Here is a 72089-nt window from a genome sequence, read left to right as displayed (position 1 = left end):
TAAATTCAATGGTGATTGTGGATTGCAAAATTATTGTCGTAAATCTCATATGGTTGTTTACTTACAACAAGGAAATGTTTGGATATAGATTTAGTTGTAACGGGTTGACTCGTTATTTTACTAACATGAGAATTTCAATTGATTCATTATTATTATCTTGAGCCAGCTACATTTATAGCTGAAAAGATCATTTGGCAGCAAGACGCGAAATTGAATTGGGTAAAAACATAAACTGGAGTGTTTCATCTTCATTCTCTTAGCCAACTCTTTCAATTTGATATTTTAATTGGAAATTTCTAAGTGTTTATTTGCTTTCAACTTGAAATTCTGAAATTACATTTTCACACATTTGCATAGAAATAATGCTGCCAGTGACTGGAGACTTTTATGGCTGAGTAATGCATAGACATGGACATTTCAACTACTGATTTTCCGCTTGCTATGAGAAGTGTCACTTAAAGGTTGACTTGCAACAAAATTCACATTACAGTTATTTGGTATCAAAAGATTCCCTATGTCTTACTCTGTCTGTACTCTTTCTGTACTCTGTAATGCTGTCATTTTGAGCACTGATAACTCAAAACCCATTGTAAAAATTCGTTTAATTTTTTAACCTTAGCTCGAAGGAGTGCATATCATCTTCTGATAAACATGACGAGCCTTTTGATCACTTGTGATGGTCGAAAAACGTCGCAGAAATTGTTCGCGCGGCTGTTTGGCAGGAAGTATGGGTCACATGATCAGATAACGACTAGATTATGAGGCTAAGCCGAAACAAAACTGTAACGTAGCGAGCATTTATATTTGGAAAGAGCTCTTCGGTGAAGCCTGAAGTGTTTGTTATAAACTAGTGCTACGAGAAGTTTTATATTGATCCTTTTATTGGTCTTTCAATTCACGTGAGAACATCACGTGGCAAAACAATAACCAAATGTAATGACTACGTCAGAGAACTAAACTGATTTCAATCTGCGACAGTTTCGTGATGGCGGCGATTAACTGTTCTTTTTTGAGCTTTTACGAGTTTGTAATCACATTTCGACATATTTTGCACCTACAACACAGCAGAGTAAAACATGGTGAGTCTTTTGATACCAAATAGTTGTAATGTGAATTTTGTGGCAAGTCAACCTTTAATCTATTTCTTAGCTAGTAGTACCTGACTGGAACTTATAAGTTCATCTATATCACAGCAGGTGCAGAGTTGAAAATAAGCAAAGTGCACCACATGCATACCAAGGTAGCTGCCCTGTACAATGTGTGTCCATTTCATTTTTTCCTATTTACAAGAAGTTGTCTTCTCATATTTCTGTTTAGACTCTGGACAGGCTTCAGCTACAGAACTGTGTGTGCCTCCGCTGCAAGGGACTTGAATATAGCGATACTTTGTTAGATACAAAGGTAAGGTGTTGAATATAATAATACTCTGTTGGATAGCGAGATAACGTGTGACCCATGCTATTGTACTTTCTGTCATGTGTATTGCATCTCGTTCGCTTCTCATCGCGTGTTAAACACCTTTGCTATTAGCATGCTCTATACATCTGTCTCTAGTAACGCTTCGCTCAGAGCTATACTAGATGAAGTCGAGCATCTGATTTGTAGGTCTCACCTCAAGAATATCGCAATATAATATCAAGTGTCAAGAAGCAAAGAAGTGTCATTCTGCATATAGTAGACATCACAGATTATGAGAATAGCACCATCACAGATCTTCTTGATCTGGTTGGTCCCTGGCATCCTGTCTATCTTATCGCTAACAAAATTGACCTTTTGCCTAAAGACCAGCCTGGCTATTTGCGACATATAAAAGAGCGCGTGTCTAGTTACGCAAACCAGGTAAACTCAGCATCTAGTGAACTCTGGCTTTATAGCTTTGGTTATGCTTGAAGGAACATCACACCACAGTGATATTGTAGTTTGTTAAGAGGCAGTTAAGTGGTGTAGGCATTGGTTTGCCTGACTCAGGCAAACCAATGCCTACACCACTTAACTGTTTGCCTGACTCAGGAACAACTGGTTGTGGTTCGATTCCTGCCAAAACCACCCACAGTGACAAAAGGGCATCCGCACCTAAATTACTCAATCTGCCAACTCGACAATGCAAATTAGCTTGCCAGGAAAACCCTGACTAGTGATCTGTTGCAAAGTGTCACACAGTGTAGTGTCATCATGCTGTCATTTAGATGACAAACGTGAAAAGTTTTTTTACTCTACTCCAGGCCAAACATGGACAATATTATCTCTCCTTGTTCACCTATTCTCCCAAATTTTATTTGTGATCCATTGTTATTTTTGCAATTTAATGATGATAATTAAAAGTTCTAAATTATCTCTTGGAGCATTAATGTTTCGGGTGGTACACCAATGTGGTTATTTAATATCGTGGGTATCTTTTCGTAGCTATTTTGACATGTATTTGCAAATGAGTTTATTTTTGTAGCAGTGTTATCATAAACTTCCTCTTGCCTGGCAGCATGCCAATGCAATAGAGACTTATTAGGTAGAGAGAAAGCCATTGAGAACTTTTGTTGCTCACATTTTTTGTTGTAGAACCGCAGAGCTATGTCTTCTTTTCATTCTCCGAATCTATTTGAATTCAATGTTTGTTGTCTCGAGAGATCTAAGGTTTTTCATATTCTCTCTATGTCTGCTATAAATAACCAGGGATGTATTGGTGTGCTTAGCAAAGCGATCTCTTCAGAGATGAACTCACACAATTGATGTGATGCAAATGAAAATAATATCAATATAAAGCTAAGACGTCAAGCATGAATTTGATATAATTTTGGCCTTTATGCACCTACTCAGCCCAGAGATATCATAGTTTAAATGAGATGCTTTTTTGGAATGTACAGATTCAAGCAAAAGTGCGATTATGGTTATTGCAGTTGCACTTCAGCAAAGAGACTGACAGAATAGAGAAGCGTAATGCTGCAACTTGAATGCCATAGCCAATATTAATAACAATAGAGACAGGCAGCCGTGCGACTTGTGATGTCATTTTAGCACGTATTTTCTTTCTGAGCATTTTAATCGTGATAGACTTTTGTCAATTTCGATCTGAAAATGTCCTGGCAGTCAGATTAGCTTAAACATGAAAAACCATCACAAATGATAAAATGAATAATAATAATAATAATTAATATTATTATTATTATTCTTATTATTAATAATAATAAGAAAAACCATTACAAATGATAAAAAAATTCCGGTACTTTTTGATGAAATCTTAAATTAATATTCAAGGATTGCGCTTGTCTGTACTGACATCTGTCTGTATGTCTGTCCGCTTGTCTGTACTGATGATATGGTGGGCTTGTAGTGCTATGGGAGCAATGTGAAGCATGTGGCCTTGATAAGTGCGCTCACCGGTTATGGAGTTGAACCTCTCATTACTACACTACTCACACACGCCTCAAAGTAGGTCGCTTGCATATTGATGCTGAACCTATTTGAAACCATGCTGAACCTACCGGGAAGAATGCTTAACCATTAGCAGACAATATGTTCTTGTAATGCTCATTTGCTGGTAGTCTTTGTTGGATGAATTTTCTTGCTGATTTACAATCATGTGCCTTTGACAGATATGTGAGTCACATTCACCTAGTAGGGACAACCAACTCTGGCAAGAGTACTCTTTTCAACACATTGCTTAAATCTGATCTTTGCAAGGCCACAGCTCGTGATAAAATTTCTCAAGCTACTACATCCTTATGGCCAGGTGAGTTGGTACACAGGCTAACCGATGAGTCTGAGAGGCAGGACTAACTGTTGAGTCTGATATACAGGACTAACTGATTAATCTGATATACAGGACTGACTGATTAGTCTGATATAAAGGACTGACTGATGAGTCTGGTATACAGTACTAACTGATGAGTCTGATATACAGGACTGACTGATGAGTCTGATATACAGGACTGACTGATGAGTCTGATATACAGGACTAACTGATGAGTCTGATATACAGGACTAACTGATGAGTCTGATATACAGGACTGACTGATGAGTCTGATATACAGGACTGACTGATGAGTCTGATATACAGGACTAACTGATGAGTCTGATATACAGGACTGACTGATGAGTCTGATATACAGGACTGACTGATGAGTCTGATATACAGGACTAACTGATGAGTCTGATATACAGGACTGACTGATGAGTCTGATATACAGGGCTAACTGATGAGTCTGATATACAAGACTAACTGATGAGTCTGATATACAGGACTGACTGATGAGTCTGATATACAGGACTAACTGATTAGTCTGATGTACAGGACTGACTGATGAGTCTGATATACAGGACTGGCTGATGAGTTTGATATACAGGACTAACTGATGAGTCTGATATACAGGACTGACTGATGAGTCTGATATACAGGACTAACTGATGAGTCTGATATACAGGACTGATTGATGAGTCTGATATACAGGACTGACTGATAAGTCTGATATACAGGACTGACTGACGAGTCTGATATACATGACTGACTGTTTAGTCTGATATACAAGACTGACTGATGAGTCTGATATACAGGACTAACTGATTAGTCTGATGTACAGGACTGACTGATGAGTCTGATATACAGGACTGACTGATGAGTCTGATATACAGGACTGACTAATGAGTCTGATATACATGACTGACTGTTTAGTCTGATATACAAGACTGACTGATGAGTCTGATATACAGGACTAACTGATTAGTCTGATGTACAGGACTGACTGATGAGTCTGATATACAGGACTGGCTGATGAGTCTGATATACAGGACTAACTGATGAGTCTGATATACAGGACTAACTGATGAGTCTGATATACAGGACTGGCTGATGAGTCTGATATACAGGACTAACTGATGAGTCTGATATACAGGACTGACTGATGAGTCTGATATACAGGACTGACTGATGAGTCTGATATACAGGACTAACTGATGAGTCTGATATACAGGACTGACTGATGAGTCTGATATACAGGACTGACTGATGAGTCTGATATACAGGGCTAACTGATGAGTCTGATATACAAGACTAACTGATGAGTCTGATATACAGGACTAACTGATGAGTCTGATATACAGGACTAACTGATGAGTCTGATATACAGGACTGACTGATGAGTCTGACATACAGGACTGACTGATAAGTTTGATATACAAGACTGACTGATGAGTCTGATATACAGGACTAACTGATTAGTCTGATGTACAGGACTGACTGATGAGTCTGATATACAGGACTGGCTGATGAGTTTGATATACAGGACTAACTGATGAGTCTGATATACAGGACTAACTGATGAGTCTGATATACAGGACTGACTGATGAGTCTGATATACAAGACTGACTGATGAGTCTGATATACAGGATTAACTGATGAGTCTGATATACAGGACTAACTGATGAGTCTGATATACAGGACTGACTGATGAGTCTGATATACAGGACTGACTGATGAGTCTGATATACAGGACTGACTGATGATTCTGATATACAGGACTAATTGATGAGTCTAATATACAGGACTAACTGATTAGTCTGATGTACAGGACTGACTGATGAGTCTGATATACAGGACTAACTGATGAGTCTGACATACAGGACTGACTGATAAGTTTGATATACAAGACTGACTGATGAGTCTGATATACAGGACTAACTGATTAGTCTGATGTACAGGACTGACTGATGAGTCTGATATACATGACTGACTGTTTATTCTGATATACAAGACTGACTGATGAGTCTGATATACAGGACTAACTGATTAGTCTGATGTACAGGACTGACTGATGAGTCTGATATACAGGACTGGCTGATGAGTTTGATATACAGGACTAACTGATGAGTCTGATATACAGGACTGACTGATGAGTCTGATATACAGGACTAACTGATGAGTCTGATATACAGGACTGATTGATGAGTCTGATATACAGGACTGACTGATAAGTCTGATATACAGGACTGACTGACGAGTCTGATATACAGGACTGCCTGATGAGTCTGGTATACAGGACTAACTGATTAGTCTGATGTACAGGACTGACTGATGAGTCTGATATACAGGACTGACTAATGAGTCTGATATACAGGACTGACTAATGAGTCTGATATACATGACTGACTGTTTAGTCTGATATACAAGACTGACTGATGAGTCTGATATACAGGACTAACTGATTAGTCTGATGTACAGGACTGACTGATGAGTCTGATATACAGGACTGGCTGATGAGTCTGATATACAGGACTAACTGATGAGTCTGATATACAGGACTAACTGATGAGTCTGATATACAGGACTGGCTGATGAGTCTGATATACAGGACTAACTGATGAGTCTGATATACAGGACTGACTGATGAGTCTGATATACAGGACTGACTGATGAGTCTGATATACAGGACTGACTGATGAGTCTGATATACAGGACTGACTGATGAGTCTGATATACAGGACTAACTGATTAGTCTGATGTACAGGACTGACTGATGAGTCTGATATACAGGACTAACTGATGAGTCTGACATGCAGGACTGACTGATAAGTTTGATATACAGGACTGACTGATGAGTCTGATATACAAGACTGACTGATGAGTCTGGTATACAAGACTGACTGATGAGTCTGATATACAGGACTGACTGATGAGTCTGATATACAGGACTGACTGATGAGTCTGATATACAGGACTGGCTGATGAGTCTGATATACAGGACTAACTGATGAGTCTGATATACAGGACTGACTGATGAGTCTGATATACAGGACTGACTGATGAGTCTGATATACAGGACTGACTGATGAGTCTGATATACAGGACTAACTGATTAGTCTGATGTACAGGACTGACTGATGAGTCTGATATACAGGACTAACTGATGAGTCTGACATGCAGGACTGACTGATAAGTTTGATATACAGGACTGACTGATGAGTCTGATATACAAGACTGACTGATGAGTCTGATATACAGGACTGACTGATGAGTCTGATATACAAGACTGACTGATGAGTCTGATATACAGGACTGACTGATGAGTCTGATATACAGGACTGACTGATGAGTCTGATATACAGGACTAACTGATGAGTCTGATATACAGGACTGGCTGATGAGTCTGATATACAGGACTAACTGATGAGTCTGATATACAGGACTGACTGATGAGTCTGATATACAGGACTGACTGATGAGTCTGATATACAGGACTGACCGATGAGTCTGATATACAGGACTAACTGATTAGTCTGATATATAGGACTGACTGATGAGTCTGATATACAGGACTGACTGATGAGTCTGATATACAGGACTGACTGATGAGTCTGATATACAGGACTGGCTGATGAGTCTGATATACAGGACTAACTGATGAGTCTGATATACAGGACTGACTGATGAGTCTGATATACAGGACTGACTGATGAGTCTGATATACAGGACTGACTGATGAGTCTGATATACAGGACTAACTGATTAGTCTGATGTACAGGACTGACTGATGAGTCTGATATACAGGACTAACTGATGAGTCTGACATGCAGGACTGACTGATAAGTTTGATATACAGGACTGACTGATGAGTCTGATATACAAGACTGACTGATGAGTCTGATATACAGGACTGACTGATGAGTCTGATATACAAGACTGACTGATGAGTCTGATATACAGGACTGACTGATGAGTCTGATATACAGGACTGACTGATGAGTCTGATATACAGGACTAACTGATGAGTCTGATATACAGGACTGGCTGATGAGTCTGATATACAGGACTAACTGATGAGTCTGATATACAGGACTGACTGATGAGTCTGATATACAGGACTGACTGATGAGTCTGATATACAGGACTGATTGATGAGTCTGATATACAGGACTGACTGATGAGTCTGATATACAGGACTGACTGATGAGTCTGATATACAGGACTGACTGATGAGTCTGATATACAGGACTGACTTATGAGTCTGATATACAGGATTGACTGATGAGTCTGATATACAGGACTGACTTATGAGTCTGATATACAGGATTGACTGATGAGTCTGATATACAGGACTAACTGTTTAGTCTAATATACAGGACTGACTGATGAGTCTGATATACAGGATTGACTGATGAGTCTGATATACAGGACTGACCGATGAGTCTGATATACAGGACTAACTGATTAGTCTGATGTACAGGACTGACTGATGAGTCTGATATACAGGACTGACTGATGAGTCTGATATACAAGACTGACTGATGAGTCTGATATACAGGACTGACCGATGAGTCTGATATACAGGACTAACTGATTAGTCTGATATATAGGACTGACTGATGAGTCTGATATACAGGACTAACTGGTGAGTCTGATATACAGGACTAACCTTCTTTCACTGTAGGCACAACACTGAACTTGCTTAAGTTTCCATTACAAAAGTTGTCAAAGCGATCGATGGCTCAAAGGTTTGAAAGGCTTTCACAAGCCGCACAGTTTCAGGCCTCCAACACCAAAGAGCGAAATATCATCAATGCCACTCCTAAAGGTTAGACTTTGGCATGCATGGTCTCGCATAGTTTAAACAATTTGGCTGGGCGCTACACAGGAACTCGCCAACATCATCTGATGTTGAGGGAGCAAGTCACCTCTTTAATACTTACTGGCTGCCCTTGTTGTGATCACAAGGGTAGCAAAGCTGAAATTATGCTGCTGTATTTTATAATGGCACATAAAGTTTCAAAACTGGTACTAGTAAAGAAAAAAGTGAGCAGTTTTAGTGTGCAGCAAAGAAACACCACTTACCGTATGTCCTCATGTATAAGCCTATCTCGCATATAAGTGGACCCTATCAAAACAGCCCTGAAATCAGGGAATTTATAAAAGTTTGCATTTAAGTCAACATTATAAATTGTAAAACGCCAAACGTACATATCAAATCAATAGTTCGCGGAAGTAGAGCGGCTTTTGTAGGTTTACTACAAAACATTTCTTATTGGTGAATAGTTGAATAATTAGCCTATCGTATCTCTGCTTAATAAGAAGGAAACAATCGTCTGTTTGCTTTGAGCCAATGAAAAACATGTTAGCACTCGTGCCGCCTTTAGTTTCGCTAGGGAAAAACACATTTTTGTAGCTTTTTCTTCTTCGCGATGATCAGACGCATTACAGCTACGCAGGCTTCGCAAACTGTAAATCAATGAATTTCTGACGTTTATCTCTTGGGCAATAGTAGTAGCAACAGTAAATAATTATTTTTAGAAGTAATAATGCTATAAGCTATAGTAATAATGGTAACTCGTCTGACTCGGAACACGCTTAACTTGTCCACCATGATACTATGAGAAGGACAAAAGTTTCCAAACTCATTCTGCATCACATTTGTGGCCATTCTATGGCATCAGATATTCATCAAATTTTATGCTAATTAGTTTGGTCAAATCTTATAACAACTTATGTACGCCAAAGTGAAGTATTTGCCTTTACCAAATATTTAATTGTTTCTTTAAAAAACTTTATTTTGTAGCGAAAGAGTGATAGTAGTAACCATTATTGTTATGGTTGTAGTTTGAAAGATGCAGTGTAAGACATTCATTTTCTCATATTGGTAGAGTCAGACATTTCTTTAGTAAAATCTTTTTAACTGTGTCAGCGATACTATTAATGCAATTGCAGGTGAAGCATGTAAAACGCAAGCGATCAAGTGTTTGACTGACCAACCACAGAATGTTGTTGCCGTCATGATGGACTATTACTAAACAAGAGCTGCTTCGCGTGGGTGTTCATGCTTTTACCGTGAGAGCAAAAGCTGGACATAATCAGGCTATGTGCACCGGTTTCGTTGCATTTAAAAAAATTTTTTAAATGTCTTCTTCGCATGCAGCTTTACATTAAGTGCAAGCCGTTGCTACTGTATAAAACAAACTGTAAGTAAAAGGCCACGAGCTGTGTGTTCAGTATGGTTCAAGTTCTAGTTGTTGATATTGAGTTAGCATATTGTCATTTCGTTCGCTTTCAATCGGAGTTACCCGTGTATTAGCCAGACCCCTTAATTTTGTAACTTTATTTTGCATTTTAGAATCGGCTGATATGTAGGATAAATGGTAGGCTGGAGTCTAGAGATTACCAAGCGCAAAATTTTCGCGCTTCTGTTGTCAAATCCAAATATCAACAAATATATCAAGCAGACAGTTCTTCAATATGCAATTTTACCTTCATGATCCTGAAGGCGCACAATATCAAAATGCGTGTATTTGTAATTTTCATCAGAGCAAGTGGAGGCAACTGCTGAACCTGTTGAGGAGTTTTCTGAAGAAGAGTTGAAGAGCATGGCTGATAAGTACAATCCTAAAGATATTGAGTCCAACTACAAGCTATCTACTATGTTTAACAGCATTTATGAACATAAATTTAAGGTAGACATCATCTGATTATAATTTGATTGATTCATTTGATTTATAGTCAATAATAATATCAGGCAATATCAGGCAGCTGGGTCATGCAGAAACATTTTTTATGCCCGATTTCTTATGGCGATTGGCTATTTTGTTTCTATCATAAAAATGCTTTTCACTGAAACTGGTTCATAGTTGATCTAAACTTTAATGATTATTACTTTCAATTTAAGTAGGCGGTGAAAGGACTTAAAAATCAATTGTCTCTGTATAACACTGCTTTAGTACTAGCATTAGCGTATTTATCCTGTAGACACCTCTTTCCTCTGTTGCAGAATGATCCTTCATTTGATTACGGGCAGTATGCCGATTCTAGATGGCTATACGACACTCCTGGCCTTGTCAACGATGAGCAGGTACTCTGTCATGTTTATAAAACAATTCCGCTGCAGTGCTTTAAGGTAAATGTTTTGTGTTTGTCAGTTTTTGATTGTTTAAGCATTTGATGCTTTTGTTTTAAAAAGCACTGTGTGTTCTTAGATAATCAATCACTTGAGCATGCCAGAGCTGAGGAGTCTGCTTATGAAAAGAATGTCTCTTCCCCGGTCATTCTGTCTTCGCAATGGAATGACCTTGTTTATCGGTGGCATCGGACGCATTGATATCATAGAGGTATCATATTAAAGAATTAAAATCACAAGGCCAAATGTTTTCATAGATGTATTCTTCATGCATTGAATTGTTTGTTTTCATAGTAGTTTCAGTCGGGCTTTCAATGTCTCTTTCATATAGACAAAATGTCTCATGGTTGTTTTGTGCACTTGAAGGCGAGTGGAGATTATGCAGTCATGCTGACTGTGATTGCTGCTGCTGGGCTGCCTGTTGTCGTTGTGGATACAGAAAATGCTGAAGAGTTCTATCAACAAGCTCTGCGAGCCAATGAACTAAAAGTAAGGTCATCATTTTGTTAGCATAGAATTGTCTTTCATAGTTGGATTTCTTGTCATTTGTGGACAGACAGCTCTCAACCTTTTGCTCTAAGAAAGAAGCTATGAGTTTCCCTCCTTCATGCTAACCAGAGGCTGGGGTTATTTGAGCTTTAGTACAGCAGCATTACAGTAATTTCTAAAAGAATGCTTGAGCTTTGCGAGCCAAACTGGTGCTGTTTGACCTGAGAGTTGTCTACTCTTGTCATGTCATATATCATCAGCTGTTCCTCCTTTTGTCCAGCTATGAGGATACTTTTCATGGTAATTTACAATGCTTATACAGCATAGACAGGCAGAACATATAGTTAAGCTTGGTCATCCTGCTACATGTATTTTCTTCCTGTTAGATTCCTAGCGCTGAAGCAAACATGGATCACTTTCCGAAGCTGAAAGGACATTTGATGAATGTTGACGGCTCAGGCTATAAGGAAAGTCTCTATGACATTCAGCTCTCATCACTGGGTAAGTTGAAAAGTTCTGGGCAGTTTTGTTGAGTTAATAATAGTCGTCTGCTCTTGTTGAAGTGGTTTGTATAACAAAGTTTGTAGACTATTTCTTTTGTCTGTTCAGCAAGCCATGCCCATAAATAAACATTTAATGATTAACTGGCAGCGTTTTGAAATTGCATCTATTTATACTAACATAATCATGCTATTTTATTTGTGAGCAACGATTTTGAGGTTTGAAGAACAAAAAGCTAGTTTTGGAGACAAATACACTCGCGGTACAAGCTTTAAGCTGTGACATACGGAGATCATATTTTTAACACAGCATAAATATATGATGTCTATGTCTACGATTAACCAGCGTGTGAATGCGCTGTGGACAAACTCACTTCTATTGACCACCATTCTAACACATTTATTTGTCCTATCTAGTCACTGTGCTACATGTTTTGGTTAACCAACTTGGCAGACAATTATAATACAAGGTTAAAGCATAATACATAAATTACATAAATTTTTATTGTTTATTTCAATACATCAGAGTCTTGGCTTTCGAATGAGCTATTGTTTGCCATGGTGAGACAGACATTGGTTGGTGTGTATAGGATTTCCCCAGAGCTCTACCGCGAAAAGGTTTACTGGCATAGTCTCAAAAATTGTGACGTCACAATTCTCATATTCGTTGTTGTGTGCTCTTATCGCTTATTTATCAACTACGAAAGTGACGATAATGACGCTAGTGGCAGGTGAAGGTAGGACAACTCCAGAGAACGAATGAAGATGACAAAGGAATCAGTGTCATTAGTTCTCCATGTACATATTATTTCTATGAGAAGTACCTCCGACTCCAAGAACCATACTATATTTTCCCGATGATATTATGCACTAGCTTTTTATTTTTAATGCGATGTTAATGGTGACGACTGAGACTAATTAATTTCAAGCATTGCGTGATCTCGCGAAAGTGCGATTGACATTTAGTCCTAGGGCCACGCAACCCAACCGCAGGTCATAATTTAATCAATGTGATTTCATTACCTTTATCAACGACAGTACATTTATTGAAGCATAATTAATTAACTCAGAACATGTGTTTGTATTGGTCGGGCGTTAGCACTGTCGGTCATTGTTGATTATCTAGAATCTTAGTTTATTATTAGCGCTCTTCGGGTTTAACAGCACCGAATGTCACAGAAAAATGCAGCCTCAATGGCAGCAAAAGGGATCGACGACCTAAGGCTAAATGAGAATTATGACTCCACATTTAGAGTACCTGAACCAAGTGTTTTTTTTGCAGGACATACTTTTGACACCCCGTTTTCATAGTTCTATTATTCTTTGTGTATTGAATATAGGCTCATTCGAAAGTCAAGACTCTGATGTATTGAAATATATAATAAAAAAATTATGTAATTTATGTGCTTTAAAGCAGATTCCTCAAATACGCTGCGTTTATATGTCCCATTAACTTTTGAGCGGTAGTTTTAGAATTATACCAATCATCTTGTGTGTACAGTTTGGGGAATGAACCAGCACGAAATTCTTCCTTCACACAAATAGGAAATATAAAACTTTGTCATTAAAAATGAGTTAGTTTTGGAAGTCGTAAAGTCATGAATGAGGATTTGGAACCGGCAATCTTTAGATAATCCAGTTCAAAAACTGAGTGGTTTTAATATAATTATATAGTATCACAGCTGTTTCCGGTCAATGTTTTGCAAAGATCACGAATATTTCTGTCATTGTTATGACTTGAAAGTTGAAACTGTTGATAAAACCTGGTATTTGGTCGAAATTACACAAAAATATCATTCAAACACAAATATGTAATCTTATCTGCTACTGGTAATGCAATAAAAATTTGCACTACCAGTTCCAGATAACCGGTTAATCTTCTAGTTAATCAGTTAGTCTTTAAGTTAGAACAACCAAATACAGTAAACGCTCTTATAACGTAAATTCTACATATCGTAAATAATTTATGTAAAGACTGCGTGGTGCGATGTAAATAATTTTACATAACGTAAATTGGTCAAGTCGGTACTAATTCTCATATTCAATTTGAATAACGAAAATCTCGTAGTTAGTCTTAAAAATATCCCTTTCTCACTTGCCGGACTTGGGCGAGAAAATGCCGTATAGGGCTATCTCTACCACATGTAGGGCTATCTCTACTACAAATAGGGCTATCTCTACCACATATAGGGCTATCTCTACCACATAAAAGGCTATCTCTACTACATATAGGGCTATCTCTACTACATATAGGGCTATCTCTACCACATATAGGACTATCTCTATCACATATAGGGCTATCTCTACCACATAAAAGGCTATCTCTACAACATATAGGGCTATCTCTACTACAAATAGGGCTATCTCTACCACATATAGGACTATCTCTACTACAAATAGGGCTATCTCTACCACATATAGGGCTATCTCTACCACATAAAAGGCTATCTCTACTACATATAGGGCTATCTCTACTACATATAGGGCTATCTCTACTACAAATAGGGCTATCTCTACCACATATAGGGCTATCTCTACTACAAATAGGGCTATCTCTACCACATATAGGGCTATCTCTACCACATAAAAGGCTATCTCTACTACATATAGGGCTATCTCCACTACATATAGGGCTATCTCTACCACATATAGGACTATCTCTACCACATAAAAGGCTATCTCTACCACATATAGGGCTATCTCTACCACATATAGGGCTATCTCTACCACATATAGGACTATCTCTACCACATATAGGACTATCTCTACTACATATAGGGCTATCTCTACCACATATAGGGCTATCTCTACCACATAAAAGGCTATCTCTACAACATATAGGGCTATCTCTACTACAAATAGGGCTATCTCTACCACATATAGGACTATCTCTACTACAAATAGGGCTATCTCTACCACATATAGGGCTATCTCTACCACATAAAAGGCTATCTCTACTACATATAGGGCTATCTCTACTACATATAGGGCTATCTCTACTACAAATAGGGCTATCTCTACCACATATAGGGCTATCTCTACTACAAATAGGGCTATCTCTACCACATATAGGGCTATCTCTACCACATAAAAGGCTATCTCTACTACATATAGGGCTATCTCCACTACATATAGGGCTATCTCTACCACATATAGGACTATCTCTACCACATAAAAGGCTATCTCTACCACATATAGGGCTATCTCTACTACATATAGGGCTATCTCTACCACATATAGGACTATCTCTACCACATATAGGACTATCTCTACTACATATAGGGCTATCTCTACCACATATAGGGCTATCTCTACTACATATAGGGCTATCTCTACTACATATAGGGCTATCTCTACTACATATAGGGCTATCTCTACTACATATAGGGCGATCTCTACCACATATAGGGCTATCTCTACCACATATAGGGCTATCTCTACCACATATAGGGCTATCTCTACCACATATAGGGCTATCTCTACCACATATAGGGCTATCTCTACCACATATAGGGCGATCTCTACCACATATAGGGCTATCTCTACCACATATAGGGCTATCTCTACCACATATAGGGCTATCTCTACCACATATAGGGCGATCTCTACTACATATAGGGCTATCTCTACCACATATAGGGCTATCTCTACCACATATAGGGCTATCTCTACCACATATAGGGCTATCTCTACAAATCTCTTGCCTCTATTATGTCTATATTCTAGTACCCAGACAATATAGTTCATCCTGAGAGATCGTCAGGCATGTTGACAAACACGAAAAATAATTGGCCGCGCAATAATTCAGAAATACACCCGTATGTGTATTCGAAGGTGAACATTTTGGTGCAGGAGTTGTTGTCTCGATGTACCAAGCTGAATGTCACGAGTTTCCGTCTCGTCGAAAGCGATCTCTTATCCTAACCTCGAACAACGCTCTTAATACGTGAAGATATATTTTCACTCTACTTTATTTAATCCATATCAGATATTTTGCAATATTGTTCCTTTGCAGATTAGACCTGGCTGTGTAGAAAAAAGGAAAAGAACCGATGTAAATAAACAGAGAATGTGTCCTCTTTGAAGGTCGCCTCAAATTATTGTAAAATTACCGTATTCATAAACCGTGAACCGAGTGCAATTGATAAGAAAAAGTAAAAAGACAAGAATTGACGGTAAATCGATACAAATCATTAATACTAAAGTTACTCCGCAGTATTTAAATTAAAAGTCATGTCTAGTTTTTTCCTTTTGGAAGAGCCAAAGGAGTCGGTTTGAGAAGAGCTTGGAAGGGGTTAGGGGATTTACATGTATTATACAGCTCGTATAATGTAAATTCCCTAAAAACATTCCTGTTCTATAATGCTCTATAACGTTAATGTTCCCGGAATGAATTATTTACGTTTTAGGAGCGTCTACTGTACATATATTGATATAACTTTCTGAAGTTATCCGCTGATGAGAGCAGAACTATATCTGCTTGAAACAAGTTTGTAGTGATTGACTAACAGCCAAGTGCTCTTTATATTATACCATACATATTTGTGCATGTATATATATTTTTTTTGGTATATTTATATATTTGTATACATGTATTTGTATATATATTTACGTATATTTTGTATATAGATTTGTTTATGTATATGTATACAAATATATATATATTTGTAAACATATATTTGTATACATATATTCCCACGACCAAACGAGCGGCACCGAGGTTTGAGAGTTTTTATGATAAATACATGTGCACACAACTTACGAAAATTATTCATCAACAATGAGACGAACCCTTGTTTTGATATCTCATTAACAAATTTAACCATCGTTTTGTAGAGTCGTTAAAGTATAATAACGATACAAAACACATTTAAGCCTATTTAAATATGTTACCAAGTTTTTGTAAACCATCGGCATTATCTTAAAACTTATCCATCTGATCGGATTATACACATATAGACAGATTAATTTGGACGAAAATCGCCACAAAACGCTTGAAAAGATTGGTTTAATAAAAGTTAAGACCGGCCTACGATACGCCAATAAAGCCGTGCGACAGATAGTAGAACTATTTAGCAGTGCGCATTTCACAAGAAAACCGTGCTCATTTCACCAGTCTATGGCATTGTTTACTTGTAATCGAATTTATTCGAAGGTTTCTGTAATAAACGTAGACCGTTTGAGGCGTAGACCGAATTTCAGGTACGAAATTGTGGTACACAGTTTATCAGCCTATGTTTTTTTGTCCAATCACCGAAGGTTTCATTATTTAAAACGTTAGCCGAAATTCTTTACAACTTATGTACAAGCTAGGGCCAAACTACAACGCCCCTTTATGACGAGAACATTTTTTATTTTGCTGCAGTTTGCAGAAAACTTTTAGACGCGTGAATGCTCATACTTGCTTTCTGTTAAAAATCGCTATCAAACCATTCTACATTCAACGCAACCAACTTTCAAACTGTGTATAGTACACAGTAGCTTGCCATTTTACTTCTAATTTTGCATTTCAGGGTTATAATAAACATATTTCCTTATTGTTGTTGAATTACATACATTACAGTAGATTAGGCCTACAGCTTTATAACACTTTTATAACAGCTTTTATTTTGCTGCAGTTTGTAGAAATCTTCCAGACGCGTGAACGCTCATACTTGCTTTCTGTTAAAGATCGCTATCAATACCATTCTACATTCAACACAACCAACTTTCAAACTGTGTATAGTACACAGTAGCTTGCCATTTTACTTCTACTTTTGCATTTCAGAGTTATAATAAACATATTTCCTTATCGTTGTTGTTAAAATACATACATTACAGTAGGTTAGGCCTACAGCTTAAATTAATATTTTTTTTATCGTTGTAAAACAGGTTTGAGATAGTAGTAGATTAGGTATGATTTATTGTGTGATTAGGTGTGATTTATTATTGTATTAAACCAAGCTTTTCAAGCTATTTCTAAAACATTTCTATTTCAAACAAGTCTCATTTACACTATACTCTGTCAATTCCTGCTGAGAACTACTTTTTCAACAACCTACAGTACCCTTTCGTATTTCCATTATCACTTTGGTCGGGGGCTGTATGACGGTGGAATTTCTAGTTGTATATATATTTGTATATATAAAATATGTATATATGGATACGTTTATGTGTAGGGAACACTAGCAGTAAATCAATGTATGGAATGCTACCAGTGCTGGAAATGGGCACCTTACATATTCTATACGAGGTTCTTGGGTAGCCAATATATATAGATTAAAACGTTCAAGTATATTATCGTCAAATAAGTCTGACTATATAGTTTGACTATGATCTGTGCTACTTACATGTATATAAGCTTCGAAGTGATTCTAAATAAGCCAATAGAAGACATGTAAATATTCAGTTAGCCAATAAACTAATTATGTTTGAATTTGCTACTTTCACATTGTGAGGAACTGACGGGAGACAGCTCAGCCTTTTCTAATCTCCAAGTTATAGTAGATTTGCTGTTGGCAAGTCCTTAAAGGTTGACTTGCAACAAAATTCACATTACAGTTATTTGGTATCAAAAGATTCACCATGTCTTACTCTGTTGTGTTGTAGGTGTAAAATATGTGGAAATGTGATTACAAGCTTTTAAAAGCTCAAAAACGAACAGTTAATCGCAGCCAGCACGAAAACGCCGTAGATTGGAATCCCTTTTCAAAATGGCTCAAACGGGACGTAGTTGAACACGATGACTTTTCTTTACACTTTCATGCAACCTCATTCATCGAAATATTTTCAAAAATATACTTCACACATTCAATAAAACCATGTCTATTGTCCTTACGTATCTATTTCATCATTTTGTAATGTTGTCACTTTGAGCACTGATATCTCAAAACCTACCATAAAAATTCGTTAAATTTTTTAACCTTAGCGTGAAGGAGTGCATATCATAATCTGATAAACACGAGGAGCCTGTTGGTCACCTGTGATAGTCGAAAAATGCTGCAGAAATTGTTTGCGCCATTTGGCAAGAAGTATGGGTCACATGATCAGTTTACGACTAGACGATTAGACCAGGCTGAAACGAAACTGTAAAGTAGCGAGCATCTATATTTGATACGGGCTTTCCGGTAGAACCCGAAGTGTGTGTCATAAACTAGTGCTACGAGAAGTTTTATATTGAGCCTTTTATTGGCCTTTAATTTCATGTGATAACATCACGTGTCAAAGCAATAACCACAATGTTTGAGTCCGTCATCGAAATAAAGAGATTCCAAACTACGGCGTTTTCGTGATGACTGCGATTAACTGTTCATTTTTAAGCTTTTAAGAGCTTGTAATCACATTTCCACATATTTTGCACCTACAACACAGCAAAGTAAGACATGGTGAACATTTTGATACCAAATAACTGTAATGTGAATTTTGTTGCAAGTCAACCTTTAAGTATTCCCCATATCCTTACGTTACGTTACATCCTTACGTCGTTATGAACAATAGAAATGTTTTCATGTAACGATACTACCAGGAACTTGGTTCATGCTTCTCAATCACTCACTCATCTCAGGGTATATTAGTAGTATCGGTAACCTGTGGTATAACTAATGACTGTCTCTAATATATTTAGGTTGGGTCAGTGTGAGCTACCACCAAAGGGAAACTGTAACTCTAAAAGCCTACACACCCGGTGGCGTGGGTTGTAGGCTGAGACCGTCTCTCCTGCCTTACGCTATTTCACGCAGAGGCAAAAGGATTAGAGGCAGCAGGTCGTATGCTTTAAGGAAGCCGCTCACGACTTAGCGCTGCCGTGAACATGGCGGCAGCGGCTAATAGAGAAGAGTCATAGCTCATGAATATATGAGGGGAATATATTATGCATGGCATGAATATGTTCAGCCCAGCGGAGTTGAGGTCCTCTCTTTATACACTCTCACTTTCCCAGTGACTCTCGTGTCACTTGCAGCAAATCAGTTCTTCCATACCAACAGAGTGATCATCTCTATCATAGCGCTTGTCTACTTGTGTACTCCACGCTTCTCCCTAGTGACGGGCCTGCCCTCTCATTTACATTGTAAATGTCTAGAGAGAGTTGGATTGAATAGGTCATTGCTATTTATCATGCATTTGATATACATAAGCTCGCTGTCAAAGTAATAATTGATATTCTCCTATTATAGAAACTTGTATAAAATAAAGCGGCAGCAGTCATCTTGAAACATGTTCCGCTGTCACAAATATGAAAATTAATAATTAACATTTATTACGGACCAAAGCAGTAAATTTAATTTGAGTTTTATCACTTTAATATTGACTAGAAAATAACTCGCAGATTCAGTGTTTGCCGACTGTGTTTCAGCTCACTTCACTGTAAAACACACTCTGCATTGACTGTTCTTTTTCTTTCTTATTCCCCTACATCCAAGGGGCTTGTGTCATCGGGTTTACCACGCTTTTGTTTCGTTCTCCTATTTTGAAACCAAACCTTCACCTACAAAAAACAACGCAAATAGATAAAGATAATGACTCAATCCTGCAGACAACCAATATTCGGGTTTTGTAAAGGTCATTATAGCTTTGAATGGCTATCAATAAAATATTACTAAATATATGGATAAGTTTATTATCTTGATGGTAAAAAAGTTTTGCCATCATCAAAAGGAAAATCTTAAGGAAATCGACATAAAACAGTGACATGCATTAATTTTCGAGAGATCGTGATAGAATTACATCAATTGTCTTGTGCGTACAGCTTCTAGAGTACGCTAAAAAACTATTTTTTACGCAAATATGGAATTTAAAACATTGTCGGCAGAAATTAGCTGTGCCCAAAAGACATCAATTTGACAACCTATTAACGCATGCTCTGCTTTTATAAAAAAGAAATTTGAATGGATGGTCAGCAAAATATTAAATTTTTGCTGACTGCCCATTCAAATGCCACTAAAACATTAAATTTTGCTGACCTGTGTCTCTGTTAATCCAAGTCGGGCAGCCAAATCTCTTCTCTCTTGTCCAACCACGTACGGGTTGTTGTCAAAGGAGGCCTCCAGCTCAACCAGCTGATTAGGTGAGAAGGCTGTTCGTATTCGCTTTGGTTTGTTCATTGGCATGATGCCACGCGAGAAGTCAAATGCTAAAAATTACAAACCATATATATTCGTTAATATAAATGAATCGTCAGGTTTTATTGAAGCTATACAGTTTTAACAAATCTTATTAATATCTCGTTGCTCATATTATCTCGGCATTTGGGCCATCAGGTTATTATGTAGGCTTCTGCGCAGCCTTCTAAATTTTTGAACTAGTTTTCAACTCTCGCTGAATGCTTATCATCTCTAATATTACCAAACTAAAAGTCTATGAGCCATACATGAACAAGGTTTCAAAATTTTTGCCATGTTTTTTGTACATTCAGTCAAACGTATATATACTAAAATGTATAATTGTATTGGGGTTTCCAAATCGAATCTCCCACTTTTTTATATGCGATTTTTTGGAGCTATCAAAATCAATAATATCAGCTATGAATCATCATGTACTCAATAATAATTTTTTTTACCTGTTTAAAGTAGCTGAAAATGACAGGTATAGCCGGCACTGTCTATTTGATGGAGATCCCTCGAAATATTTTGATATTGCCTAGTCTACTCAGTCAATTCTTTTGAGTGCTGGAATTGTCTCGGTGGCAATGTTTTTTGTGAAGCAATAGGAGCATTAACAATGGTACACAAAAGTTCTCTAAATTGATTCTCAGATTATATCAACAAAGTCACATGTTTTAAGGATGTTGTATAAAAGGTAGTTGTAACAAGCAAAGAACCTCAAAAGACTTTGTATAATAGGGGCGTACACACCTCCTCCACCCACTCAAATCCTAGGAAACGAACAATTGAAAGAAATTTATTGTTCAGGCATAATCCTCTCCTATTTTTTTCAAGTGTTGGAATATTCCAGAAGCTACATAGTTGCTCATCAGATGACTTCTGCTTATTAACGACATTTGAAGCCTTCCATTTCTCAGACATTTTTCCAGTTTACCAAAGATTTCTTATCTCATTTAGAAATAGAACAAATGAATATAAGCTAGTTTGAATGAAAATGTATGAGCTGGCAAACATTTGGGTGTTAAGCAATCATTTACTACCCAGCAATTAAATGACATTTAGTTAATGTCAGAAGCTGAGATATTTACCCGAGCGGCCTGGGAATGAAATTTGTCCATGTAACAAAAGTCATCGCCGCCTCATAACTTTGTGATGAATTCTAATCCTTGGAGGATTATGTCAAATATTAAAAGGCTAATTCACTGCCATAGGTTGTACAAAAAAATTTGCTATAGCGTGTCAAAGTTTAATAACGCTACGGACTTCTCACACAGTATGTGAAACTACGCCGTCACGAAGAAATCAATATTTGGGCTTTAGAGATCTGTGAGCAGGCGAGTGCCATTAAGGTAATTGTCTTCCATGTATGTAATCACGTCTCATTCTTCCTTCATTGCCTTCACTTATCCTCGACAATTTGCTGACATTTCATTTCACTACTCAATTAAAGTACTCCATTATATCTGCGATGATATTTACATCACCTTCGTCTAATTGCGCCCCACTTGTAATTTCTGTCTCAACATTTAGATCTAATTAACCATCGACACAATCGTTAAGGGTCATCGAGTTCTGTCATTATCTTAATGCCTCGCGCTAATGACACGGACAAAGTGTTCTAATGAATAGACGAGTTACTTTCATAGCTTCAATTCTATTTCCAAGTCCATTGAGCCGGGTGCCTGGCGGCGTGCCCTTCCTTCTCTTTTACGCCTACCCATAACTAGTCTCTTACTCATAGTGCGTATTAGAATATCATGCTAGGTTCTGCTGTTCACTAACATTTTTTTAATTTATGCAATAAAATTTACCTATGTACAATTGTATGATGCGTTTGAAATTTGAGGGATCAAGAATTTTTGTGTGGTTTAATCTTGCTTGCAGTTATGCATGGAAATGTATAAAAGACAGCAGAGTACTAGCAACCCTTTTTATGTTTTTATATGTCTCTCACTAAAAATTTTTTAGTATATTGTCATTTAAAATTTAACTATGACATATAATAAATCAGCGATGAACTGTTATGAAACATTGATAATTTCAAATCATTTTCATTAATTTAATTTAATTCATACCAATAGTTGTAATTAAATTTTTGTTCTAATGTCATGTAAACAGTTTCATAAATGTTGAACATAATCAGCCGAAAACTTGTAGTTTTTACTAAGTTACTTACCTACCTAATCTACCTACGATGCGCTATTACTGTCACTTACCTTCATGATGTAATGAGCTATAGTGTCGCTTTGGAGACACGCTCATCCACTGCCGACTGGGACAGTCTTGCAGGAGATCAAATCCTGGTCTCTGGATAGAGCCGCATTGCGCCACAAAACCCGGTAAAGAACTTGCCAATACTCCAGCGTGTGCTGGGTGGCTCTGACCGAACATGACTTCTCTATGCCTAAGTGTTTCTCGAAACCTTTCCTGCAGTGTTGACAGAGCCATGTTGAACATCATATGGTTTGCCGCCACACTGTTCGCCATCATCGGAGGTACAAGAGCGGGTACAAAGATGTTGTCTGTCGGCATAGCGTCTGGCCTCGAAGTCGTATCTTTCATGAGAGATTTGATAGAGAACTGACTCGTCTTGGCGTCTTTCATCATGCTCGCTTCTGGTTTCAAGTGCTGAGCTCAAACTGTTCACGATAATGTGACATAATATGGTAATTATTTCATTGAGCCATTATTTTATGTAAAGGTCATTAATTAGTTTTGTCACCAAGATAATTAGCCAATTAAGGCTGGACATGATAGCCTCAAAGGTGTTGATTGGGTAATTATTGCAATCAGCCTATTGTGGTGCTCCATTAGCTGACTATGGCTGTCGCTCAGTGTCAGCTATTTACACTCATATACCGTATATGAAGTGACGGAGGCCGCAGCCTGCGCAAGGGATGTCTCCTTATTCAATAGACGCATAAGATAGCAGCATGTACAGCATATGCTTAGTCAATGAACAGCGCTATAATATTCTTTGGTGCCAGATGATTATTTTCCTGAACTATCCTTCAAATGCTAGACTGAACTTAGTAAAATATTATTTACTTTCATAGAACACCGTAAACTATGAAATGTATTTTACTGATGACTATGGGTCATCAACAGTACATGAAAATACATGTGATGTAACCATTATCATAACTGCAATGTAAAAATGTATAGAGCCTAGGCTAAATCTATAGTGTTTTATAACAGCCTGGTCATCCGGGGTTATCCAATATATTTATGTACCTTGTTTCATCAGCAGATAAAATATGTTGTAATTCGTATGCCATTTAGTTGTGTTGCACATGTTTGCAACTGGATATATATGGTCTTGGATGTTTACTCAAATTTTTTTTCATTGTCATCATAGACTACTACAAATAATTAAAAGAGCCCCGATCGGTTGAAAAAGTGGAGCGCAGAAATTAAAAATGCCACAATAAGCTTGTGTAGCGACAAACACAAAATCTTAAAATATAATAACATGCAATTACAACTGTATCATTCATATTATGTGCCTTGACTAAAGTTACTAAATATTTTACAACAAACGTGGTGTCAATTTCGTAGCACTCTTCATTTATCATATACTGAATATATAGAAAAAGTGCTAGAAAAGCTATACTCATCAATTATTCTATTTCTATCAAAAGTTTAGCAGATATTTTTATTATTAGTTGAGTTTTTGAAAGTTATTATTAGCCTAAATGTTGTCGAGGTGTTGGTTCACATTAAAATAAAATAATTAAATACACAACCAGCTACCAAACAACAACAAATTTAAACAATTAGTCTACATAGACTATAAAACAGTCATTGGCTCCCTCACCTTCATCTTGAAAAGTGACAAGTTGCAAGCGTGACATCGATCCGATTATTCAAAATATATTCTGCTTCAAAAATTCGTTCTACAATGGTATGATCAATATTCTTTTTCAAGTATCTATTGGTTGGCATGTTGATCTCACTCTCTCTATCCCACAAGCATAAGAACAGTTTAGTTTTGGCTATTGCTTACTAATTACTGTTTCATACTCAGTGTACGTGCTGTAACATTGGTGTGCTGCCTGCTTTATAATTGTCTTACTAAATTATATATGAAAAAAAATAAATAAAAACAAGTTTTAAAATATTTTTGTCTCTCCAACTTTATCTCACATTTTTTCTGAAATGCTCTCTATTGATTGATCATTAAATTGTCTCCCCTTGTAAGATGCATTACAGAGATTAATGTGTAAGGAACTAAATACGATACTAGAAGACTAACAAAATACTGTCTTTATAGCTAATTTTTTAATTGAAATAAAATGGTTTTTTTACTATGCATTTTTTCTACAGCTTTGAGAGCATCCTTAAATTAGAATTTGTAGTTTAAATCAATTTTATTTATCATCTAGCTTCTCGAAAACCAAATTGTTCTCAAAGAATGATGCTGCTGTCAATTAATGTAAATGCAATTAGTAATTTAAGAATAGTCCTAGCTAACATACAGCAGGTAAATATAGATACATGTCTATAAGGAATAAATGTTTATTTCACCATTATAGTTTATCCTCTACATAGAAATGTTTGTTAATGATTCAAGCTGTGTCAATGGAAGTCTTACTGATTGTTTCATAGCATTGTATTATTGTATTTTATAATTTCAACATACTAACAGTTGTACAGGTGCTAGGCCTAAGATTGGGATAAGGTCAGACAACTCAGCGGATGATAGCGCAACATTGGCACCAAGCCAAGCACCGCTTGGCTTATAACAGTGTCCTATTTTTTAACAGATGTAAAAAGCATTAAATATAGCCATTTCTACAAATGAGTCTATAATCACAGGAAACTGTCTACGCCGAATGTTTGCATATCGGACTAAATACGGAGAAAGGAAAAGGAAAAGACTAAAGCTATCGTTTGTCATGAGAACTCCGTGAATAGATATCGTTTACTCCACCGTTATAGCCTTTGGTCCTGCATTTCAATTGTATCACAACAATCATGCGCAGTGTATGCTTTAATAGTTGCTTATTAACAATGACAAGGCCGCTAACATCTTTGGTGGTTTTTAAAAGTTTTTTTGTGTATAGACCTCACTGATGGACACCTACTTTAAAAACACTGTGATTGAGCTGATTGCTTAATTAGCAAAATCTTTTTCATACCCCTGTTGATATGCTTTATACACACAAGTTAAGTTATTCTACAGGTTATAGATTTGTTTGGTAATTGAAAAAATGGCATATTCGCTACACTAGCATTGTAATTACAGACAAGCGATTTCTGTACATTTTAGAGATGCGACAGAGACCTCGTGCAGATATGTAATAACCAATGGCCAACAGGTTCTTTTGTTTTGTGTTCTACAAAAGACCAAGAGCTCGTGCAGATATGTAACAACCGATGGCCAACAGGTTCTTTTGTTTTTGTGTTCTACAAAAGACCAAGAGCTCGTGCAGATATGTAACAACCAATGGCCAACAGGTTCTTTTGTGATGTTCTTCGCAAAAGACAAAGAGCGCGTGTAGATATGTAACAACCAATGACCAACAGGTTCTTTTGTGATGTTCTTTGCAAAAGACAAAGAGCGCGTGTAGATATGTATCAACCCAGGGCCAGCAGCTTCTATTGGACATCAGTGCTAGATTACAAAAATTAATTTTTGAAGTAAACAGTAACACTACGAAGATGTAAATATGGACTGTCATTGATTGTAAAAAGGATGTTGTTTGTTCTTTGCAATGGTCATATGAAGCTCTTATTTAATTGGTCCATCATATTAGAGCATTGATGTTTGACGTTGTTTTTATGCTTGTATCTGAAATGCCATACAACGTTCAACTGTATCGCAACTGATATTCAAGATGAAAGAACAAACAAGTAACGTTATGCTAAGCTTTAAATCCATAGATTCTTTTTTTTGCAAGATTTACAAAGGAATTAAACATACATGAGAAGTCTGAAGTTCGGTAGAATTATTCAAAGATATAATAATGAAATCGCTTATAAAAATATGTTTATGAATATATTAATTGCGTTTCCAACTGTGTGGTCTAATGGGAACCCTCGACACACCTTGACACCTAAACAGTGCCGGTTTAGAATTTCAGGCATTTGATATAACAGCTATAAATTAAATTTGCTTTGCTGAAAATATTGTTGCCATTGTTAGTATTATTATCATTCTTTATATTCATTTGATTATTATAAGTGATTTCGGCATGCTGTTGTTACTTTAATGATGAGACTGTAGATAGCCTTTAATTAATCATAACAGCCATGCTGTCTTACATAATGCACCAGAAAACGCAGCTTTCCGAGTGCGAAATTTAATGACTTGAAACGACATTTCAAGTCATTAAGTTGTCAAGGACTTGAAATGACTTGAAAATCAATAGAGAACATCTCAGAAAAGTGTCAAAAAATTGGAGAAACAAGAAAATTTTAAAACTTGTTTTTTATTTATTTTGTTTCATATATAATTTAGTAAGACAGTTATAAAGCAGGCAGCATTCCAATGTTACAGCGAGTGTGAAACGGCTGGAAAAAATGTTGACCCAGGCCAACTGCAAGTAGAATGGCAAAAAGCTATATAGTGATACATGAGAGCTAATATAAGCTGATAGTGTTTTCCTAACTTCATTACGAAACCACAAAATGTTTCTCTTTTGTAAAATCTTGCATGACTAGAGAAGACAGATTGAAGACAGTTTCCAGGACAGTAGTGGCAAAAATTTTAGATGGTATACTGTAGATTGCCTGCTCATTTCTGCCTTTCTAACAAGCAACATCCAATATACATCAGGTCACTAAAGTACTTACACTGGATTATACCCACTTTCTCGTGCCCCCTTCCCAACTTTTTTGATAGACTTCAAGGTGAGCACAGATTTGATAACATAAAAATAAGGGCCGCTAATTTCTCATTTTTGGCAACCTTACTAAATGAATATCTTTAAAAGAATAATTAGATCGAAAAGCAAGCTTGTTTTAAATTGTATTAAATTGTATTGATATGCTTTCTAGAGTTTGGAGCTTGTCTAAATAGTATTTTCTGCTAGTTATTACAGGGTGTAAACTAGCTGTAGAAGTTGGATGAGGAACTCCGGAGCAATGGAAATTCTTCAGCAAGTATGGCAAGCAAAAAGTGCTTTAGTGCCTTTCGCTAGAAATCACTGGGTTAGTTAATCTATCGACATGTAAAATGGATACAAATGTATATGCTGTAGTCTCAGTTTGTAGATATACTAAAAAACATTGAGAAAGAGTTCATCAAACTCACTTCTTCTCATAGGCTGGAACATAGAGTTATCTCCCTCGGGGGAGATAACTCTATGGGCTGGAATACCTAACATGCAAGACTGCTGAACCAACCACAGACATTGACATCAGGCTTTGAGCTCACGTGCAGTTTATAGAGTATCGCACAGATGCTGGCACCAGATGTTCTTTGACTACAGAGACAACTCCTAGACCTAGAGTGACCCCTACTTCAGACCAATTAGACTGACAGACACTATTGAGAGTACGTATAATATCCATACTGTTGTTGTATTGTGGGTATCATCTTTGAAGCATTCATCAGCCCACTATACAATGAACCAAGTTAAAGAGCTTATTGCTGTGTATTTCATAGACCTACCTCTAAATTCTTCTGTTTATTGTGGTATATTTCATAGATCTACCTCTAAATTCTACTGTTTATTGTGGTATATTTCATAGATCTACCTCTAAATTCTACTGTTTATTGTGGTAAATATCCTAGATTTACCACTTAATTCTATTGTTTATTGTAGTATATTCATAGATCTACCTCTATATTCTGCTGTTTATTGCGGTATATTTCATAGATCTACCTCTAAATTCTACTGTTTATTGTGGTATATTTCATAGATCTACCTCTAAATTCTACTGTTTATTGTGGTATATTTCATAGATCTACCTCTAAATTCTACTGTTTATTGTGGTAAATATCCTAGATTTACCACTTAATTCTATTGTTTATTGTAGTATATTCATAGATCTACCTCTATATTCTGCTGTTTATTGTGGTATATTTCATAGATCTACCTCTATATTCTGCTGTTTATTGTGGTATATTTCATGGGTCTACCTCTAAATTCTGCTGTTTATTGAGAAATGTTTCATAGATCTACTTCTGAGTCCAAAAAGCTCAATAATCTTGAAATACTCAAACAATGAACACAATGCTTTATCAAACAATGTCATCCATTTTAAGCACCTATATGTATTTAGCTATAAAAAGTAACGTAATTGTTTTAACAGATTAGGTTCTGCTAGAAGTTGATTGGTGAGCTATCATCTGGTCGGATTTATGATAAGACAAAACTTGATGTCAAGCAGTATTGCCTTCATGCGCTGCCACTACATGGGCTGTACCACACTGTGGGGATGCAGGGATATACAGTAGATACATCGCTTTCATGCATCTCTCTAGCAGCCTAGCAACTGTGTTGCTGTTAATCTTTTTCTATATCTAGCACTTTACCTTAGAAAATGTGATCATACATATGTTATATATATTATACATAAAATATTGTATAATATACTATGTACATAAAAGTTACAAGACATGTTGGCGGATTCAAACTCATCAGTGCTCAGTTCTTACTGATTCCAGCCTACCAGTGCTCAGTTCTTACTGATTCCAGCCTAGCAGCGCTCAGTTTTTACCGATTCCAGCCTATCAATGCTCAGTTCTTACCGATTCTGGCCTATCAGTGCTCAGTTCTTACCAATTCTAGCCTATCAGTGCTCAGTTCTTACCAATTCTAGCCTATCAGTGCTCAGTTCTTACCAATTCCAGCCTATCAGTGCTCAGTTATCATATCTTTTGTTCATGTAACAATATCTGTATTCTAGCCTGTTCACATCTTTACTAAGCAACTATTTTAGAAGTTTAAGAAGTGATATTTTTGTGTGAAAAGATCATTGTAGCTGAAATAGGGGTCGGTTTAGTTGGTGTTGATGTGATCGCGTTCTCTCTGATTATTGCTCTAGCAAAAACTGCGTTTAGTGGACTAATCATAACACTCCTCTGTCTAGAGGGTTTATGTGTGCACTGTCGCACTTTTTGAAGTTCATGTTCAAAAAACTCCTCTATCTGTTTATAAACAACATACAAGAAGCTTCTGGCCATGTAGCAACTCATCCTAGACATTTTGCACATAAGTTTCGTCTTCTACTAGTTTATGTTTGTTTGCTAGAGTCAACCCTAATAGATAAGAGTTATCGTAAACAGCATCTGGCATGCTGCCAGAGTTGGTGACGAGGTGGGTAGTGAAAGCTGTCTTGCAGATGAGCAAAAAAGAACCAAATATCTTTTTCTTACCAGAAGTAGAAGGCTAGCTAGATTATAAGTAATGGCTACAGCAGCAGTTGGAGTCATGAACTGAAAAATGTAATTGAATGTATCTGCCCTTACCACCACTGGTAACAGCCTGCCCAATCATACAAGGTCAATTAGTCTCCAGGTTCTTTTGTGTAGAGTTTGAAAACTTACGAAGTAATACCTAATTTCTTCTTGGCAAGTACTATAAATCTTAAAGGGCTAAAAGGGTAGAAGACATTGCTAATATTTCATATATCCTTGTGGCACAGCCCGCTCATGAGTTAAAACTTATCCTAAAAGTCTGTTTTGTACGGAAACATAAGAAGTTATCAGTTGAATTTGTTTTAGTTTGAGGCCTTTGCCTGCTTATGTTGATCACAGCCAGACCTGCCAACCCAAGAGTGGGGCAATGCGTGAGACTTGGTTTTGGGGCAATTGATGTATCAATGATAGTATATCGTATATAAAATTGTGGAAATTGGGGCAAAAATCTCACGCATTTCTCACGCATTTTCATTTTTTCTTTGGGGTGATTGCGTGAGTCTCACGCCCAATGCGTGAGAGTTGGCAGGTATGATCACAGCCCACAAGCTCCCTCAACTCACCGCTAGGACAGCCTCGATCAAACTTTCATCTCTTTTTAGATTGTGCTTGCTGTATGTGAATATTGGGCAAGGTGGCGCTAATAAAGCGTGATGTAAATAGGCTACATATATTGTTAGTTGATATGATTAAAAGTGCATAGCCATTTAACTAATTTGATATGAGCAGTTAACTCTTGCATAACGATATACCTGTACAATCATACGTGTGCCCACGTGTACATATTCTAACAATGACAAATGCGTTTGTTACATGATGTAGTAAAAATGTTGGAGTAGTATTATTTTGTCACGGCACAACTCCCAAAGTTGAACTAGGCCATAACATAGCAATGGACATACCGTCGTTGTAAATTTTTAAACACCGCCCCGACTTGCTTATAAGGAATAGCTTAGTATAAAAATATTGCCTAAATTTATGCACAAGTTACACGGTTGAACGTTTGCCTAACCTAACCGCCCGAATAAAATAACCGCCTGTAAAATCGTTGATCTAACACGTGATTCAAGCCGCGGGAAATCGTTGCGCGCTACTGACTTTCGCATTTGCCAACAGCTATTGCCGTTGTTCTTACCATCAGATTTTGATGATGTAAGTAATCCGTATTGCTTCTTTTCAAGGCTATAAGTTATACAAAAATAGCAAACTATCTAAATATTATATATTCATTGAAATTACTGCTTTTTATTTTACATATCGATTTATGCCCATATATTACAAAAATGCGATTGTAAAATGCAATTATTGAAAGGTGATGTTATAGCACTTTAAATTTAATGTTTAATTGGGTGTGGTTGTTTTTGGTGATAGAGTAAAAAGAGTGTTGCTTTTCTAACAAAAATGTATACATGTATACCTGGGAACAGGTGTACAGTATATATATAATGTTGAACTCATAAGTTGAACTCATAACTCATAAGTTGAAACATTTTCATAGCCTGTTAAAATGAGAAATATTATTTTAAACAATAGTTTCTGATATGTACTTACATGCATATACATTTATGATAAATATTATTGTATCACCTTGCATTTTGGAAAGATACTCGACAAATTCATCATCTAATGTTGATGAACGGGTGAAATACTGAATAAAATATTATATTTAGTTTCGTCCCTGTATTAAAAGCCAGAGCTACGAATCAATTGACCTCGCAGAAATTGATAGTGGCTGCATCAGTGGCTGGCATCCGTGTGGTTGCTCTATAACGAGACAGCAGCATTTGAATGTTAGTTAGGACTCACAAGTCAGTCTACAGTGTTTCAGATGTAGAAATTTCGGAAAAAGAAAAGAGTATTTTATCTAAATAGTTCAATAAAACTATTATAGCTGTTAAATTTTATGAACGCGTCAGTTGCACGCATTATTGTTTTGTTTAATGACGATACTTTCATCAATATATATATCAGAACTTTCATCATTTAAAATCAACTTGGTTTGTAGACTTGCCTAACAATCATGTCCTCCCCGGCAAGTAGTACTAGTCGACGTTCAAGTAGGCGAAGAGGTGCTGCCGCCAATGATGTCACATCTCCTAGTCTCGCGCAGATGCCATCAACTCCCAGCACTATTCAGCGAGATGTTATGAATACATCACTAATGTCTAGCCCAGGACGACAGGGACCAGGTTAGAAATGTCTTGATAAAGATTTTTATGAAAATGATAAATGTGTAAGAGTTATCTTACCATAAACCATGGTTATAATATTGTCAGTTACTGATGAGAATGCCAGTTCACCACTTGCATACGGAATGGACACATCCCCAATGTCGAAGTACGGAACTCCGGGGTCAAGTTATGCCCGTGGGACCCCCTTGAGAAGCAGGCCAGATATCGGTAACACTCCCAATGTTAGACAAGTCAACTTGGCTCCGCCCAGTGAAGCTGGTGAAGTACGTCTTTTTTCCTAACCCATAAACTAAAAATCAAATTTTTTTTCCAAACAAAGTTTTGTATCTGCAGTTATGTCAGTATCTAGCAAGTCTTTAACTTCAAACTAGCTTTTAGTTATTTAGGACTTTGCAGCCTGTCTCATTGTGTCACCACAGGACCCTACGAGTGATGGTATCAGCACGGACTTTACCGGTCAACAGATGGTCATCTGGGGTACAGATGTGATAGTCGACCACTGCAAGAGGAAGTTCACAAAGTTTCTGCAGCGTTTTGTCAATGAAGAGGTCGATGAAGATGAGACCCTGATGGATATAGGGACACAACTTCCCTTTTATATGGCTAGACTTGAAGAGGTCTCTCTAACATGTATTATTAGCACTTTGCCTGGTAATAGTTGTATATCAAACAATCATTATACAGTATCCATTGAGCTGCATCTAATAACTGGATGTATAGAACAGGTATTCTAGAACACTGTATTGATACTGCCTAGGAATAGCTGCTGCCGTGTAAATAAGTAATCTTAGTGATCTTAGCTACAAGTGGTAGTAGCTACAAGTGGTAGTAGCTACAAGTAGTAGTAGCTACAAGTGGTAGTAGCTACAAGTAGTAGTCGCTACAAGTAGTAGTAGCTACAAGTAGTAGTCGCTACAAGTAGTAGTCGCTACAAGTAGTAGTAGGTACAAGTAGCAGTAGTTACAAGTAGTAGTAGCTACAAGTAGTAGTAGCTACAAGTGGTAGTAGCTACAAGTAGTAGTCGCTACAAGTAGTAGTAGCTACAAGTAGTAGTCGCTACAAGTAGTAGTAGCTACAAGTAGTAGTCGTTACAAGTAGTAGTAGCTACAAGTGGTAGTAGCTACAAGTAGTAGTAGCTGCAAGTAGTAGTAGCTACAAGTAGTAGTAGTTACAGGTAGTAGTCGCTACAAGTAGTAGTAGCTACAGATCATCTAAAGTGAAACCTTGCTGACATTAACTGATGAAGGTTTGAATGGCTCAAAACTCATTCAAAGCAGATTAGGAACAAGAACCTTTGCATCTTTGTTTTATTATAGTAATTTATCTTCTAAAACGAATTGAATATATTTTCAAGAATAGATCTTTGTGCATCATGGAAATAAATATCTTATGGTATTTCTAAAAGGAGATTAAGATCATGTTGAAAATATTTATCTATTATTTTTTTGTTAGACTGCATTGCATAACTTTTCATCAATTATGAGGATACTTTTGCGCAGTTCATCACTGGGACCATGTTACGTTGTAGATAAACCTTACTGGAGAGCCATTCTTAAATATAAATGCTGAACATTTGCTGCGATTTGATGCCGAGCTGTATCGTCAGCTTGTTGCATACCCTCAGGAAGTTATCCCCACATTTGATATCGCAGCTAATGAGCTCCTACTCCAGGTCTACCCTGGTGCCCAGATAGAGAAATGCATTGAAGTGAGACCTTACAATGCAGACAAGACTAAAAATATGAGATCTCTTAACCCAGAAGGTAATGAAAAAAGTGCTAATGCTTGGGTAGACAGGTTGCTTTTTCAGTAGTTGTTTGCTCTTAGAAATGATGTGATGTTGTGTGGCAGTTTTCTCACAAAATTATTGTTTCAGTTGTACATCGTTTCCTTCTTCAAATGGGTTTGGAGTTGCCTACTGCCGACAAATTTGTACAGTACCGTTTCAACAATTCGGAGCTGCACTATATAGATCTTTCCAAGATTCGCGATGTATTCCTCAAAGCGGAACTTGTTAAAGTAGATTCGCTTTCGGGTCGCAGTCACTTTTTAATTGATGCCTAGCCAACTAGTTGCACTAAACCAGTATGCCTTATGACTATTTTATTTTTGTGTTCCTTGTTGCTGTGATCTTTATTGCAAGATATCAACAGAGTTCACTATTTAGTATACAGTTATTACTTCAAGAGGTCTCATGAACTACAGTCGCTTTTAGCAAGGAACTTTTTTGAGGTTTGAAGAGTTATTCTAAGAAGAGGTCGGTGCTGAAGTGTACTGAAATTCTTTTACCTCCTTTGGGGAAGTCTAGCGAAGTATTATCGGTTCGGATCCATCAGCAGTGAGCGTTTTTATGACATTCAATAGTACTCGCACAACAATGCTTTTGCACAACTTTAGCATAGAGAAGTTAAATGCGATTGAATTTTACCATTTCTATGATTCCGAGTGGAAGCAACTCCGAACCCATTCGAAGTATGGAAACTCAGTTATAATCATATCGATGCGCTTTTTTGTTCTGGAAGAAATCAGTGTTCATCCATTTTGTTTATTTGAAGTCAGCCAATCAGCTTTTGGACACTTTTGTAGACATTGACCAGCTGATCACCGTCAGTGGAATGGTCATCAGAAACTCTGATGTCATCCCTGAGATGAGGATTGCATTCTTCCGATGTCATGTGTGCAATGATGAAAAAACAGTGGAGATAGATCGAGGGCGCATCACAGAGCCAACCCTTTGTCATAAGTGCAACACCAATCATTCCTTCACCCTCATTCACAACAGATCCATGTTCAGCGACAAACAGCACATCAAGTTACAGGAGTCTCCAGGTTCGGCTGACCTTTTTCCTGTTAAAGACGAGTTTTCATTGTACCATATTTCTTGAGACGGATTCATCTACATCTTTTGTGTCTCCTTTAGATGACATGCCCGCTGGCCAGACTCCACACAATGTCATCCTGTACGCTCATAATGACCTCGTAGACACGGTGCAGCCCGGTGATAGAGTGACTGTTACGGGCATTTACAGAGCTACCCCGATGAGAGTAAACCCGAAACAGCGCAATGTAAAATCTGTTTACCGTACGCACATCGATGTTATACACTTTCGCAAGCTCGATGCTAAGAGGTTGAGAGGCAATGAGGATGAATTGTAAGTGGGGCTGGTTTTAGTTTTTACCCCAAGGGCTATGCATCACCACAGTTAGTAGTTGTGCTACCCTAAGGGCTATGCATCACCACAGTTGGTAGTTGTGCTACCCTAAGGGCTATGCATCTCCACAGTTAGTAGTTGTGCTACCCTAAGGGCTATGCATCACCACAGTTAGTAGTTGTGATTGAACTAGAAAACTTGTTGGTGATTCACAGATTTTTGATGTTTAGTATGCTTATGCTCGCTTGTTTGTTCCACAAAACACGTGTGTGTTGTCCTTATTGTGCTGTGTTATGTATCTGCCACTTCTTTTCATAAATTTCTTGTCAATATCTTTCAATGTCAATATTTCAACTTTTAATATGGAGATTATGTTTCCATTTTTAACAATTTCTGCTCAACTTGACAACTGCATGATTCCCTCGTCATCATTCATTGAGACAACTGTTTGTTCTTTTATTATAGCGTATCCAAAATGTCCGAGGAGAGAATCGCAGAGCTTAAGGCCCTGTCAAAGAGACGAGATGTCTATGAGCTTTTGGCTGCTGCTCTCGCCCCGAGCATATATGAGCATGAAGATATTAAAAAAGGAATTCTGCTGCAGCTCTTTGGAGGCACCAAGAAAGACTTCGCATATGCTGGCAGGGGCAATTTCAGGTCCGTTTCTGTTCAAGTTGCATTTTATGTTAGTGCACATTGAGCATACTTATGTAGCGGGAGTGAGCTTGCCCGTCCAAGGTGTCGCCTGATACATTACCGGCTTGCTGGAGATTATTTTAGCCCAACAGAGTTGAGGTTTTAAGGCTTCGTTGTCTCGTCCTGTTTTGGCTCATTAGAGAATGAGCTAGTTAAGTGAGAAGTGACACATGTACGTATATAGTGATCCCTGACCACTTGGTAACTCGTCTTTCTCAGCCTCAATGCTTTGCAGATTTTTAAAACTCGCAGATCTATTGTGTGTGTGTAGCTAAGGAGTAAAGTCAGCATAGATTTGACATTATTTCAAACGAACAGAAAATGAGCTATTCGTGATGTTTTCAAAGCAACCATATTCGCCAGGCTTAACTTTACCAATTAAGCTACGCCAGATTGATGGATTCATTGGACGATATATGTTGCTATGTAGTTGCAAATATACTACCACTCTCACAGCTCTTTTCAGTAAGCTTACTCAAGTTAGCCATTGGCAATGTGCCAGGAAAGTGGCAGGCAACTACATTACCTCTCATTGTTTATAAGCTGATTTTTAATCCCTGGGCAATGCCGGGCATTTCGCTAGTCTTGTGATATGATGACAAATGTGATTTTAGAGCAGAGCTCAATCTGCTGTTATGTGGAGATCCAGGCACAAGCAAATCTCAATTGCTTCAGTATGTGCACAACATAGTGCCAAGAGGGCAATACACGTCTGGAAAGGGTTCCAGTGCTGTCGGACTCACTGCTTACGTGACTAAAGATCCTGACACTCGACAGCTTGTGTTGCAGACGTGAGTTGTCTTACCTTGTTTCAAGTCTGTTTCTAATCATAGATAATCTGACCATTCTATGAGTGTCATCATCTGTCCCAGTCTGGAGACTAGTAACCGATCAGCTTTCTTGGTGTTATACCATGTGTACTATGTCTTGTGATATAGAACATAAACATTGGTATTTGTAGGGGGGCTCTAGTGCTCAGCGACAACGGCGTTTGCTGCATTGACGAGTTTGATAAAATGAATGACAGCACACGATCAGTTCTCCATGAAGTCATGGTAAGTTGGAGCTTGGCATACCTACCTTCTCATCTTTGGCTCTGGTTCCTTTGGATAATGGCCTTCACCTTTAATTCCTATTTTTTGTCATCCGACCTTTGTATCTTGTTTTCCGCATCATCACCTCAGCGTTAGCATACTCTATTAATGCATGTAGAAAAATATTTCATTTTAGGTAGTTTACAAATGTTAGCAGATGTGTACAAGTTCACAACTTGTTTCTGATTGGTCAGAGTAGTTGTTTCTGATTGGTCAGAGTAGTTGAATCTTTTGCTGGTACTAACTGTTGCCTGTGTTTACTTAACAAGATTTCCATCAAATATATTGACAAACAAAGATATACTACTTAATAACAAATGGGTTACTTAATAACTATCCTGCTGTGCTGGTCACACTTTTGGACACACTGCTAATGGAAATTTGTTTCTTCCGGCTTTGGGAAGCATCCATTTGTTCTATTGAATTTAAACAAATTGTGTTTCAAATTATTAAAAGATTATATGCTACCTTCCTTGCGTATTTATGAATCCTAAAAAATTTATTTAAAATTGTGAATGCTAAATAACACAACAATAACCTGGTTAAAAACTTGTATCATCTCAGCGAGTATTTAGCACAACAATTCATAACATTAATAATTACCGAAAATAGAATTAAAAGTTCTTGTGAACAAGTTATCACTTGTTTAGGCACACGTGTAAATTGATATTGTCTGCTATGGCCAAATTTGGAAATAAAAAATTAACTTTATATTATAGGTTGATAAAAACACAAAGTTGGTTCAACAAAATTCTGTTGCAAAGTTTAGCAAAGAACATTGGAGCCGCTTCTGTGCTCTCTTGGAATAATTGCATTATTAAAACACGTCAAAAGAGTATCTAACCCGATAATACTATTTTATAAGGTAGAAAACATCGACTCAGGCGTAATGAAACTCATTTGATAAAGGTCCGCCATTTTATTAAGTTCAACCCCGACCTCATGTAGAAAAACCTTGATATAAAAGAGACATTCATTTTTATTTGATGGAATATTATTAGAATGGCTTGCTAACATAGTACATAGTGTATGTTCTAAACTGGACTTTTGAGATATTTATCAATATTCATCACTGGTTTGTACGGACCTACAATTCGTAAAATCAACGTTCTAATGTTAACACGGTTTATTTTTGCACACTTGCCGAATCGGGTCAGAAGTTGACCTACCATCACTGGTTCGTTCAGTTGAACCAGCTCAGTAGTTACCACTGATTAAGGCTTTGGTTCATTTGTTATTGCACCTTACCATCTGGCATTCGAAGTGTTGAGAAGTCAAATTATTTGGAGATTCTTTACAGTTTGTATTAAAGGACTCTGCACAGGATCACCATGTGAACAATAGTTAATTGTGTAAAACAATATTTGCACTGATCAGAAAATATGCAATTCTGTAACTAAATGGGGAGGCAGTTTAGTCTATGAGGTTTTTTACTGTTCAACTTGCACCTTCCTATATTCGTACATAGTTTAGGCAGTGCTATTTATGTTCTATAACTCCTTGCTCATTCTTCTCACATTCACAGGAGCAGCAGACGCTTTCTATCGCAAAGGCAGGCATCATTTGTCAATTAAATGCACGGGCATCGATACTCGCTGCCGCCAACCCTGTCGACTCGCAGTGGAATAAGAATAAGACGATTATAGACAATGTACAGCTCCCCCACACTCTCCTATCCAGGTTCGCTTCTCCGATTTTCTTCATGACAAATGTCCCTTTTAGTTATCTGTCGATTATGATAACTGGTATCTGGCTACAATCTTTGCTTTAAGCTAAAGACGCATTTACACCAGAATGACATGTCGGAGTTGTGTTTCAGCTGAGAGAGTTGGAGTTGAAACAGTTTCTAGTTTGTTTACGATTTAAAATACATTTATGCAAAGACTTAAAATTCCACCAATCCAAAACTCTGACTATACAAAGCGGGTCACCTTTTTTTTAGTCAATGAAATACAACTTTGATATCCATTCCATTTCCTTCTGTTTTCCGCTCTATTAACATTGCGAGATATAATTGGTCGATTCCGTGTTGTACTTCGTCAATGACGGACGTCAAAAACAACCAAACCGTATTTCGTCGATCTTGTGTCAATGACTGAGGCAAAGCTGTTTTTAAAACCAGTTTTCATTTTACACCTAACAGACTTTGTCGCTGTTGATGTAACTCCAATAAATCGCGTAAATGCATTTTTAGTTGCTTGTCTCATAAACTCCAATTCTCAATAACCTGTTTCTTGAATCTATACATTGCCTAGTCATAAAATGATATGTACATGTCATGTCTATATTTTAATCAATTGTCTGTGTCTGGTGTGTTTTGCTTCAAAATTGTTTGACTCTGACACGCTTCATTATAGGTTTGACCTCATATTTTTGATGTTGGACCCTCAAGATGAAACATATGACCGTCGACTGGCCAACCATTTGGTCTCTCTTTACTACAAAAGTGCAAGAGACGCTCAGATTGAAGAGTTGGTATGTAGAGTTATGGTTTTATCTTTCTTACATATAACGCTAAGCATCTACTTGCGCCAGTGTATGGTTCATAAGGCCTTAATCTCATAAATATGGAACTAAGATGGAGCAACTCTCATAGCATGTTCTCTGCCCAGTCTGTTCAATGGGGTCGATTAGGATTTATTCTAAGAGTTCGATTCAAAGGGTTGAACTAGTTTACTTTACAAGGTATAGAATTGTCATTCCCCGTAGTCATTAATAATCTGCACATTTCGTTAAATAAGTTTATATTATGAATTGTAAAGTCTTCATAGTTTTTGAGGTAGGTTTGTTGTTGCAACGGTTTAGAGAAAAGGTCATGATCTTTGGCAGTTCACATATCAACTCTATGTATGTGTAGGACGCTGCGACATTGAGAGACTACTTGGCATATGCCAAACGAGAGTTTCACCCGAAGATAACAGACAAAGCTTCGCAAGCCCTCGTCGAGGAATATGTTAAGATGAGGAAAATGGGGAGTGGACGGGGACAAGTAAGCGCGTACCCTCGTCAGCTAGAGTCCCTTATTCGACTCGCTGAAGCTCATGCTAAAATGCGATTTTCTCATAAGGTTGACGTTGCTGATGTGCAGGAGGCTCGCAGGTAAGCCTTCTTGAGCTCGGAATTCTATTATCAGTTACACTGACTCTGTACGTGGCTTGATCTGAATATGCCTGATTGTGTACACAGACTGCAGATGGAAGCTTTGAAGCAAGCAGCTGTTGATCCTAGCACTGGAAAGATTGACATCTCAATTCTAACGACTGGCATCAGCGGTGCCGCTCGTAAACGCAAAGCAGAAGTAGCCCAGGCTCTGCACAAGATGATGGTCAAGCGACGGCAGCCCACTTACAACACAACGACCTTGTATGATGACCTCAAGGCGCAGTCAGATATTGTGAGTCCCAGTTTAACTATTCAACATGCTCTCCCTCTCATCTGTTCCCGTTCTCTACAGATTTTAACACTGGCCTAGCTCTCTATGAATGAATACCCAAGCATTAAGATCTTATGTAGCGTGTGATACTGTGTTTTTATATCATGTTTGTTCAAGCGTGTAGTAATAGTAGTCACTAGTTTGCTATAAAACTCAGAGTAGACAACTCCTATTTTGGAGTAAAAATTAAAAACTCAAAAGTTTCATAGTTGGATTGGTATTATCATTATCTATTTCATGATATGGTTAGGATTTGTTATCAATATTAGTGTGTAGAAAATCTTATAAATGCGACTCACTGATTAGCGAGTTGTACGCCGCTACTGACTGTCTAACTGGTTTCTAATTCACGATATCAGGTGTAATCTACTTTCTACGTGATTTTGTGCCGAGTATCAACAGCTGTCATCCTTCAATATGTGTGTAGATAAGTCTATGGGTCACACGCAATCATTCATCTCTTCAGCTCTACAATATGCACGTTCAAATCCTTCAGTCAATGAAGAGCTTGGAATTTTCATGTTTTCCATGAACCTCAACTTATTTTTAAGTTGTCTTTAAGCTCTACAACGCTGATGCTTGTTGGCATTAAACACAAAAATAAATATAATTTACAGACATTCAAACATAAATTGATTCTAATTTTTTTTCTCAGATGATAACCAAGGAGATGTTCGAGGAAGGCTTAAAGGATCTGGTTGAGAATGAAGTGTGCATTGTAACCAATAAGATTGTGAGAATGCTCACAGTTTAACCCATTCAGCGGCTAACTTATGACAGAGTTGTTGGTAACTGATGCATGACGTCATTGTTGACGGTTGATATATTACAGCACTATCAACAAGCATGTGGCAGCGTTGTTGACATGTGGCGGCGTTGTTGACGTGTAACAACGTTGTTGACATGTGGCAGCGTTGTTGACATGTGGCAGCGTTGTTGACATGTGGCAGCGTTGTTGACATGTGGCAGCGTTGTTGACATGTGGCAGCGTTGTTGACATGTGGCAGCGTTGTTGACATGTGGCAGCGTTGTTGGCATGTGGCGGCGTTGTTGATGTGTAACAACATTGTGTACAGTTGATGTGTTACAGTATTGTTGATAGATGGCATGCTGTTTTAAGCCAGTAAATGATAAGTAGATATTTGGACATGGCCACATCTTTATATATCGGTAGTTTATTTACCTACGGTTGTGTCTGCTGCAGCCATATGATGATGATTAACCTTTCTACACATTTTTAAGTCATATTATAATTTTTTTATACCATACATATTTGCAACAAACTAATGTCCTTTGCTTTGTTGCTCATGACCATTTTCTAAGTCAGATGACGCGTTGCTAGGCATAAACCTGTTAAGGCTATCATCACACACAGTAAGTAGGAAAAAGGTGCACAGCGCGATGCAGAGTTCCTGGGTGAAGTTGTTTCCTGCCGGAGTAAAGTTGTGCCTGTAATAAGTTTAGGTGTCACGGTTGTGGGCCTTGATATGTTAGCCATACTATTTGATATTCCTTGGTGCATTTTGCGTGTCCTTGATACACCATCAGCTAACACCTGTCAATAAGCAGCACAACATCAACAACTTCACGTTTTATGAATTGCAAACCGTTCACTATGTAATGGATAATCACAATTCTCTCGTGGCATCGTTGCCAACGTTGAAGGGCATTTCGATTATTAGTTTGTAGAATACAAATTAGAAGATTAGATGATTCTCACTAGCTTATGTGATTGATCATATAGATATTAATTATTCCATACACCTGTTTAACAAGATAACAATGCAGCTCTAGTATAGTGTCAGACCTGTGAACCGTATGTTGGGATTGAATCCCATAAAAAGTCATTGGCGTTTGGCCAGAAGGGTGCATTGCTTTCTCTGACAGCAATTCAGAATACTCTATGGCGACAGATTCATGACTAATGTTGTCTAGGCTCAACAATTGACAGTGGCCACAAACCACTGGTTTTGGTAAGATAAACCAAGCGTTTGTTAGCTAAACCCTAGTACACTTGTTCAGATCATTCTTTGAAGTTGAATGGAAGAGCTTTTGCAAATTTCAGTGGTTCTCAATCTCTCGACATCAATGGAATACTATTGATTTCAGTCTGATTTGACAATTATATTAAATCCATACTTGATCGCTACTTACATCGATGCCTAACACTATTTGGAGATACAGTTCAATAAGATTCACAGGTTGTCCATTTCAATGATCTGAAATGAAGGAATTCACACGAACATTCAATCCACTGTGTAACATCTTATTTCATCTACCGTATTTAAAGTTGTTTATATACTGGTATCACAAAAGAGAAATAGAGAGGTAAGTTGGTTCAGTATATATATAGATGTTACCATTCACTGTAGAATGTGTAATGATAACGAAGATCTACTCTCTCAGGACTACCATATACATGTAGGTCTCATACTTGTTTCTTGAATCCTAGGGCTTCTACGATGGTTCCACTGTCGAACAAGTTCTGTTCGAAACGCTTTAATAGTTTTCACCTGTAATGTATAAAAATTAGGATTTCAACTGTTTTTTTGGCACAGATTTCCCTGCTAAGAAATTAGTAACAGAAGATAGCTATCAACATGGTGGCAGGTTTCCCCATAAATATGATACACAAACATAATTCAAACTTTTTACAACAGCCCTAGCACGAGCAAGTCTAAAAATAGCACATTTTAATAAAATTGATCAGAACTAAAAATCACCACAAAGCTTTTTACAATTACCCATATTCATTTTCAAAGTCAGCCGTGCTGCCAATGAAGTTCACAATTCAATGCTGCTAACTGGAGGAAATAATAGTTTGCGGCAGCAGTCTGACCATGTGAGTGTTGGATGTTCATGAAATTCCAATTTCCTGAATGAAGAGATTTGTAATAATAAGCCGAGTGCTTGAGATGCCTGCTAGAGTACAAACTTATTCTAAATCAGAAGTTTAGAAAAACAAGAGGCCAATCTCATGTTATCAATAGAGAGCAGATCTACGGATAAAAACATAGAGTAGGCATTTTGCATGAAATTGATGTACTTCAAAATCTTCTCTTCTATCCATCTCCGACTCTATAGCAGAGGTCATGGTAAACACTAAGTTCTTAATATCTTCAGGCAGTTCTTAATACCACTGTCGTTTGGCGCTGTCTGTAGACGTGAGATATTTGTATGCCAACGATTCATCTTTATTTGTGAACATATACAATGTTAATAAGATATAATCTCTATAACTTCACTTACTACACTGTGAAAGCATAATGAACTCTGTAAACTCGTGCTAAGCTGAGCTTTAGAGAAATACTGTTTGGTTGATATGGTTTTATCGTATCGCCAGTTTTCATCCATTAGAAAGAACAAAAGATTCAATATCACACTAGGAGAAATGACACTGAAGGCACTGAATTGCCAGTAGAAGCGTATAGCGTGTGCTCCAATGCTGTGAAAATACAAGCAATGATGTAGAATCAATAAAATGTGGAGTTAGACAGGAAGTTGCTTGGGAAACTGAAAGTAGAAACTACTAATGAAAACCTCCATATACTGCTCTATATGTAATCATTTTATTAACCCGTTTTATACTCTGCGCTGTAGTTGTCTTCTTCCCCGATATCTATACGGTTAATGCTTGACTAACATAAAATATGTGGTTCAATTCGGCTAGCTGCGCCAATGTTGTTAAAACAGAATTACAATTTTGCATAGGTGTGTAACCTATACATATATTTTTTACACTCTGTCTGTAATTGTGACTGTCTATCAAAAATCGGAAGTTGGAATCAAAAATCTGTAATGCAGAAGATTTGATCTCAGACCCTCCAGCTCACCAGACCAAGGCCTTACCAATTCAGCCACACGAGCTTGATGGATCCACTAAGCGATATATGTCGTTATATGGGAGCAAACACGCTACCACTCTCTGTCACGACGCAAAGTGAGTAAGCTTACTCAAATTATCCATTGGCAATGTGCCAGGCTAATAGCAAGTGGCAGGCAACTGTCATCACCTCTCATTGTATATAAGCCGATTTTTAGTGCCCGGACAACGCCGGGTAGCAAAGCTAGTATAAGTTATAATGTCTAGTGATGCTGATAAAATACTCACTACGATGGCTGTGTGCTGGTCCAGGGGATTTTATTTCTTTTGTAGTTATTTGGATGATGAAAAATAATCTGTAGTGATAAACCTGACAATGCGTTGAAGGTGTTACACAAGGCTGTTAGAAAGGAGCAAATGTTTACATATAAATAAATAACTGCTTTCCTTGACTATACTCTTGGTATTTTATTGAAATAGAAACACTGTTAATTGTGGCCTAGCATTCTTACCTCCAGCACCAGAGAGCTACCAAAATAACTGAAGAATGTGAGATAACCTACCAATGCCTGGTAATGTTAGGTAGAAGGAAAATAAAAAGAAATCAGAAGTGTGTTATTTATGACAAACAAGTGTGGAGAGCTAAACATAAGGTATGTGAAGGAATACACTTTAGAGAGGTTACATTTGGGAGTAATGCAACATTTTCATAGCTTTTTGTGGTATCAAAGTTGGGCTGCTTACGAGGTACATACTTACTGGCTGTCTACACAATTCTTCCTATGGGGTTGTTAAATATGAGGTATTTAAATAAATCCAACGCAGCTGAACGGGTGTTATTTTGTATTTGTGGCTATTGTAATATTTAAACAAATTTGAGACAAATAAAACAAAAGCAGCGTGTAACTAACTACTGTAATAGGAATATAATATCTATTGTAATGTTTATCATTGGTGTCGTATTGCTTTTATATCTCTCCAAGTTTTATATATACGTAGTTCTCCTTCTCGTCAAAGGAGAAGTATGTCATAATAACATGTTGCATATAGCCTACGTTATTGGTCGCTACGTAATTGGTGCTAGTCATTAACCTCTCATCAACAGAAAAATTAATTTGTAATTGAAATTAAAGTTGTGAATTAAATTTAAAATGCTAATGTGATAGGCTTAAATTACAAATAAGTTAAATATAAAGCTCAGACCTGCTGAGGCTAGGGCTAGAATAGCCTCAGGGCCTCTGCTTATATATAAAAACTACAGAGTTCCGCTTTAGATATCCATCATGATTGGTTATGGTTTTAGGAACATTTGTGTAAAATGTCCTTTCAAAAATTTTGTATTCCATATTTAGATGTACATTTATGAAATTTATTAATCGGCATTGCATCACACAGTTTTGATGTGAATTCAAAGTGCAATTATTTTTGCTGTTTTTAGAAATTTATGAATAATACTTTTGTTATCAAATACATTAGGCTATATGAAGCGATGGAGAAGTTAGGTTTCTGCCTTTCAATAATTGAAAAGGCATCAAGTTTTTGGTTAAACTCTATTCAATGGCAACACTGAACATGTACATTGTAGTATGTGCTTGATTGTAAATAGGAGTTGTCATCTACTTCTTTACAACATTCTCACTCTAGATGGGGAATGGTTATATTAGTGAACTTACCCTTTACAAGGCAGATAGCTCCACATCTGTTGCGCTCAATAGATTTTTCTATCTTGTAGAAAGAGCGGCCATTGCCACAACGCTTCACAGTGATGCTAACAGCGCCTGTGCAGCAACGGTTCATTCCGGTGACCAGCTCATCCGTCATACACAAAACTGTAGAACCACCCATCGCAGAGATGTACCAAGAAAACTGGCTAGGCTAAACAACCAAACAGATATATTTTCAAGCACATTGTATAACGTGACAGAGTTTTGCAGTTTATTTGTCGATAAACATTGCTGTGCTCTGTGTCTCGTTCCTAGTCACAGAGGGTGAAGGTTGATGCTGGCCCTAATATGCTGGCACACATTACATTGACTAGACTTCGTATTCATGTGTATAAATTTTTTATTTTTGAAAATTACTGGAAGCGGTGAGCCCGCCATTTTGACAACTATTAAAATAATAAAAATATTAAAAACAGACCTTGAGTGTGATACTTATTAGAGAAGCTCCCGAGTGTGAAGTGTTAGCCAAATTTTTTTTTGAATGTTCCTCGAAGCATGGCATCACTTGGCTCATGTCCGAATAGGCATCCGTCTCTAGTGGGCAACTTTACGTGAAAAAATTCGCCTGGTGCATGTTCTTTAGTTTATAAAGCAGTTTTTTTCGATAACTGCATACTATTTTCTGTTTTTAACCACATTGCGAGCACCAGATTTTCATTGATAAGTGACGCTATGTTGTTACGATTGAAAACTCACATCTAACATTCACTATCAGATTAATGCTATGTCCTTCACAAGGCTTGCTTAGAATTTATAACTGGCTTGCAGGGTTTTACTATTTTGGTGACACGCTATCCGGGGTCTGAAGCGCCTGAACTGTGAATAACAGGTTGGTGGTTCAATTCCCAAATAAGGCCGCTGGTAGTGACTGGAATAACATCCAACATTATATCGCTCTCACAACTGGACATGTCTCCAGTCATCGAGGTCCCCTTGCCTCTAGACTCCGAAATGTTCAGCCATGATCACAGAGCCATTGTTTGAGCGACAGTGCTCTTAAAAACAGCTGCACAGCCTTGATATGTACAGCCTTGCAAGACATACTTGATCTGCAAGACGTGTCAAGTATGTCTTGCAATAAATTTTGCAGGCATACTTGATCTACTCACGCACAAGTCCCTCACCAGATCACAGGTTAGGAAATCTAACAAGTCATAGGTCATTAATTAATTTTGACAATTGTGACAAGATGTTTTATCTCAAGTACAAAACGTTGTAACCATCAGTGAATGTTTATCAAGCTAGGTGCTAAAAATATAGGCATGTAGGGTAAGCCTGTGGTGCTAGGTATTTGAGCCCTCAAGCATGGACCCATATAGACATGGCCTTAGGCTATTACCATGATATGTTATCTGTCTTCACCTGTATACGTAAGTCATCTTGATTGCTGCGTTGAGCTATCTCCAAAGGCATTCCACTGACATCTTGAAATCCTGTCCAGTCTCCTGCATTCCATAGCAAGCAATTCACATGCTCCAAATAGACATCTATGTTGTTTCAATTTACGTTGTATATTTTGGTTGAGACGCATGGGTCAGAGAAGCTGTCATGGCTGACTGCAGTGGCATAACAACAGTTCTTGATTGGTGACTTTCTCATGTTTTTAGGCCATCAATGCAGTCCTATTAATTACCCGAGGAGACAGTGCCCTATCGTACACAATCACCAGTCTGCGTGTATACTGGAGTATCACCAGAAGGAACAAGCGCTCTTGTGATATTAATATCCTTCAAACTCCCACATTATCCGGTGTTACGTATTCTTATTTTTATTAAAATTATTTTGGTAATATTCCTTGAAAGATTCGCTAATCATGTATACATGACTATGTACTAATAATCCCACATTATCTGGGCAACAATATGAAAATAAGGAGATCAAAGTAACAGTATCCAGATGATGATCTACATATTTAAGTCCCAGTGTTTGTCTGTATTTTGTCCGCAGGTCCAAATACGGCGACAAAGTTTTAAGAACAAAAAATCCATTTTGCACAGGATTTGAATTCGGAACCTACAGTTCTGCAGAAAGGCATTTATCCAATACACAATGCTGTCCAACTGGCTGTACTATGGAATAAATTTCACACATACTTATTACACCTGTCAATATTTCAAGGCTTCACGCTTAACACTTCAGCTAACATTATTAGTGAAGTCATACCTGAGGAAAAATATGTGCCCGTACGCGAAGGGAAATGCTTAAATTATTATGCTTGAACAAGACTAATGCAATCAGTATTGAGGAATTATATATATTGTACATCTATATATGAATTATATATGAACTGTATATATGAATTACACAGAAATAAACACAGCACATAGAAATAAACACAGTACGCAAAAATAAACACAGCACACAGAAAAAACACAGTACACAAAATCAAACAAACACACTTCATTTAAAAGTTAAAATGGTAAATGTAGTACATGTTGATTAGAAGTATATTTTCTGTGCAAAACTTTTTTCATTACTCGTGCACCACTGGGTATTCACCTAGTACTTGAATAAAGCCGTCCATGTATGTATGTATGTGCGTACATACATATGTGTGTATGTACGTATTTGTCAATATGTACGTATGTATGTGTTAATTGTGACAAGCAGTAAAGTCAGTTCAGCCTCAAGTAAAACCAAGCTCCTGTTTTTTAATCATTCTGACTTGACTCTTAACTAGACCAGGTGGTTTGCATTGCTAAATCTTATTACATAAGCAATTAAACTAAGCGCATTAGATTTTACAAACTATCTAATGATGGTCGCCAAGTGTCACCTGAGTTATTTGATAAGAACTCAGTCAATTCAACTTTTACATTCTTTAGTTAAGGTCATACTCAATAACTAAACATTTGGTAGAGTAGAACCTTGACTGATAAGTGTCTGATCAACCCTTTCCCAAAAAATTGTACAGTATATGTGTATTTAACTTGTACAGTATATGTGTATGGAACTTGTACAGTATATGTGTATGGAACTTGTACAGTATATGTGTATGGAACTTGTACAGTATATGTGTATGGAACTTGTCCAGTATATGTGTATGGAACTTGTACAGTATATGTGTATGGAACTTGTACAATATATGTGTATGGAACTTGTACAGTATACGTGTATGGAACTTGTACAGTATATGTGTATGGAACTTGTACAGTATATGTGTATGGAACTTGTACAGTTCATACGTATATGGAACTTGTACAGTATACGTGTATGGAACTTGTACAGTATATGCGTATGGAACTTGTACAGTATAAGTGTATGGAACTTGTACAGTATACCTGTATGGAACTTGTACAGTATATGTGTATGGAACTTACTCAAATGTTATAGGAAAAGCATATTATTTTTTAACAGTTTCAAATATATAGATACCAATTAGGACTTCTGATAACCAACAGCGTTAACATATTTCAGATGGTTTTCAATAACTGTAAAGTTAGGAAGTTGAGGCAAACCCTATCTTGGATAAAACATTCAACTCTTTTACAAAACTCAAGTCACATAGACAATCATCAACAATAGAGCGACTTCATAAATGAATTGAATAGAGTATATCACTTAGAGAAAGGTATTTCTACAAAAACCATATCCTTGATATCAACTCTAAAGATTAATGTGGCATTTTCATGAATCCCTGTAACAAAGTTTGTTCTGATTGGTCCAGTTCCAGTCAAATTATCAGTTTGGGTTGTTGCTCTAGTGCTGGTCACCATACCTGTCCCAGTTGATCCAGTTCCAGTCAAATTATCAGTTTGGGTTGTTGCTCTAGTGCTGGTCACCATACCTGTCCTATTGGTCCAGTTCCGGTTACCATACCTGTCTCAGTTGGTCCAGTTCCGGTCACCATACATGTCCCAGTTGGTCCAGTTCCGGTCACCAGGTCTGTTCTGGTCAGTCCGATGCTGGTCACCATGCTTGTTCTGGTTAGGTTGCCTGTCACACTTGTTACAGCTATTGTAGTATTCCCCTTTAGCTCTTTCAGAATCCATAAGGTAGAAAACATCAGAGCGACAACAAAAATCTGTGGTTTACATTCTACTTAGTATTCCTATCTTCAGTTTTATTTGACAGATCATGAAGTTCCTTTCTCAAATATAAATGTATCCATACTGAGCGGGGAAGACTTCATGATAATGTTATCTACTTTAAAGCTAGACGTGATTTACTCTTCCAGCTTCAATCAGGCTCATTTAAACAGTTTGAGCTCCCTAGGTAAACTGATCCTTTCAGCAACTGTGAGGAATGCTTATCATACGATTGTTCTTAATTTAGGGAAGTCCTGCACTGTAATACGGCTTATCACATGTGCGAGAGTGAGGCAGACATTCAATATTGTGCTATCTTAATGCCATTGGGAATGTAAAACATAATTATTATTGTCATCAAAATGTGGAAATTAAAAATAAGATTTACACAGCTTTCAATTTGTTGCCAAGTCAATATTTAAGTCTGAATTATGGTTTGCAAGCGCTAGAAACACCTTGACGCTTGAAAGACTGTGAGTGAAAAGTGAAGCTGAACCAAACGGTACTAAATGTCCACGTCTTGCAATACGTATATTATACAGACACACCTATGTATGTGTATATATGTATGCATATGCTTACAAATATGTACATATGTCTATGTATACATGTGTACATCTATATACGGTATATAAATCTCAGTGTTTGTCGTTTGTCTGTTGGCCTGTCATTTGTGTATCCAGTTATAGCGATAAAGTTATAGGAAAGAATGCCCTTTGCACTGGCGTTAAACTCGAAATCTTCAAGTCTAGAGACAGGCTTGCTGAACCACTAAGCCAAGTGTTACATCCCTATACAATGGAATAATTATGAGCATACTCATTTTATTGGTTATGATACTCATGCTTACAGCGCTACAGCACTTGGGAAAATGCTATTGGTTTGAAAATACTAACAGGCTTGCAAATCGTGAATGGGTGAGTGAGCATTACCGTAATGCAACGATATTAAGCTTGCTTCAGACACGACTCTTATTATAATAAAGATGTATGTACATACATTTGTACATACATATGTACATACGCACGTACATATGCGTACGTATGCATAATTACTTATGTGAAAATGTACATATCTGTACATATATATATGTACATGTATATACATATATATATATAAATATATATATATATATACATGTATATATACGGGCATATGTACATATGCCCGTATATATATGTACGAGACGCCAAGTGTCTGAGGGTGGATATACAATGCCCCATTGACTAGCTTTAGGAACTAAACTACAACCATGCTCACAGGCTAACTTATGTGTGTAAAAGAAGCGGGTGACAAAAATACAAGGAAGGCTGCTAATCATACTGGTGTAGAACATTTCCATCTTGAAATCACAAGATGTAGATTTTTTTAAGATTACTTCATAATTATTATTATTATTATTATTAATTATTATTCTCAACCCCTGCAATAATTATCAAAAGATTGTGTTCAGATCTAAATGTGCTTTTTAGACTTCTTGGAATTCTAGCTATTCCAAACTCAACCTTCATTTGATTGTACAAGCACTATCTATATTTTACAAAACAAACTCCTAAAAATGTACACTATGTATGCAAACATTATAAAATAAAATTACAGGATATTATTGCAATGCTGTTTATCTAACACTATAGCTGTGATAATACTTATTACAGACGTTCAAACTCTACAAATTTCTAAAGTGGAAAATGAGACAACAAATTGGATGGAACCTGTAGAAATCCAATTATTATAGCACCTAGTACTGGCTGAAAAACAGTCAACCACAATAGAACAGTTCACACAGTTCACTACAAAAAAATTTAATTCAATTAAATAATTATTATACCAATATATATATAAAAACTGAAATAAGACATATCAAATTTTGATGTTGAAAAACCGTCATGAACAGTGTCACGGGTATTAACCTGAGACCCTTGCTCCCTCTGTTGTAGTCGCCTCAGTATCAACTCAACGCATCAGAGTTGACAAGTGTACTAAGTAGAAATCCCAGCTCCCTCTGGTATAATCGCCTCAATATCAGCGCGACACATCGGACACCTCTTGTTAGAATTAAGCCACCGATCGATACAGTCTCGATGGAAAAGATGAAGACAAGGTAGTCGTCTACAAGAACGTTGGGATAACCTATATATTTGTAGATCAACGTTTATTCTTAAAGATAGCACAATGTACATTATAATCAATGATTAATTAAAGATTATCAAAAATCTATGTTTCCTTGTACACGGCCGTTTTTTAATGAGCGGTTGCTAATCAGCAACTCATGGCTGTCCAACGAGACATGATCGTCGATAGGCCTTTCAATGAAATTTGACCGTTACAAAGTTAATAAATTTGGGGAAAATTATTAACAAAAAAGCCTTTATTTGTAATCCTGTGTAATATATTTTAATAATTTGGTAAATTGACACTTGAGTAGTGAGATATATCGGTTACATATACAGAGCTAGCTGATGAACCTTTTACAACAGGCAGTGCATTATTACCAGGCCGTGTTCTACATGTAGTTCAAAGCTTTAGCAAAACTTTATATATAATGACTCAATATTGAAACTAAACATAAATACTAGACACAAATAAGTATTCGTTACTAAGCATGGAAAATAAAAATAACTGTATTTCAGCTGCAAAATTTGGAGATTATGTAATTTGTTTTAACACTTTGAAGTTTAGGCTTAAAATTAGCCAAGGAGTGGTTTTCCCATTTTATCCTATGTTCAAGAAACTTTACGCCCTTCTGGTTTACGAAAAATTACAAAATTTTAATCTTTTGTGTTTGATCTTTTATTAGTATAATTCGAAAGTTTTAAATTGAGTGAATTACTAATTTGTGAAATACTGAGGGCATTTCATACAGGTGTAGAAATTAAAAATGTCTGCTGGCAAGAGATTACTGTTTAATAACACGCAGGTTACACAGTCAATATAATTTGTTAATATGATTTAGGAACCTGTTTGTATATATTAGACTAGACTTCAAAGTGTTTAATAGTGACCACAAATCTGTAGGCTATTGTAGTGGCAGAAGTCTGTCCAGCGTGGAAAGTAACTTACCGAACATGTTCACCCGTATTGTATTCACTGATACAGATAGTACACTTGTCGTCTGAGCTGCCATCATCACTGTCACTAGCGACCCTCTGGCTGTATCGATGAGCGAACGTCAAACGATCGATCGTCTCTTGTGAGGCACCTATATTGCTGTCATTGGTCGTCGGGTGAGGGTGGGTTGGAGCGTGGTGAAAGGGCTGCTGGTGTTGAAGTTGGTAAACGTACAGAAAGCCCATCAGAGGATTGTGAGTCTGACCTTGCTGAACTGGCTGGTAGACCTGAGGCTAAATTGATAAAAAAGTGATATAAAAGGTGATGGTGGTTTGTGTTTTTGTGTTTTACATGACAGTTACAGGTTTTCAACTCATCTCATTTTACGTGATATGAACAGATTGTATAATACTTTTAAATATAAGTTTGAAAACACCATTGCTAGAAGCTTTAACATTCATCTACGTAATAACCATTCTTTTAGCAGAAAAAGGGATTTGAACTGCTATTGTATATATCAAACCATTTACATAATTTAAATGGCCAACTGTTGACCTTTTTTCTTTTTATATTTTATGATTCTTGTACGACATAACTTGAAAATAATTTTTCTTTTCAATAAAAATATTGCCAATAAAATAATACATAAATGGTGACCAGTGAATAAAATTAAATTCATGAGTAAACATACATTTGCAACAGAGTAATATGTTCTAGCTAGGTAACTAACAAAAGAGAGGGTTGTACCGCTTACAGCATGGTTGATAATAATATGCTGCTGTCCGACATTGTAGTGGCCAATAGGAGGAGTGCTTTCAGCTGTGGAATTGTGGTTTGGATTGTCGATTACTGTCTGCCTTGGGGTGAAGGATGGCCTTGGAACTGAAGTCCTGTTCGAGATACTGTTAATCATGAAATTGTGACAATGAAAGGGTAAAGTTGAAAGGTCATGTACCAAATAAGATTAAATTATTGAACTCGCTATATACCAGGGCTCTGAATGATCAACATGGTTTTGGCTATAATTCAAAGACTCTGCAGGTAAGCTTTCCAGGTATCTATGCTGATGTTGCGAGGTCTGTGGAGTCTCTCCTCTGTATATCACACATAAAAATTGTTGCAGAAGTAAGGCAAACGCAGCTGGTAACATAATAAATACAGTCAAACTCATAACATAATAAACTTCATGGGACCGAGCGAAAGTGTTTGAGTTATCTGTGTCCAAGTTATCAGAGCACTGTCACAAATGTATGTATTTAACAGAAGATACATGTACATATGCAAACTATGTATAAAGCAAACACATATAGATTTCTTGTTGCAAGTTACAGGGCCTCTCATGTGAAGTTTCAAAAGTATTCATCAGAAAGTATAGATATTTTTCTATCACTTGGGATTTGTTTGTTGCTTTAGATGATGTACTGCCATGAGGTTTTCAGATTAAACTTGGCAACACTGAATCGCCGTTGAAACACTCAGAAAAATAGATCCATATTTTTCTTTCGAGCGTTTTAACAGAGATCAATTTTGCCTATTTTAATCTTAAAACGTTTTGGCCGTCACATCACTTAAAACTACAAACAAATCTAAGCTGATGGAAAAATATCTAAATTTTCGGATAATTTTTAAAACTTCACACTAGTAAACATTTTCGACCAATCCAAAAGTGCATGCTTTACAGCTGATCAGTTGTTTCATTTAAAAAACCTATCGGATGTAGTCTGTGAAAACGTGTTTTACCTTTATATATCCGCACATAATCACTCTTACAATATGCATATTGCATGTTGTGTCGATCTTTATTAAATTTTTATCGCTAATACTTTTTAACGTTTTCAGTTTGGCCGTAACTTAGCCGACGTGTTAGCGAACCCTTTAATCAGGCTTTATACGGTTTCCTAATCGGTTCCATTATACGGTACAGGAGAAATATATGTACACTATATACATATAGGGAGCGCCTTACTCGCTAGGAAGGCAGAGTAGTCGTAGCTCCGCGACTAATGTAATATCCTTCAGACTATAACAAACTCTAAATTAGTTTGTTATAGTCTGAAATATATACTCTAAATTGTTCAAAACTCAATTTGGAAACAGTCAGCCATTACAGTACCATGTATCTAGTTTTACTACTCTAACTTAGCACACCCAAATGCATGAAGGAAAACTACTTGGTTGTTAAACTCTAAACTAGAGTCTGGGTGAAAAGATAAAACTATTTTATTCAAGTTATTCAAAAATAAACTCGAATAGTGAGTCTTCAACTCACATCCATGATTCACATCGTCTAAACATTTTTAGATTAGCCTAACCCTCACCTTGTAGGTACATCTACCCGGGTGTAGGAGTGCTCAGTTTCACGTGAAGATCGATTATGAGGATGATGAGGATTTTCATGCCTCTGCCTCCTTGTATCAAGGCTATGCCATGATCTCTCGCTACTGTTTCTTGGACTCTCATCAGGTTCATATGTACCCTCGCGCTGCACAGGGTGGCATGGTCTGATGCACTCTCTCGGCGCAGGTAATGGTTCCTAAAAGTACATATTACTCCATTTCAACATGTACGAAACTGTGAAGAGCAGTCAACTACAGTGACAGGAACTCTTGGAGTTGTGAAAGCTCACTAGTAAATACAGCGCATTAACAAGTAGAAACACAGACAACAGTATAACAGATGGAAGTAGGCCTACATACTCTAGGTAGGGCAGCATGAGAAGAGGAGTGGGGAGTAGTTATACGGTGACTCTGGTCATCCATGGTGTGAGTTTCAGTAGGTCTCCTGGCAGCATGTTGCTGCCACAATTAGAGCCATTTTCTATGTCACTTAACCAGTTGAAAGCAAAGACGAAAATGATGACAAGGAGACATTTAAAAAACTTACCCATGTGGAAGAATGAGACATGAGAAACTGTTCAGCAAGCCGTCTTTGTGTACCAGGACTGCGTCGTTGATTTTGTTCTCCATTCTCATAATGTGGTTCTGCAATAGACATATTAACGTATGGTGCATCGAGATATACCTATATTTCAGCATCCAGGCATTCATGGAAGCCATGTTGGTTAAAAGTACCTTCTAATAATAAATCTAATGCTAAAAAGTAAGTAAAAGTGTCCTTTAACTCAACAGCATGATAGTCAATGCTGGTATTTCATACAGTCATATACCTCATAGTGTATATACACAGTTACTACATTGACTTACCTTCAGTGTTACCATAGTAACCATGGTGCAGAAAAAGATCATTCCTAGTGACTCGTCTAAAAAGGCTGTAGTAGGGAGGATGGAAACTAAAATACATGTACTCAGGAAGCATTAGACTCGAGTAACTTCCAGGATGAGAAGCTGCAGACAAGACTGGATCATGATTGGGACTGAAGAACTGCGCTGGTTGAAAAGGGTCCTGACCACTGGCTAAATCGTGGTGGGTCTGTCCCTGTGTAGAGTCCTCTTGCTGCCTACAATGACACACGTTTCAGCTTGTCAGATTGAGCAAACTCTCACTTGGTCTGCGAAGTGCCAACAGAAACCTTTAAGCCGACATCTCTAGGCAATCAACAAACTAGAACAGAACACACTTTATACATGTTGTTAAAAATGGTGGCAGAAATCCTACATCCATGACAAGTTGACTCAGGAACCTCATTGGTCAATGGTGGCTGAGGCATATTCTCATTGGTCTATTGTTTTGTCAAAGAAGCAGGTTGTTTAACTAACTTGACTTAATTTACTCAATTTTTTAGTAAATTTTATCAAAAAGTATCGAAATTTATCTATCATTTTCAGCTGTTGTTGCTGTTTGCGGTGATTTGAGTGTTAAAATGTAACAAGATTAAAGTCGAAAAAACCCGACCCGGCTAAAACTCTTAGGAGAAAAATATGTGCCAAAATGACATCACTAGTTGCTATCGTTACTATAGATCATATCGGCTATTGTGTTCAAGTTGCAGAGTTAAGCGTCTCTATTCTGTTTTGCTAGTATAGTCACAACGAGTTGAGTCAAACAACATACCCAGCAACGCTACTGTGAGGCTCTGGCATGTGGTACCACGTTGAACTATGAGAAACATCAGAGTGTCTCTCATGCATGGGTGATAAAGTGTCATTAGGTGAAGTCAGCGGTTGTCCTAGAGTGGACTCCGCTTGTTCAGGTCGCTGTCTAGCTGATGCAGGGACCTCAGGCAGGTGCTCTTGTGATGGCTGAAAATACAACGAGATTTGCTAGAATGCAGCACAATATGTCTACTAGATGAGATTCTAGAGTTATATACAGTAAGGTAGCCTTAGCTCTTCAATTTCTTAATAAAATAAAAGCAGTGAGGTAGCCTTAGCTCCTCCAGCTTTTAAAAAATATTGATAGTTGAAATTGGTTAGAACTATCACGAGTAATTAACTTTACACTCCTAATCTCTGTACATCATGACAAAACCATCAGAAACAGCAGATAAAGATACAAACTTCAGCACATACAACCTCAATATCTGCTCACACAGACTCACCTCCATGTCGTCAAAATGTGTAGCCATCTATTCGTTTGATGCAGTCAAATCAACAAGCTCTGCAACACCAGCGGGCGTTTCGATCAAATCTATTTCGACAACTGAAAAAGACCTCCGTCTCCTCCTGCAACCCAGAGTTAAGTGTTACAACCAAAATGCAACAGGGGCAATTTAGAACAATGCGTTGTTTCTAATATGAGATCATAACCATACCAATACACACTCTGACATCAGCAGGGTAATTTTGTACTTAGCAAAACTCGACTGCAGTCACATTGTAGTCAGAATTAAGAGCTGAGCACAAATTTAGTCTCATAAACTCATGTCATGGACAATCTCTGTATTTACATCATATAACTACCAATGTCTAGACAATAGACAAAGTCTATCGACAATAGGTGCCAATAGACAATAGGAGAGAAAATTACTCGCAAACAAAAGAAGGATAAAACTTTAGCTATGTTTTAATCCTAATCAATTTAGAGAAGGGGGTCACACTTATGGTATTTAAAATGAGATAATTGAATTGAGAACGCACATGAGACTTGTAAAAGTATTTTGGGTGTTTACACTGTTATCTTAATTTTAGCTGAATTGCTGTAAATATTTCATATTCTACCCACAGAATTGTCATTCTAGAAATGCTGTTTCCTGATATTTTTCCCAAATTCTCATCTGGTGTCTCTGCATACCACCTGACTGAGCACATGTGTCTCAAAAAGCAAGCAATGCATCAATAACATGCTTTTTATGAAAAAGTGTCATCTTTTTTCTTAAAAATGCTTAGGTCGATGATAAAATAATAATATTCTTACCGTGACTCCTGCCTGAAGATGTGGTAAGTGTTTAGGACACTGTTTTATGATCCTTAGGTCAGTGATTCAAATCACACAAGAACCATTGGTTGTGTTACGTATTGCATTCAACCCCAATTGTTTCTGTGCCTCGGCCATGTCAGGTGGAACTACCTGGTGCGAGTAACATGTAGCCTAGTTCCTACACTCTTTCTAATGTACATAAATCACTCGTTTACAATGCCCTTTTTTTTGTCCAGCTCTCAGTATTCATAAGCTGATGACACTGTTTTTGTCTAAAGAATCAACGGCATCACCTCGCTTAAACGAGAGGTTGATTCTGATATCAATATAATTCATTGGTGGTGTACTACCGATCATATGAACATTAATATGCAAAAGTTACACTTTGTTGATCTGCCATTTAACAAATATGGATACTCCACTATATTTTTCAATTTACATGTGGAGGGATAACATTCAGTAACGAAAGAGATCAACTGAACTATTCGGCTTCATCATAAGTGATACATCTTACGCGGTCCAAACACATTGATCATGTTTGCATGTAGCTTTGATCAAATACGTTTCTTTTAAAGCACTGCAGATATTTTTTAAACAAAAAAACAGTACTGTTGCTTTATTTTATTATTGGTCAACCGATCTTATCATTGGTGTTGATATATGTTTCTCTTTCTCACCATAAAGTTCTGTGTAAACTATGCCCAGAATACTTACATTCATCCTTCCACATACGAGGTCTGATCAATAAGTTCCCGGAATTGTGTTATCACGACTAGTAGTCTATGTCGGAGTTACTTTTTCATGGTTGCAAACGAAAGAGCAACTCCTAATTAGTTAGTACAGAAAGTTTTAGACCAAAATTCTTAGTCGTTGCTAAGCAATATTAATACAATCACGGACTAGTTTGGATCATTCAGCGAATTTTTCAAAATGGCCGATCAAAACGAACAACGCGTCTGTATAAAATGTTGTGCTAAACTCGGTAAATCACCATCAGATACCCTTCAAATGTTGCATACAGCCTTCGGAGATGAGTCCCTAAAGAAAACACAAGGCTATAAATGGCACAAACGGTTTATAAAAGGAAGAGAAGAGGTTGAAGACGATAAACGCTGTGGAGCTCCAACATCACGAAGGACTGTCACTGCTATTGACACTGTAAGGGCTATAGTCAACGCTGATTGCCGTGTTACTATACGAGAAGTAAGCCAACAAATTGGGCTTTCTTTTGGTACTAATCATAAAATATTAAAAGAAGATCTTAACATGCATAGGGTAGCTGCAAAGTTTGTTCCACGTTTGCTGAATGATGATCAAAAGCAGAGAAAAGTTGACATTTGCAGCGAACTTAAGACAGCAGTACTGCATGATCCCGACTTCCTAAAAACTGAAATAACAGCTGATGAAAGCTGGGTGTATGGGTACGACCCTGAAACCAAAATGCAGAGTTCACAATGGAAGTCACCTGAGTCTCCTAGACCAAAGAAGGCGAGGATGTCACGGTCAGCGATCAAAATGCTTCTGGTTGTTTTTTTTGAGATTGATGGAATAGTACACAAAGAATTTTTACCTCCAGGAACTACTGTTAATCAGTATGTTCACGGAGATATCTTAAGGCGCTTGAGAGAAAGTATCAGGCGTAAAAGACCAGCTTTAGCGAAGCCAGGTGGTTGGAGGTTACATCACGATAACGTCCCAGCACACACATCTTTGACTGTGAATGAATTCTATGCCAAACACTCCATCTCTATTGTGCCTCATCCCCCGTACTCACCAGACCTTGCTCCCTGTAACTTCTGGTTGTTTCCAAAGTTAAAATTTTCCCTTAAAAGTGAACGATTTGAAGACATCGAATCAATTAAAAGAAATACAACTTCGGAGTTGCGGGCCCTGAAGAAAGCGGACTTCTGTCACTGCTTTGAGCAATGGCAGCGGCCTTGGACTAAATGTATAGACTCTCAAGGAATGTATTTTGAAGGAGACTAAGTTTGTTTGTTTGTAAAACTATCTATATTGCAACAATACAGCCATTCCTGGAACTTGTTGATCAGACCTCGTATGACCAACATCGTTTCCTGTTTTGTTACACTAACATTCTACATCCAACATATGTCTCAGCTTATGATATCGCTGTTCCTACAACCTTCCCGTCACTGATCCGATACTTCTGTATTAGTATTGGATTATCAATGCACTTAATAACTTCTGACTTCTGTCTTTTCATTTTACTGACTTTTTGTATTGTAATGAAAACATCATTTAGTTGATGATTATTAACGCTAATAAAAAGATATACATAATTACATACATGAGCATACCGGGTTATATAAACATGAACATATACTCTTTGGATAAACATACTTGCAAGGTTCACAACACTGATTCATGTTATTGATATACAGCATTGTAAAATTATTCATCACTGTTATGGTAGGTGTGACTTTTCTTCAGCTTTTTAACATTTATATTATTTACGCATAAGTCTCTGAGAGTTCACATCTCGTTTTTGTGTCTCCTCGACATCATAAAACTCTTAATCAATCAATCTATGATTATGATCAGTAAATCACGTGCAGTATCAATTATTTTTCCATATGGTTTGTTCAAACAATTAATGTTTCTCCTAACTGGCATAATAAAAACATAAACATGTGAAAGTTAACATATTAATATGCTAACCATGTTAACATCTAAACTACTGATAAAACACACATTAAGACACAGAAGAACAGCTACTGAACCAGCATGAAAGATGACCACAGGTGTGCTAAAGAGACGGGTTATAAGAGACAAACTAAAATAAGAGATGTAAATCTGAAAGTTATGAATGCAGAGCAAGATGATTCAGAGCAGAAGTGGAAAATGTTGAAAGTTTGAAAGCGGAATAGGAAACACGAAACATGATATAATATGTATGATGAGCACCTGTGACAACTTTTCAAGTAAACAAATAAAAACCAGCATCTGAGGAAAATTAACTCATGATAATTTTTTTCAGATTAAACAAAAATCGGAAGGTAAAACTTTATTTTTTCCGCCTGTCATCATTTTTTGCTGTTGGTTCATACTTAAAAATATTTCTAACGGTATATATATAATAATATAATACATATATAATTTATATTTTTGGGATATTGCATGGCAGCATTTTAATGCTAGAAATTTTTAAAACCAACCTCATAAAAAATGGCTAACTTTTATTTTGATTACTAAAATTTTTAAAAATTATACCGGCTTTTTAAACGCTGTAGTAGAAGTCGTCTTCACTTAGTTTCTTACCCACTAATATTGAATGAAAAATCCTCATAGGAATCTGGAACAGTCAAATACTCCCACACAATCTAATTTCATAGGACAAACTCAAACAGGGATACAGTACTTTAGTAGCATGATGAGAGTTTAGAGTACTAAAACATATAGCTGGTGAAAGAAGCAGCATGGACGGTTGTGAAGTTTTCATAATGATATCGTCTGGATGGCTACTTTCATAAAACTTGCTTCTGAATAATGATTTCGACAAACGGTAAGACGCTGCTTACTATTGGTTGCAGTAATTATGATGAAAATGCAAAAAAGTCATCTTTTGTTGACGATTTATTATTATCATTATTGAAAAAGTGCTATCACAAGTTGTCTGCTAAAAATGATAAGATAATCCTTAATGACAAGTCACATAAAACAGCAAATTACACACTTCTGATGTCTTTCAATATACAAAGGTCAGTAAGTTTGATCAAGTTTATATAAGTTGTATACAGATGACAGCAGCTTTGGTAAGTTATCAATAATATATTAACGAATTGCTTCATTATATCGGAAAATAGACTACTTTGACCAGAGAACTCAGTTCCATGTAATAAGCTAGGTTACTTCAGTGAATATTCCTTACTAGTTATAATAAAAGAACCTTCTAGTTGTTCAAGGTACTTGAGCTACACAGAGTTCAAACTTGATCTCTAAAGTTTGTGTCTCAAGTTAGTCCTTGAGACACAAACTACAAGGGTCCTTATAGTAAAAGTATCTTACAGAATGTTTTCTCTTAGATATCTTAACATTTTCTGCGTATAACGAAAAACATCATTTTTTGTTGATTACTAATATCAATAGAAAGTTATACAGACAGACATACAGACATGTACATAATTAGTAGCACTGCTGGTATGTCAAGTACTTTAAAGGTTGACTTGCAACAAGATTCACTACAGTTATTTAGTATCAAAATCTTTGCCATGTCTTACTCTGATGTGTTGTAGGTGCAAACTATGTGAAAATGTGATAACAAGCTCCGAAAAGCTCAAAAACGAACAGCTAATCGCAGCCATCACGAAAACTCCGTAGATTTGAATCCCTTTCCAAAGTGGCTCAAATAGGATGTAGTTGAACACAATGTGCTCCTGTTTACACTTTCATGCAACCTCATTCATCGAAATGTTTTCACAAACATACTTCACGCATTCAATAAAACCATGTCTATTGTCCTTAGAAATCTATTTCATCCTTATTGTAATGCTGTCACTTTGAGCACTGATATCTCAAAACCTACCGTACAAATTCTGACTGACTGAGAACTTCTTATATTTTCTTGGTACTAAAAGTTTATTAGGAGTTTTGTTCTCACCTTTCCTGTTTTGATATAAGCTTTTAGTTTTTAATTCAAACCAATCAAAATTTTATAGAGGTGCTTCAAATCAATAAGTGATAATATTTTGGTGGCATGATTGTTTGATAAGAGAAAACCTTTAAATGTATCATTTTAAGCATAATTTATTAAAACGTTTCCTTTTGTCAACCGAATTTACAACCAACTTTGGGTGTTTCCGTGAATGGCTGTTTCAATCACTATAAAACCATTTGCTTTTAAATGTGTGAGGGTCGATATACAATGTTCCCATTAACTAGTTTTAGGAACTAAACTGCAACTGTGCTCAATGACTAACTTATTTGTCTGAAAGAAGTGGGTGATGACAATGCAAGGAAGGCTGCTAATCATACTGGTGTAGAACTTTTCCATCTTAAAATCGCAAGATGTAGATTTTTTGAAGATTACTTCATAATTTTAAATATCCTCGACCCCTGCATTCATTATCAAAGGATTGTGTTCAGATCTAAATTTGCTTTTTAGATTTCTAGGAATTCTAGCTATTCCATAATCAACCTTCATTTGATTGTACAAGCGCTATCTATATTTTACAACACAAAATTCTATAAATGTACACTATGTATGCAAACATTATGAAATAAAGTTACAGGACATTACTGCAATGCTGTTTTTCTAACACTACAGCTGTGATAATACTTATTAAGAACATTCAAACTCTACAGTTTTCTAAAATGGAAAATGAGACAACAAAATGGATGGAACCCGTGGCAATCCAATTATTATAGCACCTAGTACTGGCTGAAAAAACAACCAACCACAATAAAACAGTTCACACAGTTCACTACAAAAAATGTAATTCAATTAAATAATATTATACCAATATAATAAAAATATACCAATATATATAAAAACCGAGATAAGACATATCATGTTTTGGTATTGAAAAAGCGTCATGAACAGTGTCAGGGGTATTAACCAGAGATTCTTGTTCCCTTTGTTGTAGTCGCCTCAGTATGAACTCAACACATCAGAATTGACTAGTGTACTAAGTAGAAATCCAAGCTCCCTCTGGTATAGCCGCCTCAATATCAGCACGACACATCGGACACCTCTTGTTAGAATTAAGCCACCGATCGACACAGTCTCGATGGAAAAGATGAAGACAAGGTAGTCGTCTACAAGAACATTGGGATAACCTATGTATTTGTAGATCAACGTTCATTCTTAAAGAGAGACGATGTACATTATAATCAATGATTAATTAAAGATTATCAAAAATCTATGTTTCCTTGTACACGGGTGTTTTTAATGAGCAGTTGCTAATCAGCAACTCATGGCTGTCCAATAAGACACAATCATCAATAGGCCTTTCAATGAAATTTGACTGTTACAAAGTTAATTAATTTGGGGAAAATTATTAACAAAAAAGCCCTTTTTTGTAATCCTGTGTAATATATTCTAATAATTTGGTAAATTGACACTTGAGTAGTGAGATATATCAGTTACAAATGCAAAGCTAGCTGAAGGACTTTATGCAAATGACAGTGCATTATTACCAGGCCATGTTCTGCATGTAGTTCAAAGCCTTAGCAAAACTTTATATATAATGACTCAATATTGAAACTAAACATAAATACTAAACACAAATAAGTATTCGATACTAAGCATAGAAAATAAAAACAACTGCATGTCAGCTGCAAATCTTTAAGATTATGTAATTTGAATCATATAAAATGATAATTAAAATTTTAATCTTTTGTGTTTGATCTTTTATTAGTGTAATTCGAAAGTTTTAAATTGAGTGAATTACTAATTCGTGAAATACTGAGGGCATTTCATACAGGTGTAGAAATTAAAAATGTCTGCTGGCAGGAGATTAGTTTCTAATAACATACAGGTTACACAGTCAATATAATTTGTTAATATGATTTAGGATCCTGTTTGTATATATTAGACTAGACTTCAAAGTGTTTAATAGTGACCACAAATCTGTAAGGTATTGTAGTGACAGAAGTCTGTCCAGCGTGGAAAGTAACTTACCGAACATGTTCACCTGTATTGTATTCACTGATACAGATAGTACACTTGTCGTCTAAGCGGCCCTCATCACTGTCACTAGCGACCCTCTGGCTGTATCGATGAGCGAACGTCGTACGATCGATCGTCTCCTGTGAGGCACCTATATTGCTGTCATTGGTCGTCTGGTGAGGGTGGGTTGGAGCGTGGTGAAAGGGCTGCTGGTGTTGAAGTTGGTAAACGTACAGAAAGCCCATCAGATGATTGTGAGTCTGACCTTGCTGAACTGGCTGGTAGACCTGAGGCTAAATTGATAAAATAGTGATATAAAAGGTGATTGTGGTTTGTGTTTTTGTGTTTTACAAGACAGTTACAGGTTTTCAACTCATCTCATTTACGTGATATGAACAGATTGTATAATACTTTTAAATACAAGTTTGAAAATACCATTGCTAGCGTCTTTAACAGTCATCTACGTAATAATCGCTCTTTTAGTAAAAAAGGGATTTGAACTGCTATTGTATATATCAAACCATTTACATGATTTAAATGGTCAACTGTTGGCCTTTTTTCTTTTTATATTTTATGATTCTCGTACGACATAATTTGAAAACAATTTTTCTTTTCAATAAAAATATTGCCAATAAAGTAATATATAGATGGTGACCAGTGAATAAAATTAAATTCATGAGTAAACATACAATTGCAACAGAGTAATATGGTCTAGTTAGGTAACTAACAAAAGAGAGAGGGTTGTACTGCTTACAGCATGGTTGATAATAATATGCGGCTGTCCAACATTGTAGTAGCCAATAGGAGGAGTGCTTTCAGCTGTGGAATTGTGGTTTGGATTGTCGAATACTGTCTGCCTCGGTGTGAAAGATGGTCTTGGAACTGAGGTCCTGTTTGAGATACTGTTAATCATGAAATTGTGACAATGAAAGGGTAAAGTTGAAAGGCCATGTACCAAATAAGATTAAATTATTGAAGTCGCTACATACCAGGGCTCTGAATGATCAACATGGTTTTGGCTATAATTCAAAGACTCTGTAGGTAAGCTTTCCAGGTATCTATGCTGATTTGGCGAGGTCTGCGGAGTCTCTCCTCTGTATATCACACATAAAAATTGTTGCAGAAGTAAGGCAAACGCAGTTGGTAACATAATAAATACAGTCAAACTCATAACATAATAAACTTCATGAGACCGAGCGAAAGTGTTTGAGTTATAAGAGTGTCCAAGTTATCAGAGTACTGTCACAAATGCATATATTTAACAGAAGATACATGTACATATACAAACTATGTATAAAGCAAAATCATATAGATTGCTTGTTGCAAGTTATAGGGCCTCTCATGTAAAGTTTCAAAAGTATTTATCAGAAAGTAAAGATATTTTTCTATCACTTGGGATTTGTATGTTGCTTTAGGTGATGTACTGCCATGAGGTTTTCAGATTAAACTTGGCAACACTGAATCGCCGTTGAAACACTCAGAAAAATAGATCCATCTTTTTTTTTTGAGCGTTTTAACAGAGATCAATTTTGCCAATTTTAATCTTAAAACGTTTTGGCAGTCACATCACTTAAAACTACAAACAAATCTTAGCTGATAAAAAAATATTTTTAATTTTCGGATAATTTTAAAACTTCACACGAGTAAACATTTACGACCAATCCAAAAGTGCATGCTTTACATCTGATCAGTTGTTTCATTTAGAAAACTTATCGAGTGTAGCCTGTGAAAAGGTGTTTTACCTTTATGTATCCGCACATAATCACTCTTACAATATGCATTTTGCATGTTGTGTCAATCTTTATTAAATTTTTATCGCTAATACTTTGTAACATTTTTAGTTTGGCTGTAACTTAGCTGACATGTTAGTGAACCCATTAATCAGGCTTTATAAGGTATCCTAATCGGTTCCATTATACGGTACAGGGGAAATATATGTACACTATATACATATATGGAGCGCCTTACTCGCTAGGAAGGCAGAGTAGCCGTAGCTCCCCGACTAATGTAATATCCTTCAGACTATAACAAACCAAAGTTTATTTTAAGTTTGTTCCTTGGGCAAAAAAACTGTTTGAGTTAGCCATGTTAAGTTCGAGTTATCTCAAGCAATTTATCATTGTGTACGAGAAGAAATCCGTTCGAGTTAACAATGTGTTTGAAATATCCGTGGTCGAGTTATCCATGTTTGACTATAGTAGGTGCTGTCAGTACTATGTGTGAGCCTCAATAAAATAAAAGATAAAAAACTCAATATGGAAACAGTCAGCCATGTATCTAGTTTTACTACTCTAACTTAGCACACCCAACTGCATGAAAGATAACTACATGTACTTGGCTGTTAAACTCTAAATTAGAGTCTGGGTGAAAAGATAAAACTATTTTATTCAAGTTATTCAAAACTAAACTCGAATAGTGAGTCTTCAACTCACATCCATGAATCACATTATCTAAGGGTTTTTAGATTAGCCTGGCCCTCACCTTGTAGGTACACCTGCCCGGGTGTAGGAATGATCAGTTTCACGTGGAGATCGATTATGAGGATGATGAGGATTTTCATGCCTCTGCCTCCTTGTATCAAGGCTATGCCATGATCTCTCGCTACTGTTTCTTGGACTCTCATCAGGTTCATATGTACCCTCGTACTGAACAGGGTGGCATGGTCTGATGCACTCTCTCGGCGCGGGTAATGGTTCCTAAAAGTACATATTACTCCATTTCAACAAGTACGAAACTGTGAAAAGCAGTCAACTACAGTGACAGGAACTCTTGGAGTTGTGAAAGCTCACTAGTAAATACAGCGCATTGACAAGTAGAAACACAGACAACAGTATAACAGATGGAAGTAGGCCTACATACTCTAGGTTGGGCAGCATGAGAAGAGGAGTGGGGAGTAGTTATACGGTGACTCTGGTCATCCATGGTGTGAGTTTCAGTAGGTTTCCTGGCAGCATGTTGCTGCTACAATTAGAGCCATTTTCTATGTCACTTAACCAGTTGAAAGCAAAGACGAAAATGATGACAAGGAGACATTTAAATAACTTACCCATGTGGAAGAATGAGACATGAGAAATTGTTCAGCAAGCCGTCTTTGTGTACCAGGACTGCGTCGTTGATTTTGTTCTCCATTTTCATAAGGTGACTCTGCAATAGACATATTAACGTATGGTGCATCGAGATACACATATATTTTAGCATCCAGACATTCATGGAAGCCATGTTGGTTAAAAGTACCTTCTAATGCACATGTGTCAAACTCATGGCCGCGGGCCACATCCAGCCGCCTTGCAATCTTATCTGGCCCGCAAAATCATTTTACATTCATGGCCCATTGATATGAAGCGCTGATGACATAATACTGCACAGAACTGCATATCCAACAGTAATGCAACGCTTCACCCGCCTTGTCACTAATTCTAGCATCAATTACTTCTAGCTATTGCAAAATATATTATATTATTGCAAGAGAGCCGTTAGCCTGTTGAGCACTAACTGTCCATCCTGAGAGTCTCCACAACACAGGACATTACACTAAACGTAAATGTGTTTGTTGCTTCAGTCAAATCATATAATCAGATCAAGGTCATAAGAGCAAATAAAACTGAATCATTCACTGTAAAATGTTATTGCTGAACAGCACACATTTTATGTATATTTCCAGGTTTTTTAGCAAGTTCATATTTCCAATTTGTATAATTTTGATAGGAGATATTTTTAAGGAGAGCAAAATTTTGTTGGGATAATCAAGTTTATTTTTATATACATTGACATAGGAGCAAAGAAATTTGAGCTTTATTTTTAACAACATATTTTTATGAAAAGCAAAAACTTAAATAGTAGTTTAAAGGTTGACTTGCAACAAAATTCACATTACAGTTATTTGGTATCACAAAGTTCACCATGTCTTAGTCTGCTGTGTTGTAGGTGCAAAACATGTGGAAATGTGATTACAAGCTCTTAAAAGCTCAAAAACGAACAGCTGATCGCAGCCATCACGAAAACGTCCATAGGTTAGAATCCCTCTCAAAATGGCTAAAATGTGACGGAGTTGAACACGATGTGCTTCTGTTTACATTTTAATACAACCTCATCCATCGAGATATTTTCACAAATATACTTCACGCATTCAAAGAAACCCTGTCTATTGTTTTTACACATCTATTTCATCATCATTGTAATGCTGCCACTTTGAGCACTGATATCTCAAAACCTAGCCCAAAAATCAGTTTAGTTTTATAAACATAGCTCGAGGGAGTGCATATCATTCTCATATAAACATGGGGAGCCTGCTGGTCACCTGTGATAGTTAACAAATGCTGCAGAAATTGTTCGCACTATATAGTGGGAAATATGGGTCACATGATCTGATGGCTAGATGAATAGACGGAGCTGAAACGAAACTGTAAAATAGCGAGCATCTATATTTGATAAGGGGCTTTCCAGTAGAACCCTAAGTGTTTGTCATAAACTAGGGCTACGAGACATTTTATATAGAGCCTTTTATTGGCATTTGATTTCACGTGATAACATCATATGTCAAAACAACCACCTCGTCAAGTTGAATAAATCATCAAAATATGGGATTACAACCTACGACTACTTTTTTTAACTGTTTGTTCTTGAGCTTTTAACTCATTCGCAACCAGCCGCGAGTTAACTCACGAAATATATACGTATGGTAGTTAGGCTACCAACACGAGTTATCTCGCCTTGGAAATTTACCCATTTCATGTACAGTTATTTTTAAGTTATAAAAGAAAATTTTTAATTAGTTCGAACGAGAATTTTTTGGCCAATCAGAAAAACTTACAAATGTGCCTCAATGATATCTCTGGCAAAAGTTATAGCCAAAATACTAAACCGATGTCGACGTTCACGTAAACCGAAAATCATCGCTGCGACTTTAAATTTTATCGCTCGTGATCAATATTTTTCAACTCCATAAGTAAATATGCAAATTCATTATGAAGTATCTATCTGAATTTTGTATTATTTGAAAAAGGAGACTTGGCTGGTTATTTTAAAAATTGAATGGGTAACCTATTTTAATCCAGCTTCTTGTAGTAGTAAGTTAAATTATTGCATTTTTTAGAGAAATGACTGGTATTTGAGGCAGATCGCATGAAAATTAATCGGTTGCGAATGAGTTAAAAGCTCATTATCACATTTCCACATATTTTGCACATACGACACAGCAGAGTATGACATGACGAACCTTAAGATGCCAAATAACTGTAATGTAAATTTTGTTGCAAGTAAACCTTTACGGTTTAAGTTTGTTTCAGAATAATATTCCTGTCAGTTTTTATCCATATTTATATTAAAAAAACATTCAGTTTTAGTGTGTTAAATAAATGTTTATCCTGTTCGGCCCGCAGCCTCAAATGCGTTTTGAATTTTGGGCCTTGTACAATTGAGTTTGACATCCTTGTTAAATCTAATGCTAAAAAGCAAGCAAAAGTGTCCTTCAAATCAACAGCATGATAGTCAATGCTGGTATTTCATACAGTCATATACCTCATAGTGTATATACAAAGTTACTACACTGACTTACCTTCAGTGCTACCATAGTAACCATGGTGCAGAAAAGGATCATTCCTAGTGACTCGTCTAAAAAGGCTGTAGTAGGGAGGATGGAAACTAAAATACATGTACTCAGGAAACATTAGACTTGAGTAACTTCCAGGATGAGAAGCTGCAGACAAGACTGGATCATGATTGGGGCTGAAGATCTGCGCTGGTTGAAAAGGGTCCTGACCACTGGCTAAATCGTGGTAGGTTTGTCCCTGTGTAGAATCCTGTTGCTGCCTACAATTACACACGTTTCAGCTTGTCAGATTGAGCAAATTCTCACTTGGTCTGCGAGGTGCCAGCAGAAACCTTTAAGCCGATCTCTAATAAAACATATAAAACAGCCGAAACCTTTAAAACATCTCTAATGAATCAACAAATTAGAACAGAACACACTTTATACATATTAATGTTAAAAATGGTGGCAGAAATCCTACATTCATGGCAAGTTGATTCAGCAACCTCATTGGTCAATAGTGGCTGACTCATATGTTGTTTGTTTATGTTTTATAGCTGAAACATAAATTACTATAGCTAACATTGAGACAGTATATTTCTCATATCAGTTCAATATGACAGCTACAACAATAGTGACCAACCTTATAATCACACCATAACCCGTATTATCAACAGCTGGCAAGCCAAGCTAGAAAAGCAATAAAAAGCCACACAAACCAGTAAGCTATAACTACATTACACTAGAAATAAGCTATGAAAAGCTTGACAATAAAGACAATAATATTTCAACACTCCCACTAGGTTACTGGTTTTTTAATATCAAGTAAGTCCCATAAGATTTAGTAATTTTGTGAATCTCTCAATTGGTATAGGTTTAGTCAGGATTTCAGCTACCATACTATCAGTAGGGCAACACTCTAAACTAATCTGTTTGTTTACTACAGCTTCTCTCGTGAAGTGAAATTTGATGTCTATACGTTTTATGCGGCCATGTCCATTAGAATTTTGTGCGATTTTTTTATGGCGGCTTGATTGTCAACCATAATCTTGGTTGGTTCAGCAGACGCTCGTCAACTTGCCTCGGCTCCTCAACAATTTCATGTATAGTGTCTTTGTTAGCT

At 36.9% G+C, this 72089-nt stretch overlaps 5 protein-coding genes across 5 annotated transcripts in view; 2 read left to right on the top strand and 3 right to left on the bottom strand.

Moving 5' to 3' along the window:
• Positions 1–19995, top strand: part of LOC137390861 (nitric oxide-associated protein 1-like) — a 23375-nt gene extending 3380 nt beyond the window's left edge. Inside the window, exons 3-13 of the mRNA XM_068077178.1 lie at positions 1318–1401; positions 1606–1839; positions 3326–3423; positions 3588–3724; positions 8416–8559; positions 10281–10426; positions 10741–10821; positions 10946–11077; positions 11233–11355; positions 11742–11856; positions 19459–19995. Of these exons, the coding sequence (XP_067933279.1) occupies positions 1318–1401; positions 1606–1839; positions 3326–3423; positions 3588–3724; positions 8416–8559; positions 10281–10426; positions 10741–10821; positions 10946–11077; positions 11233–11355; positions 11742–11856; positions 19459–19631 (1467 nt within the window). The 3' untranslated portion in view covers positions 19632–19995. The remainder of the gene's footprint in view (positions 1–1317; positions 1402–1605; positions 1840–3325; positions 3424–3587; positions 3725–8415; positions 8560–10280; positions 10427–10740; positions 10822–10945; positions 11078–11232; positions 11356–11741; positions 11857–19458) is intronic.
• A 240-nt stretch (positions 19996–20235) lies between these two features.
• On the bottom strand, positions 20236–23542 carry LOC137390860 (homeotic protein empty spiracles-like). Its single transcript, XM_068077177.1, has 3 exons — positions 23152–23542; positions 20795–20964; positions 20236–20319 (listed from the first exon to the last, which is right to left on the bottom strand). Exons 1-3 carry the CDS (start codon positions 23540–23542, stop codon positions 20236–20238), a joined length of 645 nt encoding a protein of 214 aa, XP_067933278.1.
• Positions 23543–31422: 7880 nt separating this feature from the next.
• Positions 31423–42329, top strand: LOC137391917 (DNA replication licensing factor mcm4-like). Its single transcript, XM_068078474.1, has 16 exons — positions 31423–31457; positions 32311–32494; positions 32582–32760; positions 32917–33114; positions 34026–34260; positions 35084–35326; positions 35418–35649; positions 36115–36306; positions 36960–37136; positions 37307–37400; positions 38965–39119; positions 39797–39914; positions 40297–40538; positions 40626–40833; positions 41528–41777; positions 41949–42329. The coding sequence occupies exons 2-15, from the start codon at positions 32326–32328 to the stop codon at positions 41624–41626; spliced, it is 2541 nt and encodes an 846-aa protein (XP_067934575.1). The 5' UTR covers positions 31423–31457; positions 32311–32325; the 3' UTR covers positions 41627–41777; positions 41949–42329.
• Positions 42330–52426: 10097 nt separating this feature from the next.
• Positions 52427–57999, bottom strand: LOC137390859 (E3 ubiquitin-protein ligase Arkadia-like). The gene is made up of 9 exons (XM_068077176.1): positions 57994–57999; positions 57507–57694; positions 56699–56952; positions 56379–56476; positions 56192–56290; positions 55814–56028; positions 54250–54385; positions 53508–53788; positions 52427–52556 (listed from the first exon to the last, which is right to left on the bottom strand). Exons 1-9 carry the CDS (start codon positions 57997–57999, stop codon positions 52427–52429), a joined length of 1407 nt encoding a protein of 468 aa, XP_067933277.1.
• Positions 58000–64456: 6457 nt separating this feature from the next.
• The window catches only part of LOC137390858 (E3 ubiquitin-protein ligase Arkadia-like), a 9005-nt gene continuing 1372 nt past the window's right edge, over positions 64457–72089 (bottom strand). Inside the window, exons 3-10 of the mRNA XM_068077175.1 lie at positions 72048–72089; positions 70994–71247; positions 68486–68583; positions 68299–68400; positions 67921–68135; positions 66194–66329; positions 65452–65732; positions 64457–64586 (exon numbers count right to left, since the gene is read on the bottom strand). The exon at positions 72048–72089 is cut by the window's right edge and continues 105 nt beyond it. Of these exons, the coding sequence (XP_067933276.1) occupies positions 64457–64586; positions 65452–65732; positions 66194–66329; positions 67921–68135; positions 68299–68400; positions 68486–68583; positions 70994–71247; positions 72048–72089 (1258 nt within the window). The remainder of the gene's footprint in view (positions 64587–65451; positions 65733–66193; positions 66330–67920; positions 68136–68298; positions 68401–68485; positions 68584–70993; positions 71248–72047) is intronic.

This window comes from Watersipora subatra, chromosome 3, assembly GCF_963576615.1.
Source record: "Watersipora subatra chromosome 3, tzWatSuba1.1, whole genome shotgun sequence".
Lineage (NCBI taxonomy): Eukaryota > Metazoa > Bryozoa > Gymnolaemata > Cheilostomatida > Watersiporidae > Watersipora > Watersipora subatra.
The sequence above is the reverse complement of the archived record's forward strand: the minus strand, read 5'-3'. Positions and strand labels throughout refer to the sequence as shown.

Bases quoted from the DNA above. Each gene is read 5' to 3' on its own strand.
- LOC137390860 (XM_068077177.1), bottom strand. From the start codon at position 23,542: ATGATGAAAGACGCCAAGACGAGTCAGTTCTCTATCAAATCTCTCATG. The intron at 20,965-23,151 runs GTAAGTGACAGT...TGTAATTTTTAG, and splicing joins TAGCTCATTACATCATGAAG to CATTTGACTTCTCGCGTGGC. The intron at 20,320-20,794 runs GTCAGCAAAATT...TGTTTTTTGTAG, and splicing joins TTGGATTAACAGAGACACAG to GTGAAGGTTTGGTTTCAAAA.
- LOC137391917 (XM_068078474.1), top strand. From the start codon at position 32,326: ATGTCCTCCCCGGCAAGTAGTACTAGTCGACGTTCAAGTAGGCGAAGA. The intron at 36,307-36,959 runs GTCCGTTTCTGT...ATGTGATTTTAG, and splicing joins GCTGGCAGGGGCAATTTCAG to AGCAGAGCTCAATCTGCTGT. The intron at 37,401-38,964 runs GTAAGTTGGAGC...TCACATTCACAG, and splicing joins CAGTTCTCCATGAAGTCATG to GAGCAGCAGACGCTTTCTAT.
- LOC137390859 (XM_068077176.1), bottom strand. The intron at 56,477-56,698 runs GTAAGTCAATGT...TGTCTATTGCAG, and splicing joins TTACTATGGTAACACTGAAG to AACCACATTATGAGAATGGA. The intron at 53,789-54,249 runs GTAAGCGGTACA...TTATCAATTTAG, and splicing joins ATATTATTATCAACCATGCT to CCTCAGGTCTACCAGCCAGT.